Genomic DNA, 72089 nt, shown 5'->3' with positions numbered 1-72089 from the left:
AATAAGGAAAGAAAGACGAACTAGAAGATTAAAGAAAAATAAAACAATAGCAATATATGAAGGACTCAATATTTAAAGATAGCAACTGAAATTTGATGCTGCATTTAATCAAATGCAATATTCAATAAGTCCTAAACTTTTGATCTAATGATAAGACTAATTAGCAATATATTTATGGATATGTTTCCTCAGGCAAGGGAAACAAAAGCAAAAATGAACTATTTGGACTATAGCAAAATAACAAGCTTTTCGCACAGCAAAGGAAGCCATCATAAAAGTGAAAAAGCAACTTACTGCATGGAAGAAGATATTCGCAAATGACATATCCAATAAGGGATTAACATTCAGAATATATATAAAAAGAAAAAACTATACAACTCAGCTTCAAAACAAACAATCTGATTTTAAAATGGTCCCTAAAAAGAGACATTTTTCCAAAGACATACAGTTGGCCAATAGACACATGAAAATATGCTCAACATCACTAATCATTGGGCAAATATAAGTATGGTAACCCATAACAATGAGCTATCCCCAAAAACCTGGCAGAATAGCTAGTATCAAAAAGACAAGAAATAGGAAGTGTCGGTAAGGATGTGGAAAAAAAGAAACCCCTATCACTGTTGGTGGGAATGTAAATTGGTGCAGCACTGTGGCAACCAGTATGAAATTTTGTCCAAAAAAGTTAAAAATAGAAATACGACACATTCCAGGAGCTCCACTACTGGGTATTTATCCAAAGAAAACAAAAATACTAATTCAAAAAGATACATGCATCCCTATGTTTATCACAACATTATTTAGAGTAGTTAAGATATGAAAACAACCTAAGAATCTACTGACAGATGAATGAATAAAGATTAGTTTATATTTGTACAGTTGGTATGACAATGTGATGTAGCATTGAAAAACATGAAAGCCATTTTAGCAGGGTAAGACTAAAAGAAATAGTCCAATTATTAGATAAACCAATGCAAACTTATGATTTTTTTTTTAAGAAAAGATTCTGGTTTCTAGAAAAAAAAAAGTTTTATGGCAAGACAAAAAGGAAACCTGTACCTTTTATGTCATCATTTCCTATCTTAAATGCTCATGTAAGGCAATGTATATAGAAGTCAGTCAGTAGCTTCCAGACTCCATTTTTTGTCTACTCTCCACTAGAAAAAGCCAAGTCGTCTTGTAGAACAACTGATTCAATCCATGTAGGCAGGACCATTCAAAATGAGCCTGAGACATGATGTTGTCAAAGCAACAGAGTAACACAGAGTAGAGTAGAGTAACACAGATTGTTAAAAGGCATAAAAAGGTCAGTCTTAAAAGAGAGCTCCTATTGGCCAAGTAGCATCAGTAATCTCTTCAAGACAATCCCTGATCCACTGTGGCCTTCCTATAACTGTGAGATAATACCCTGAAGAGTCTTAGAAGCTCTACTGTTTAATAACAAGGATCTACCAAGCATATCCTTCAGATACGTAGAAATCACCATGTCCATCCCAAAGTTTCTAATGTTGCTCTGTCTTAAATCATTCAAAGGTCTTAATAAAGGTTCTTATTTCTATCCTGGATTTTATCTTTGTGTTGAAATCTTTTCTTACCTAGAGAACACTTTGGTGTCTAAAAAAAAAACCTTCTAATGCTCGCTTCGGCAGCACATATACTAAAAAAAAAAAAAACCTTCTAGACTCTTTACGTGTCTTCTAAATTCCATTTTAAACCTGAATAAAGTGTTCTTTAACACATTTCTCTCCTCTCTCATTTCATTAATAGTAGCTAGAAGAGGCTTGGTGGCACCTTTAGGACCATGCCTAAAAAAATCCTTAGCAGTACCATAAAGTTCTTTTGATATATTTTTTTCTTTTCTATGCTAATGCAGGCAATAGTCCTGTTAACTTTCTCTCATCATACAACCAGGGTCTCCTCCTCAGCACTCAAGGATATCTTCCTCATTCCTTTAGCCGTCCTCTGACACCCTTCCTGAGTTCCTCTGGCTTCATTCACACCTTGCTCAAGACCCTTCACGCTTTCCTCACAGTCTGCTCAAGCCCCTTCTTTTTTTTTTTTTTTTTTTTCAGAGAGAGAGAGAGAGAAATCACAAGTAGGCAGGCAGAGAGAGAGGAGGAAGTAGGCTCCCCACTGAGCAGAGAGCCTGATGTGGGGCTCCATCCCAGAACCCTGAGATCATGACCCGAGCCGAAGGCAGAGGCTTAACCCACTGTGCCACCCAGGTGCCCCTCAAGCCCCTTCTAATGTCTACTTGAAACTTGTCCCAAATCTAATGGCACAAGTATTGTTGTTTTGTTTTGATAGAACCCCACTTCCATATCCAAAATTCTGTGTGCTGAAAATTGCACATTGCACATATTGTTGAATAGTGAAGGCCTCAAAATTTTAAAAACAGCAAAAATCATTTTATTGTCTGTCATGGTTCCTGTAGGTTAGGAATTTGGAAAAGGCTCAGCTGGATAGTTTGATCTGAGTTCTCTCATGTGATCACAATCAGACCCTCCAGAGCTGGAATGCTGGGAGCTGTTGCAGCCAGAGACTAGCCAAACATCTTTCTCTTTATGTGGTCTTAGGGCTTCTCCATGTTCTCTACCTATAAACTAGTTAGGACTTCTTTACAGCATGACAACTTCAGGGCAGTCGAGATTATTTATATGGTGGCTTAGAGTTCCAAAACAAATGTTCTAATGAACAATGTGGACGCTGCATTGTCTCTCTCTCTCTCTCTCTCTCTTTTTTTCTCTTTTAATGTAGCCTTGGAAGTCATGTATTGTTGTTTGTACTGCATTCCATTGGCTGCCAGAAAACCAAAAATATGCTCAGATTCTAGGAGAGAAGAAATAAACTCTAGTTCTAGTGAAAAAGTTCTAGAAATCCGTATGGGTGAGAAGTATTCTTATAACCACCCTGGAAAATAAAATGTGAGATAGGGTTTAACTGTGGAGAACCTCATTTGCTGGACCAACAAATTGGAAAATTATCTTATATAGACTAGTTCTATATTTCAGTGTTAAGATTAGTTGAGAGGCATATTACAAGTAATTTACTCAAATAATGGTAACTATCAAAACTGAAGCAATATTATGAAAAAGTAAAATAGATCTCATATAAAGTTATCAATGTTATAATATCATACTCATTCACTTAGATACTTAGAAACAAAGTTGTGGAATTAGAGCTAGTTAATGGGCAATTTTGCATTTATAAAGCCAGTTTTGTCTATGCCAAAGTTTCACTGGATTATATTTAGGATTTAAATATTGCCTCTCTTGGGTCTCAAGATGGTAAAATATTGAAAATAGTTGTTATAGCCAACAAGGAGCCATTGAAAACTCAAATGTCAATATCAATCTATGTATTCCAGTCTCAACTGTGACCTCATTGAGGCTAAATATGATTTTTATTCATCTTTTTTACTTCCATTTATTTTACCAGAGAGTCTATTCCAAATCTTTGCCACTTTCCTCAATCTCTAAATTCACCCTTATACACTTCATTTTTCAACAGTTGGTTTCAACTTATTCCTTTTTCCCCTACCTAAGTTAACAGCATCACCATTCGCCAGTCACCCAAGCCAGACACTTCAGAATTTTCCTCAGCTTCTCTAACTCTTCAATCCCTAAAAATCTGTTCTCAAATCTTACAGTCTTTAGTGACAATGCCTCTTTGGTCCTCATTACCCTAGTTCAGCCTTTACTTGGATTATTTCAATAACTTGTTCTCTTAATTCAAGTCTCTGTTCTTCAGTCAATAGTCCTTGCTTCTTTCCAAGCAATTCACATTGCTTCCTTGAATTTCTTCTAATCATGAAATGGGTAAAGAAGACTTCCCTTTACATGATGGTGGTAAAATTTAAAACCCACTTGCTTCATGTCAGACTTCTCAAACTATGAAATTCAGTGGTCCAACCGTTGAGTACAAGTGAATACATATGCTGTTTTAATGTCAAAGATGGCATATCTGTTGTGGAGGAGGGGAACAGAGGTCAAAATCATTACATTACATCTAGATGAAGAATATTCACCTTAAGCATGGTAGAAAGGACAGAGGAACTAAATATAAGATAATTTATTAGGCTGGTGATAGGTCCAAAATTTCCCTTACTACTAATCAACTCAAAGTATTTTGTAAATGTATTTTCAAGAAATTATATGTTCAATTCCATAGTGACTATTTTCCCATTTTTAATATTTCACCATAATCTTTGCTAATAATTCTATTAATTTATCAAAATATTATCTTTGTTGGGTGACACAGTTAATAAATAAAACTTAACATGATAATATTGAGCTTTCAAAATAAAAAAGCTCCAGATCCCCCCAGGTAATTTTTTTTTTTTTTTTTTTTTGCTCAACAGAGAAAGAATCCTATGCTTTTATTGCAATGGATTTTTTACCATGTCCAACTTTCACCCCAGCTGCTGCTGACATAATCCTACATACCTAAGAGAGCTAAGTATAATATGGAGCCTTTGCTGACAGGCCAGATATAATTAATTTTGCCTTTCTGGGGCTACCAGGGTATCATTATGACATTCAGACCTATACCACCAGGAATATTGAACACAGTGTTTGGAGGCTGTTCTTGGGATATTTTGAATCTAAAGTGAAAATCTCCTAGGTCTGAGGAAACTACTAGTTTGGGGGATATGGATATTTTCTCTAAGACCATCTGGTAGGTCAGGGTCAGTGACTAAGCAAACAAGTGATTTTTGAGGTCCCTTCTCCATGTTTTAATAACAAAAGAGGAATGATTTCAGAGACTATAAAGCAAAAAAACAAAGGAGTGAATACCCTGACCCATGTAGGATCAAGCACCTCAACTTTGAATGAAACTAAAAGGATAAACAAGATCTACATAATAAAATATATATCATACATAAAATATATAAAACATAATATATAATGTGTAATATGTAATACTTAATTCATGAAGCATAATTAAAATTATATTTACATATAGTTATATGTAACTATATAATATATAAGATAAAATATATGATATAAACATCCTTAAAATTATTACTTTAATAAACCACACTTTATCATTGAAGCTGATAGAACTCAAAGAGGATCAGCAACATGCCCAGCATCAAGTGGGCATCTAATAACTGGCAGAGCCTGTACTTCCAGACTTTATGACACCAAATTTTTTTTTTCCGACACAAAATTTTTAATGTTCCCTTCATCATACACCCCTGTCACCCATGTGCAGTTTATGCCCATGAATTAAGCAATAAAAACAGACAGATATGGATACGTTTTCAAGAGTAGTCGAAGTAAGATAGACAGTTGCAGCAATTCAACTCAAAGCGAGAAGCAGCATGGGCATTACATGACACCTCGATTAAAGCACATGACTGATCCTTGATCGGGGAAATGTGCAAGGCTGAGATAATTGGTTTTCCCAGTTCTTCATCCAAAACCAAGTAAGATTCACCAGTGGGCACTAAGTGGTAAAGAGATAGATGCTTGTCAGAAAGAGAAGAAGTCACTGAAGTAAATAGCTTCTGGTGCATGGAGGTTACCTCTAATATACAAAACACTGGTGTGCTGAAGTAAAAAGCAATTTAGTTTGACACCTATGCTATAAATTTGATCAAAAAAATAGGTCTGGAAGGCAGCTACTTCTTAAGATGAAGAGATATGGGGTTTTTTTTTAACTCTTTCCTAAAGAAAACATCAGATGTTATTACAGCATAAAAATAATAAAATGCAAATATCACAAAAATTGAAATTGTTCGGCAGACATGGCTGACTTTGATCCTATTCTAGTTAGCATGGTTCTGCATCTATGCACACTGGGACAGAGCAACAAGATAACAAGAAACTCAGAATGATATTTCTTAAAAAAGAATATTCTGATCTTTTGGGTTTAATCCAATGTTTAAGGCACAATAATAATAATTAAACTGTCAACACATTATACAACTAATTTGTGAACTGCAATAATAAAAATAACAGGGTGAGGGCAAGATAAAGACAATATTCCTACAATTTAGAGAGCATTAATAGTTCAGAGTAAAATATAGCAAAATATATAAACTGGGTGGAAAAAAATCAAAAGAAGAATTCCGATGAATGTCAAATCTGCTGAAGTATTCCTAGACTGTAAAAACAGAAATGTCATATAAATTGGGGATACTTGGGGCGCCTGGGTGGCTCAGTGGGTTAAGCCGCTGCCTTCGGCTCAGGTCATGATCCCAGGTCCTGGGTTCGAGCCCCACGTCGGGCTTTCTGCTCAGCAGGGAGCCTGCTTCCTCCTCTCTCTCTGCCTGCCTCTCTGCCTACTTGTGATTTCTCTCTGTCAAATAAATAAATAAAAATCTTAAAAAAAAAAATTAAATTGGGGATACTTATTAAGTATACTAAAATAGATCTCTGCTTGACAATGGCTAGAAACAAACTAAAATTTAAGAATTCTGATATTTCCTTTTCCAAACTTTTCTAGGAAGCATGCATGTAGCATTATTCTATAGTTTTTCGTGTAGAAGCTCTAAATATTTTAACGTACAAGAAGTAATTTTTACCTATAAGAAATAATGTATGGTATATACTTGCTGTCTGACAAACATGGTCCTTAACTTCTAGAAATCATATAACACCTCTGCTGAAGACTGTGTGGGAAACAGCGAGGTAGGCCAGTGACACATATGGAGAATCTGCTCCCTGCTCCAGGCAGACATTTCACCTTGAAATGAGCACCATGAGAAATCATGGTTCTAGACTAGAGTTGTACTCTAGCTGGTTGCTAAGAACTAGTCACACTCGGCTTCATAAAGAGAAGAGAAAGATTATGAGAGAGAGTCAGTCTCAGCATATCCATTTATACATTTTGATATTGTACATGTCACTTGGGTTATGGCTAAGCAGAACCATCTGCCTGCCTTCTTACACTGCATCACTTCTCAGCATACTCGATTCATTTCTGTGCTCTGAAAATGGCATAAAACATTTAGGAAGCAACTCACCAGCTATACGGTATTTTGTTAGGGTTCTCTGACAGCTGCATGCGACAAATACAATTTTCGATCCCATGGTAGAGAGAGTTAACAACTACATCGAGACCCAAGAGGATGTTGGCTAATTAAATAGGCATCCAGCAAGCCATCTTCTGTGAAATCAAAACTTCCTGCTGCCATAGAAAAATATTCCACAAACGTGTGTTTTCTCTGATAGTCCTCTTTCTTGAAATCAGTCCTTCCTTTAAATTACCTCTTCGATGGAATTACCACATCTCCATAACATCAGGTGGCAAGGCAGAACAAGGAAGTGGTCACTTCGGAGAGTGAGCTCTAGTGTTAGAATGCCTTGGTTCAAACCAGGGCTCAAGGATTCCACTTGAGAGATGCAATGGTGCTCCATATCACTAAATCTCAGATTCTTTTTTTACACCCCTCCCATTTTTTTTTGTTTTCATCTCTGAAAGGATAATAATATGTATCTCATAGGTCTAGTCTAACAATGAACTTTTAAAAATCTATGTAGAATGTTTAGCATCTTGTCTGAGATAAGTACTGAATAAAGCTCTACCTCTCAAAATATATTTAGCCCCAAATCCATCATTGTTACCATATATTAACTCAATGCTTACCATATGCTACACACTCTATCAGACTCAGGGCCTTCTACATGGAACAAATAAAGACCAACTTTATAGATATTTAGAGTCTTAGTATACTACCTTTCCAGTGTCTGGCCAGTGACTTTAGAAACAGAGGAAAACAAAGCAAAAAAGATTTAAAAAAATATCAGCTGACCCATTTCTGTGCATGAATATCAACATTAATATATTCACCTTATTTTTTTATTTTTTATTTTTTTTTTAAGATTTTATTTATTTATCAGATAGAGATCACAAGTAGGCAGAGAGGCAGGCAGAGAGAGAGGGGGGAAGCAGGCTCGCCGCTGAGCAGAGAGCCCGATGCAGGGCTCCATCCCAGGACGCTGAGATCATGACCTGAGCCGAAGGCAGAGGCTTTAACCCACTGAGCCACCCAGGCGCCCCCTATTTTTTTAAAAAAGAAAATATTTGAGGTTAAAATATCAGTTGGTTCACACATACCACAAGTTTTCTTTTCTTGTTGATTTCTCTGTGACTTGTAGCTATGATACAAAACATACAAACATATGAACTTATGAACGGTCCTCCAAGGATGTGCAAACCACAGAATTTTCATGTTTGCTGCCTTTCCTGAGTTGATCATTGAGTTGTCTGAAAAAATTATTTGAGAGCTATTTAATATTTAGTATGTTTTGACAAGTCTACTAGTCCAAAGATTTCATGGGCTACTGAGCTGCAAATCTTTTGTCTTTCTCCTTTTTTTTTTTTTGTCTTTCTCCTTTTACCATACATATCAAGTGCATCTCAACATCTGACATCACAAATTATAGTTACTAATCAGTGACTTGGTCCGCTATGCATTCAATGACTATGTAACATTTCACCAAGCAATTTTACCTTGGTGGAAATCAATTTAAATAATCCGTTCTTTCTAAGATTTTCCGTATTACCCAAGTGATTACATTCACTTCTCTGACCAGAGAAAAATGGATTCAGCCATTCAACACCCAGAGTTATCACCTAGTATTTATTATTCAATAATTATACAGAGAAAGAACACACATACACAAGAAAGATCATTAAGATGAATGGAAATATAATGAAAATTCCAAATAAGAAGTAAAGCAATAAATCTTTTGAGGATTTCAAGGACAGGAAGATTTCAGGTAATATTTGAAAGGGAAAAAAAAATGATATGTCAGGAGGTAAATTAAATCTCTTCTTAACCTGTTTGGTCAGCAAGTTTATGAAGAATCACAGACATTCTCTGAATTAGTATGATTCAAGAAAACCCATAGAAATGTGCTCTGGCATTGGAAACTATAACAGATGGCACACCTATCTATATGCACATTAATGCGAACTGATATATGCTTGCAGGAAATCAGCATTATAAAGTGGTATACCCACAAGAGGCCTTCCAATATTAATGCTCACTTAGACTCTTGTTTCTTTTCTAAATAAAACATGGTTTTCTATACTTTCTCTGAAGTAGCAGCATCTTTTCCTTAAAAGTTAAGGACCAAGCAAGCTTTCTGACTCAAAAATATATAAATTAACTTAGGATAAGTATAAATATTATATCTTGGATATTATTTTTTGCTCTTCAAATATTCCCATAAACCTAGCTCTACATGCTGCCATTTCTCAACTGATCATTCACAAAAGGAAAATCTCCTTTCCCAAAAAACAGTTTGACATTTATGTTCATATATTTTTTTTATCACCCTTAAGGAGCCAGATCTGTTTACAGGCATCTCATTTAAGGAAAATTCTGATGTGATGTGGAAAGAATTAAAAATGAAGGAAATTGATCTGATCTAATTTGATGTAACATAAGCCAAGTGGTTTATTATAGACAAATTCCCTCAACTGTGAGCTGTTGCCCACTAAAGGAAGTTTCATATAAATGATTACATGAATGGAGAGATGTAAAATCTGGCAGACATAGCCATCACAATCTTTTTCTATAAATGGTAATTCATACCCATCCAAACAGATGTAGCCAGGAGAAATCACTCAAATGAAAATTACAAAAATATTCTTATGTAGCTGATGAAGTTAACCACCCACATCTGGAGATGTGTGGGAAGATAAGAAGTCAAACTTAAAAACATAAATCACAGAAAACTATCAATCTCCAATCCTCTATAGATCTAAATCACCTCTACCACAAATATTAAGCCAAAATCTCCAAAATGTCTCAGTTAAATAATGAAGAGATGAAGAAGTGTAAATAGTTCCAGTCAAAGTCAAGGCTTCTCCAGTTCTCAACTATCTGGATGTAGCATTAATAAGTTGTCACTTTGAATTCTTTGCCAAGCACATGTATACTTTTGTCTATTTCAATAGCAAATTATGAAAACATGACAATTAGGAGTCCTGAGTGAATGGGAGAAGTTCCTGACACTGGGTTAGACCAAGGCTATTTAAAGCAGGAGGCTGGACCTATGTGGTCCAGTAAAGAAAGTCTAGAAACTGAGAGATAATGTTTAAAACCTTTTATAGAAATTTGATATTGCTGGGACATTTTTATAGATTTTTTTTATAAAGGTGTCTATCCCTAACATATTGTAAATTTAAAATAATGGTGATGATGATGATGAGGAGGAGGAGGAGGAGGAGGAGGAAGAGGATGAAGCCAATGACAACAAAGATGAAGGAGAAAGAGGAGAAGGAAGAAGAAGGAGAGGAAGGAAGAAGGAGAAGAAGGAAGAGAAGGAGGAGAAGAAGGAGGAGGAAGAGAAAAAGAGAAGAGAAGGAGGAGGAGGAGAAGTGGAGATGGAGGAAATGTACTTAGGACCTATATAGGTCCTACTAATGTCCTGGCCAGGATAGAAGAGAAAATAGAGGCACAGTAGAGATGATTTATGTCATCTGTAAAGTCTGATCTAACACTGACTTGTGAATGATGTTTTACTGGGTAGAGACTTGGATTGTAATCTTTACTAAGTGTGTAATTTTGGGCAATACTGCCCTTAAATCCAGCAAGCAGGGCCCCTCCCTGGGCCACACACAGGAGACCCTACTCTTCAGAGTACAGTCGACCATGAACTAGGCAGGGGTTGGGGTACTGACCCCCCGTGCAGTCAAAAATCCATGTATAACTTTCAAATCTCCCAAAACTTAATTACTAGTAGTCTTCTATTGACAGGATGTCATACTGGTAACATAAGCAGTCAAATAACACATATTTTGTATGTTGTATGTAGTAAAAACTATTCTTTCTATACAGTAAGCTAGAGGAAAGGAAATACTAAGAACATCATGAAGAAGAGAAAATAATTTACAGCACTGTACCATACTTATTGCAGAAAAAGCCACATGTAAGAAGGCCTGTGAAATTAAAACCTGTCTTCTTTAAAATGTCCAAGCTCCCATAGAGTGCCTGGAAATAGAACCTTCCAGGAAGGGGGCCCTTTATCTAGACCAGTCTACCTGGGCTCTATTTACCAGAAGATCCTACCATGAGACCACCCACCTCCAGCCTGTTCCTCCCCTTCAGGGAGATTTCTAGTCCTCCACCTATGCCTTCAACCCATCTCTCATATGTGGGGCTGGCCAAATGGCACAAAGAGCTCCAGGACTCCTGTCTATTATTTCTAAGGAGGAGCAGAACCACCCAAAAATGTGTCACTTGGGCAAGTGGGTTATTTTGAACTGAAGACAATCAGGGCCCAGCAGACTCAGGAAGAGATATTAACTGCACCCCCCTTAACTGCCTAAAAGAATTTGAATAGGAGGCCTATAGCAGGAGAGAGCTGTTACCAAAAATAACTTTTTAATATCAGAAATACTTATCTGTGTGGCATGGCAAATTTTGTTTGCCGATCATTTGCTATTCTCATCTTCCTGTGAATTGTCTTCCTCCCCTTTGTAGCCCCAGAACCCTACCCTCTTCTCTTTATCTCAGGGTGGTATATAATCCTCAATTACCTAATTTCTGGGGAGTTTTATATTTTTTAATGGGACTCCCATACATACAAAATTTTTCTCCTGTTAATCTCTTATGTCAATTAAATCATTAGACCGGCTAAAGAACCTAGAAGAAAAGAAGGGAAAAGTTTCTCACTCCTACTTTCCTTCAGGGGCCAGTGAAAAGCCTGGTTGCAGAACAGCCTGGCTAGTGGTTGCTTTCAAGTGATTTGAAATGTCTCAAAATTGTTTATATAGATGGGCCCAGCAAAAAACATTTACCTCTATACCCATTCTCTCTTTCTCTCTCTCTCTCTATCTCTATCTATCTATCTCTCAGGCAGCCCTGACTTTAAACAAATGACTTAACCTTTCCAAAGTCCATTGCCTTGTTGGTTAAATGGGGAAAAAACTGCAATACTTACAACATGTTCTGACAATTAAACTATGTAAAATGTGTATAACACCCAGTAAAATGCCTGATCCGATATAAGTTCCCAGTAAAGAACACTGTTACTATTAAAACGTTGCGTACATATTTGTCAATACACATAGTAGATGCCTAACACATATCCATTCCCTCATGACACCATCAAACACAATCCTAACTTACCCTGTATGATTACCTCAGCTCGGCCCTCATTTCCTCTTTGTTCTAACCCTGATTCTAGTTCTCCCTGCTAATGAATGTTTCTTTTCCCATCTTCAAATGGAGTTCCCTATGTGGCTCAATGTAGTCTGCCAGTCTAGGGTCACAGATTTGCAGCACATGTGCAGATATGCTGCAAGCTAATTGGTTAACAAATCTTGTTTCATCCATTCGCAAGTATTTACATACTTCCAGGTGAAGCATGTATTCTCAAGTTGGTAGCAGATCTTTAATCAGGCTTTATCTTACACTGGTCTCATTCCCAGAAGTATGTTGCTTGTCACACCACAATAGGCATTTGAATTTGTGAGTTTTTTCATTTCATTTCCTTTAGCTTTTATCCTTATTTACTATTGACGAATAGAAAGACATAGTTTCGCCTCCTGGCTAGTGACACAAGGAGGTCCACTTGCTTACACATGTGCCCCTCCCATAGCTTTCTTGGTATATGGTCCTCTGCTGCCCCCTAAGGGCCTCTGCTCACTTTACCCACTGGCCTTGATTGAGACTATTTGAAACTATTAATAATCCTTGTTCTGACTTTAGTGTATGGAGTACAGTATATGGGGCATATCCAGAAGTACATCACAAAGTTCTATCATAACAGATAATTTTGAAGCATAAAATATACTTCCCACCTGAAAGTGTTCTTTTTGTGAGGTCCTTTTAATAGAACTAATCCCGCTTTCTTGAAATAGATCATTATTTGTCTATTTATAGTCCCCACTAAATGGAAAACACAGAGAGAGCCATATTATCTAGTCTGGAGTGAGTAGGAAATAGATATGAGAAAAAGCTTAGAGTTGTTGAGGAAATGATAATAGTTCATCATGGCTAAAGAGTTGAACACTACAGGTTCGGACGGGATGAATAAAGGAAGTGGAAAAAGAGGAAATCGGAAATATAAAGCTAGATCCAGGTCATTAGGAACTATATTTAAAAATGCATACTTTATTCTAAAAACACTGGAGATCCACTGGTGGGTTTTAAGCAGCAAATATTGTGGTCAGGTTAAAATTTTTGAACGATCACCTAAGAACACTATTACAACAATCCAGACAAGAGAGGATGATTGTCTGGATCCTTGAACGGACTAGGTGAACAGAATTGAGGACTGAGTAAAGTAAATGAAGTCTGGAAATATTTAAAAGGCAAAATCAACAACAACTATGAAGAGATGAGTCAAGGATGATCAAGTTTCTGTTTTGGATCATTGCATACGTATGGTGGTAGAATTAACTAAGGTCAGTATCTCAATAAAAAAATATGAACCATAAAAGGAAAACAAAGATAAACATTGTCAAAATTTCAAATTTCTTCTCTTTAAAAACACAGAAGAAATAAATCAAGTTAACTGGGAGAAAATAATCACATAATACATATATCTGACATGTATAAAGAACTTTTACAATTCAATAAGACAAGTCAATAAGGAAATGGCAAAGACCTGAACCATATAAGTATGTGTGTATAATTACTATATAATTATTAATATGCACATGAAAATATGCTTACTGTCATTAGTCATCAGAGTGAAGCAAATTAAAACCACAAAACGCTACACATCCATTTCAATGGCAATTAAAAAAAAAAAAACTGAGAATGCCAAGCCTTGACAAGGGTATAGAACAATTGGAAATCACATATATTTCTAGAGGAAATGTAAAATGGCACAGTCTCTTGGGAAAACAATTTAAAAATTTAGAATAAACCAAAATATGCACTTGCCACATAATCCAACAATTCTACTTCTAGGTATTCACCCAAGAGAAATTAAAACATATGCTCACACAAAGACCTACAAACAAACATTCCAACAGCAATATGAACAAACATTTGTTCATAGTGAGCAAACCAACTCAAATTTTAAAGTAGGTAAATTGTGGCATATTTATATGAGATATTATTCATCAATAAAAAGAAAGGATTATTGAAACACATAACTTAAATGCATATACAAAGCACTTCACCAAGAGAAAGGAGCTACAAACAAAAGTGTACAAACTGTATGATTCCATTTAATATGAAACTCTAATATAGGAAACAATTCAGTGGTTACCTAAACCAAGGTGGCATGGATTGAGTGGGAAGGGACATAAGAGAACTTTTGAAGATGATGGACATGCTCCATATCTTGATTATGATGGTGTTTACACAGGGTTTTATATTGGTCAAAGTCTACTAATGTACACTTAAAAAGAGTGCATTTTGTTGTGTAAGTCAATAAAGTGACTTAAAACAAACAATAAATAGATAAATACTGGGTAAATTAAAAGGTCATAATTGACAATTCATGAAGAAGTTTCTTTGGCTTCCTTATCTCTCTGGAGGCCCCTTTTAATTGAATTCTAATAGCAAAACACAATGACATGTCTCAATAGTATTTTGAAGAACAACAACAAAAAAATCAATTTTCAAACTTTTTTTAACTAATGTGTGATACAAAGTATTAGTGTCCCTCTATCCAAAAACACTATTTAATTCAGCCTAAATCTTTCAGAATATTTTCACTTAATGAACCTTTATGCAGATACCATCCTTCCTAATAAAGAGCATCACTGAATCATCACAAAAGCAAAAACAATAACAAATGAATGTGGCAGAATGAAAAAGAGGTTCTACTAATGATCAGTGTTAATACAACCACTAAACAGCTGCTCAGCTCCTTCCAGAACCAGCCTTACCCTCGACTACATCTTCTTGAGCCTTTCTCTTCTCACTTTGGACCATCTGTCATTTGGCAGATAAGCCATATTCTGAGACATCTATATTCAACCACCATTCTCAAACCCTGTGAGTATGCACTAATTCTAAACAAGACTATGATGATCTATTTTAACATTTTGTTTTCTTTAGTTTCATTTAAAACTCTGTCACACATGGGAAAAACTTAGATTTCAGTAGCAACATGCAGCATAATTGCCTCTGAGAAAGTTCCCTTACCTTCTGTAAGCTTTTAGTATCAATTCAATAATTTTCAAGCCTTGCAAAGAAAGAGAATACCATATAATTTTCTCTAGTCGATAATGAAGATTCACTGGGGATTCAGCTAATTTAGAAGTCTCACAGATTTTAAGCATCTGTAGGATTTTTCTCTTTAGCTACATTTCAATCTCAGTCCTGAATATAATATTTTAATTAGTTATGTCCATATTCAATTATCATTTTCCTATTCTTCAAATATTATATATCATTCATGAGAAATGGAAATAAAATTCTCTTTCTTGATCTTTGAAATAGCCCAGAGTACTCAGGTAATTTATAAACTTATTTTCTCAGTTGTGTAGGGGAAGAAAACAAAATGGAACCAGCTTGCTGAGCTAAATAAAAGTTTAGAACTGAGATGAAGAGATAAATTATCATTTTCAATACATCAAATCAACAAGTTCACAGACAGCCTAGGAAATTCTAACTCAATCTTTCACTGAACTTCCACTGAACAGATCATCTAAGGTGAGGGGAGAAACATGGAGGCAATATCATCGTCATATGATTATTCCTGAGAGTCTATTTTGTTTAGACCATGTTTTGCTGGTCATTACACTCTCTTTTTTTTTTTTTATTATTTAATTTTATTTTTTCAGTGTTCCAAGATTCATTGTTTATGCACCACACCCAGTGCTCCATGCAATACATGCCCTTCATAATACCCACCACCAGGCTCTCTTGACAAGCTCTCCAGTTTGTGCTTAGAGCAGTCAAAATACTTGATTTAAAAAAATAAAATGAAAAGAGCTCTTACATGCAATAAAACCACCTCAGTTTTAATTCAAAAATAAAAATAGACCCTAGTGCAACATACTGTTTACTCTTCTACTTAACCATGTTTTTTACATTCTGGTAGAGAAAGGCCCGTTTACTCTCTGCACAAATGCAAACATTTGAAATAACCACAGGGCAGTATGTAAGAGGTTCCCAAAAGAGGAAAAATTGCCTTCTTTGTTCTACTGTTTCCATCTCTTTCCTTTTTCAATTTAGAGCATTGACTGGTAACTTCTCCAAATGCCTAAGATCTGGTGGATAATAAGTATCTTAAAGGACAAGACAGTGCTGTAAAAATAACCACCTAAGAGACAGGATTAGGGTGCTGGTGCTCCCATCACTAGGGACCAGTGGCAGCTTCTGGCACACACAGCTAGTAAACACAGCAGCGAGCCAAAGATCAAGACAGTTCACATGTCAGAATGCTTTGCTTACCAAGAAAGCAGCTAGTATATTTGAACGAACCTTTACACTAAAAACAAACATGGTGGAACTGAAGGCAATGCATATTTTAACTACACTTCCTCTAAAGAAAACACTATTCCCACTAAACATGTAAACAGATTCATATCACTGCAAACACTTGGGAAAACTATAATGGTAGGCACTGTGCCCCCTCACCATCGGAAAAATATAAAGGCTAACAAAGCCTAACCTGTCACCTCCTGCTACTCATTCTGGAGCTCTTCCCTTTCCAAAAACCAAGTAAGGAAAAGTGAAAGATAAGGACAACACTTTTGTTTGTTGTTGTTACTGATGGAAATAGAGTTTTATGAATATGCAGTTTTACTCTAACCCCCAAAATCTGTATTTAGGATCCTCTTATTAAATAAAACCAGTCTCAGTTTCAGTTTTCGACGCTGGCACAAATAAACACATATACACTCACACGTATATCAAAAGTGTACAAGAAATTTTCAGGGGACCTCAGAATTCCAGAGCACACATTTAATTCAATCCAAATCTATGTGCAAATATGTATTTGGCCTATCAAGGTGTGTTACAAAAAGCACAAGTTATATTTACCTTTCAGCTTTTCATGCTGCCTCATCACCAATGTAGAGTACTCCTGCCTTTCTTATTATTTATCTATAATAAATCATAAATATTTAGAATTAAGCAGGAACACCCTGGCCCTAATATTAACAAGTAAATAAACCAATTAAAAACAAAACATAACAAAACCTCAGCTGACTCTAATTCTACAATCCAGACTTGGCTTCTGGTGCCACTTAAACACATAAGACCAATGCCCTTAAAGAAAAGTCTCACTAAAATTGGGCTATTAATTCTCTTTAGTAAAGCTATCCTCTCACTTCCTGTGACAATGAGTTTCAGAGAACAAAATTTGATAAAGAGCCCCAAATTAGAACCCAAATATAAGTGGCACAAAGCTACAGGATACATTTTTTTTCTATAGGTATGTGTGTGTATCTGTGATTTTACATCTGTTTTTCTAAGCTTTGACTATAGGAACTATAACCTAATATTTTTTCAAGAAATAGTTACAACTGATGACACCCTTTCCTTCACTCTGTAGAAACAGGGGACAAATTCTAAAGCCATCTCTGATACTATAATTATTGGGTTTTGTTTTCTGCTTTAGGTTTCTGTTATTGTATAATGTGATTAAGTATGAAGGGAAGAGATTAAGAAAAGAAGATGAAAATCTTAATCCAGGACACCATTTTTTTTAAATAGTCTCCATTCCCAGCGTGGAGCCCAATGTAGGGCTCAAACTCACGACCATGAGATCAAGACTTAAGCCGAGATCAAGAGTCAGACACATACCCAACAAAGAGCCACCCAGATACCCCACAGGATACTTTTAAGAAATGTGTTTTAGCCTGGGTGGCTCAGTTGGTTAAACATCTGTCTTTGGCTCAGGTCTTGATCCTGGGACACTGGGACTGAGCCCTGTGTCCAGCTCCCTGCTTAGGGAGGGGCCTGCTTCTCCCTCTGCTTCTACTCTCCATTTGTGTTCTCCTTCTCAAATAAATAAATGAAATCTTGGAAGGAAGGAAGGATAGAAGGAAGGAAGGAAGGAAGGAAGGTGTTTTAGTGAAGGAAAAATAGAACTCTTCATTTTCCTGTTGCCACATGTGGTTCAATCCCCACATCCCCAGCTGCTCCTACGTGGGATAAGGATCTCTCCTGATTCCCATCCCACCACTCTCAGCGTATTCCCTAAAAACCTCTGACTGCTTCCATTCTATCTACTCTAGATTTACGGGTCCTCTACCTGCAAAGCTTCTCCAGCTGTTCAAAGCTTTTCATCCACATTTAAAGAGAAGCAACTTCTTGGCTTCCCTTTGCATGCGGCCACAGCCGCAACCATGACACGTCTTTGTGTTTTGCTGCACCTAAACTGACAGGGATTCAAAGTGCCCCAGCAGCAGCATCTTTGCACAGGCAGGACAATGACACAGCTATGCCTTCTCAGGGAAGAGAGAGAAGATGACCCGCCCTAAGCCAGTGCCACCAGCAAGCTCTCCCTCTGGTCCTTTACAGTCCCCACGCAGCTGATTCAGTGCTGAGGGAAAGCACAGCTGCCTCAGTTTGACTCACACCTACGGGGCTTTTCTTCATTCCCACTCTCATTTCCATGATCCCCAACTGTTCACGTCTCTCCTCCCCTTTCATCTGTATTAGAGGAAGTACAAGGCTGTGGGCAGAGCCCTTTTGTCTTCCTGTTTAGATCAGACATGTAAATAAACACATCTGTTTGGCTAGGGCACAAGCATAGCCTTAAATAGTAGCATTGCCTAAAAGACATGGCTAAGTTCTGCTAAAGAATTATTACAATTAAGACTTCTCATGACAAGGCAGCTTTCATACAGCAAATCAAACAACAAGACATCATTTCACACACCCGCTTGCTTCCTTTTTGCATATATGAAAAACGCTGTTACTTAGAGAGCCGTAGAAGGCAAGCAATTGCATATAACAGCCAAGTTAATCCATGTTCTCAAAACAGGGCACCACGGAGAAAATCACAGTCCTTTAAAATAACAACTCTCTCTAAAGCAGATAAAATCCTTAAAAAAAAAAAAAACTGCTTTAGAGAATTGAAGTAGTTTTCATGACTTCCTCTCCTCCCAATCTACTCTGTATTTGTTCACAAAAATGGATGTCAATACCAGATATGCATTTAGTTATTTGTGAACAACACATGTCTTGAGGATGGTCTACTTTATTAGAACTGAACAGATTACTAACCAATCTTTAAGCTATCTTTCCTGAAGGGAAGTATATTTATTTCTCACATTTCTTTTTTTTTTTTTTTAAACCTTATCTACACGTACATAACACCAACATTATCCACATTTATACAACATAATTTGTTAATTTAGGTACTTCTCAAACATTTTGAAAAGCTTTTAGATCTATTTCTATTTCCATGTCCAGGGCCAAGTAGAGTGCTGTCTAGAATAGAAGTCCCTCCTCTGTTATATAAATTGTACCCATTATTCAGCCAGGCATGGCCACCAGGCAAGGGTGAATGGCTGGTCTGAAGTGGCCATGGCGCTCTGTCGTGCCACAGATTAGCTGCAAGCAGCTCTTGGACCAGATCAGCCCAAAGCACTGCCCTGCACTCTTCCCATGTATTAATCACCTTTCTGAAAATCACGGTGCCTTGCATGTGGACAAAAACACAGAATTCCAGCCAGGCTCCCTAGACCGGTTCACTCCACTGGTCCACTTTGCATGAGGCTGGGTCATGTCACTTGTTTACTTTTTCCTACAGTGTTACAACCTTCAGATGGTACACATGCTGAATCCTACCCCCTTATCCATCTGGCAAATCCACACTCCTGAGGCCCAGGCATCTCCTCTAGGGCAAGGCTATGCTGATGCCAAACACTGTTTATCTCTCCTTTCTTCAATGCGACCAACAGATTCTGTACTTACTTCGTTTTTTCTACTAAAGCTCTGATTCTACTCTACCATGGTGATTTGTTTGCATGTCCATCTTCCTCCCCTTCCCTCACCTTTGCTCTTAAGTTTCTTTTGGGGACTAATCTCAAAACCATTCCTCATTCTTCCCAGAATCCTCAAAGTTGACCTGCTCAAAAAATTTTATGCTCAAAAGGCATATAATTCCTCATTATTTGCTCCCATTCTGTTCTGTGGTCTTCCTTCAAATAAAATCACATCTGTCAGCATCTATACAATTTCTATTTCCCAGGACCTTAAGTTCTCTAACTATCGGGACCTGGACAGCCTTGCTCCCAGTTGTATGCCCAATGCCTGGGACAGTGCCTGGAATCTGTAGTTCTCAACTGTTTGAAAACGTTAGGTGAACAAATGAATGCATGGTAGCTTCTTGAGAGCCAGAACTCTATCTTACTTAAGTTTTTATGCCCAAGTCAGTGAGCAACAATTTTCTGAATCAATGATCAATTCAGTAAATTGTGTTATTCACTTATACTCTACAAATATAGTCCAGTTACAACAAACTTGATTCTCAAGGAAAGTATATAACTTAATTTCCCAAAATTTATAAGGATCACAGACACAGCAGAGTGGAATAAAGCACTGGGAATTGAGATTTTTAAGTACATTTTTTAAAAAATTAGTGATGCCATAAAAATTTGCTCTGATATACATCCAGCAGCTAAACAAAAGCCAATATATTCATACATGTTTGTCATCAAGCATGGAAAAATAAAATCACAGGTAATTCAGAGTAATTCAAACCCTGACTTTAGTTTTACTTCCAATATTCCTTTTTACTCATACTTGCATATTTTTAAAAATAATCAATTAGTCATAGTCAACATTTATGTGCAGAGACCATATGAAGCAGTATGGAGAAATGCAAAAGAAACAGGAGGGAGACAGATGGTTCCATGTAATATACATAATAAACTGTCCTGCTTTGCTCTGCCTTACTTGAATATTATGCATCCAATCCATAATGTTTTATTTTCTTCTGCATAGGTGTGGGTTTTCTCCTCTGATTAGACCTGAAGTTCCCTGAAAACAAATACCCTGACTTTTAGTTTACTCCTTTCCATCACCGTTCGTCGTTCGTCCTACCTTCTTACTGTATCAATTCATATCTTCACTCATCAGATATTTTGTGAGTGTCCACTGTGTCAGTTACTCTGCTAGACACGGGATATACAGAAGAGAACAAGATAAAGTCCCTGCTTCCATGCAGCTTTACTGAATGTGGATGTGGGAGGTGGGGCAGAGCCAAGATTAAACAAGGAAACAAACAAATATGAAAACTTGAGCTGGAAAAGTACGATAAAAACACTTATGTATAAGGGATTAGATTAAGGGATTAGGAACTGATAAAGATGAGGGTTATTTACAATGAAATGGTCACAGAACATTTAACCAAACACCTGAATATATTAAGGAAACGTTGAAAGATCTGGGTAGAAGAATGGTTTAGGCAGAGAGAACAAAAAATGCAAAGCCCCTGAGGTGGTAATGAGCCCTGTGAGTTCCAAGAACATTAGAAGGACAGTGTGGCTGAACCCGAATGAGTAAGGGGCAGAGGAGTATAATAAGAAAGAGGGGTTAGAAAGAGCAGATCATGTAAGGCTTCGGTAAGCAGTTTAGACTTTATATTATTGTGATGAGATGCTTATGAAAGCATTGAGTAAGGGAGTGACATAATCTTACTTGTCTTTTAAGAAGATTACTGGGGCTGCTATGTGGCAAATGGACTCACAGTTTACAAAAATGGAAGCTGGGTGACCAGTGAGGAGATATTACAAGAGACTGGACAAGAGGTGGTAGTGCTTTGGATTGAAGCAGTGAGAAGAGGTCAGGTTTTGAATGTACTTGAAAGTAGAGCCAGAAGATAGTACTTGCTAGTGGTTTGCATCTGAGTTATGAGAAAATGAGAAGGATTAAGGATGACTTTTAGGTGACTGATCTGAAGAGTGATAGGGTTATGATATGTGGGAGACTAGGGGAGAAGCCTAAAATAGGGTTCCAAGAGCAGATGCTCCATAAATGCTAATTTAGTAATTGAAAAACAGAAAAGTACAAAACAATAGCATTATAAGCTGTTTATATAAGAGATAATAAGTACATACCCTCAAATTCCAAATCTGCAGCATTTTAGAAAGCAGCAATAGTAATCAGAGCAAAAACTGGAAGAAAATAATATCCCGAGATAAATCATCTTTCAAAAGTGTAATTGAAAATCATTGCAGACAATAGTAGGACCTTAGCTTCAAATTTCACAAATTCTAGGAGATCTTACATTAATTAAAATTGGTTTGAAGTAATTTGTTGAATCATTAGCAATACTTTAATTCATTTATCTCTCATGTATTTAGCAGAAGACATTACGTTTAGCATTAGAAAGAATCTCCTACCTCTAGATACTGATGCTTTCAGAGAAGTTAGACTAGACAAGCTAAATCATCTTTATTAATTGTCATGATGGTAATCAGCTGAGAACTTTCAACATGACCTCTATGAAGCATTCAGAACAAATAAAGATTGGTTGCTACGATATCTTAATAAAGTAAATATCCATTCCATCAAGCCATGATTTTGAAATTCATCTCAGAGTTTAATAGTGAAGTGCCAGCTCCTTAATTGGTAAGGTTTGATTAATATGTCCTTTCTTACATACACATGGCCCATCTGCAGTAGGTTAAATTTGTTTCATTTTTCAAGTTACAACAGTTTGGAGATTCCTGCCTCCGTTTCATCTCTGATATAAAGTTTTGCACCTAGGCAACGTACACTAATCTATTTTTTAGTGATATTCTAGCCACTTAAATTCAAGACGCTAGACATTTAATAAGGCATTATTTCTTGGTGGTTTTTATAAAGATCCAAATACTAGACACTGAAGTAAGAAGCATCATTCCATTTGTATAGAATTTTTCAGGAAGGAAAATCGGGGGAGTTTTCTTTGACTGTTTATCACCTAAGATTTCAAATTTTTGCCATTACACTGCTCAGTAAACCCTAAGGATAGTTTCCAATTGGCCCAAGTTACAATAATCTTGTGAAGATTTACTGCTGAGTTTCATGTTATTGGAAATGAAGGAAATTCTACTCACAGTCCAAATATTAAATGCAGCTTCACATGGGGTCAGGCAGCATCAACGTGCCACAGGCTTTTATCATAAATCAGATACTCTGGAACAAATTTGGAGTGTTGACTTCCAGAGTTTCCATGTAATATACTGCACCATTTTTTTTTTCCTTGAACACACAGAGGGCAGTTGTAAATCACACACTAACCTAAAAACCCTCCCTGAAACAAAATCTAAGTTAATGGCTAATTCAAAAAAATACTACCATTGGCAGTGAGTGAAGAGTCTTTAGAACGCGTATGAGGCATATTTGCTCCTTGGCCTGCCTTCTTTCCCTTCCTCCCTCCCTCCCTCCCTCACCTGCTCTCTTTCTTTCTTTCTTCTCCTTGGCTATTCAATAGGATCTGCCAATTCTATGCCATATCCTGTCCCACACTGTGGCATACACTTGTCTTCATTTTATTTCAAGTAGAGAATTAGTTTCCTTTTCCATAACTACTGGCTGGTAATTTGATACGTAACTTGCATAATCATGCCCACGGGCTACAGACAAACTTTGTTTATATCACTAAGAATAATAATCTTTTTTTTTTTTCATTCTTTTTCTATCAAACCAGCATTCCTTTCCTATGATGATTATCTCACAGTCCTATTTGATGAGGTCTTTATAAGATATCCCTCAAGGTGCTTTCTTCTAAAATGTCTCCTTAGCCCTGATAGAAACTTGGCCTCTTTGCCCAATGCTAGCACAAAACATTGTGTACTGTGTTCACCTCTCTACAACTGAGATGCCCTCATTCTGGACATCTAATTGTACACCCTGGAATGGGACTATATGTGCCTGGAGCAAGAGATATTTTTTCCTAATTCACACAATGGGCCAACAGCAGCTCTATTTTAGCCACACAAACTCCAGAAGTACAGACTTCCTGCTCACTCTGACATGCTGGCAATTCTAACCAGTCCATAGACTTTTCCACGGTAAAGGCTGGCACTTGCATCAGTGTCTTCAAAACACCAAGGTACCCAAAGATCTTCTCCCAATATCTTCCTTACCATACCCAACTCTGATCCCCTGGCAGAACTGGGGCCTACCTTGATGTGAATAATGAATATAATCAATCAAAATCCTAAGGGAGTTGGGGAAATTGGAAGGGGAGGTGAACCATGAGAGACTATGGACTCTGAAAAACAATCTGAGGGTTTTGAAGGGGCGGGGGCTGGGAGGTTGGGGGAACCAGGTGGTGGGTATTAGAGAGGGCACGGATTGCATGGAGCACTGGGTGTGGTGCAAAAACAATGAATACTGTTATGCTGAAAATAAAAAAATAAAATAAAATTTTTAAAAAAATTAATCAAATCCAGTTATATATTCAAAGTTAATATCCTTCGTATTTATTTCAAGAATACATAGGTTACATAAACAAATGTATTAATAAAATTCATATTGTTAATAAATAAGAAGAAAAACTCAAATGATTTTTAGTATATTAAAAAGGAGTATTTGATAAAATTTAACATCTATTCCTAAAGGAAAATCTCTTATAACATGACTAGAAAGATGTGGTATGTTAAAAATCAATCATAATTCTTCCAGCCAGCCTCACACTTAAACATTGTTATGTATGTCAAGGCACTAGGGTGGCTCAGTTGGTTAAGCATCTGTCTTAGGCTCAGGTTGTGATCCCAGGATCTTAGAATGACGTCTTGCATCAGGCTCCCTGTTCATCAGGAATCCTGCTCTATCTATCTGCACTATCTCTCAAATAAATAAAGTCCTTAAAAAAATTATAATATGTCCATTAATGCCCATATTTGCTTTGCCAAAGATAAAAATAATTTTCTCCACAAATAATGCACACATGATTATTCTGAATCAGACAGCCAATGCAATTAAATAAGAAAATGAAATTCAGGTGAAAAGTACTGAAGTAAAAAAAAAAAAAAAAAAAGTACTGACATACAGGAAAATATTTTAAATATTTATCCACCTAGGAAAAAAAATTAATGAACCAACTAATAAGCTTTTAAAAATAGAAAATAGGGTGCCTGGGTGGCTTATTGGGTTAAGCCACTGCCTTCGGCTCAGGTCATGATCTCAGGGTCCTGGGATCGAGTCCCGCATCAGGCTCTCTGCTCAGCAGGGAGCCTGCTTCCCTCTCTCTCTCTGCCTGCCTCTCTGTCTACTTGTGATCTCTCTCTGTCAAATAAATAAATAAAATCTTTAAAATAAAATAAAATAAAAAAATAAAAATAGAAAATAAATTCAGCAAATTGGGCAACTAAACCAAAAATTAACACATTTTCAAAATTAGAAAATGTAAAGCAAAAACATTTCACTTAGAATAGTAACACAAAAACATTTCACTTAGAATAGAATAGAATAGTAAAAGAACAACAGAGGGAATTAAGTTCACAAGAAATCAGACCTTAGTTGAAGAAAATGATAAAATTTTACTTAGAAGCATATAAGCAAAATGAGGATGTGGAAAACAGGCAGATTATAAGATAGAAAGGAACATCTTTATAAAAACAAAATTCTCCCCAAATTAAGCTATAGATTTATTTCTGTTTTAGCCAGAATACCAGTATTTTTCAGTGAATTGATAAAAATTATCCTAAAGTTCTCTGGATATCCAGGAAAATTATGAAAAAGAATGACAGAAGACTTGTCATTCCAGATTCTAAAATGTAGTCTAAATTTATCGTAATTTACAAAGTATGGTACTTTTGAAATAAAGACGAATAACACAAATATATAAAAATAGTAGGTAAAGATAAGGATGGATTTTTAAGTTGATACAGAAAAAATGAAAAATTTAATAAATGGAGTTGGGACACTGAGTGAGCAATGTGGAAAGAAATCAGGTAGATTCTTCTTCATCCTTACCCTAACTAAGTTGGAAATAAAGATTAAATTTAAAAATAAAACCATAGAAATACCATATGCTCCAGTAATTCTACTACTGGGTATTTACCCAAAGAAAATGAAAACACTAATTTGAAAAGGTACATGTACATGTCCCTATGCTGACTACAGCATTATTTACAATAGCCAAAATATGAAAACAACAGAAGTGTCCATTGATAGATACATTGGTAGAGAAGATGTAATAGGTATGTATTATATATACATGTGATGGAATATTACCCAGCCATTAAAAAGAACAAGATGGATGGACATAGAGACTATTATGTTAAGTGACATAAGTTAGAGAAAGACAAATACTGTATGAACAAAACCAAGAAACAAAAAGCAGAAACATACCCATAAATATAGAGAACTAATAAGGGCCAGAGATGGAGAGGTGGGGGAGATGGATCAAATGGGTGAAGGGAAGTAGGAGGTACAGGCTTCTAGTTATGGAATGAATAAGTCATAGGTACAGCATAGGGAATATAGTCAATGGCTTATAATACCAATGAATGGTGACAGATGGTACCGACACTTGTGGTGAGCGTAACATAACTCGACTTGTTGAATCACTATGTTGTAACCTGAAACTAATGTACTATTATGTGTCAACTGTATTTCAAAAAATAAATAATAAAAAAGATAAAACCAAAAGAGTGTTATAAGCATACAGAGATGACATTTATGTACCAGTATAATAATAATATATTGCATTATATTATATTATTTTATAAATGCAAAATATGAACATGACTTAAAAAACAATAATCATAAAAGAAAAATATCTTTGACCTCACATGAATTTAAGCATATGAATTAGACACCTATTAAAAATTACAGTGTTAGGGCACCTGTGTGGCTCAGTGGGTTAAAGCCTCTGTCTTCAGCTCAGGTCATGATCCCAGGGTCCTGGGATCGAGCCCCGCATCGAGCTCTCTGCTCAGCAGGGAGCCTGCTTTCTCCCCTCTCTGCCTGCCTCTCCACCTACTTGTAATCTCTGTCTGTCAAATAAATAAATAAAATCTTAAAAATGACGGTGTTGATGTACATGCAAACAAAGATTATGTGCATTTACAGCATGATCTCATTTTCAGAAAAATAAATATGATATTCAAATAACATGACTGTATTATGCAATTATAAAGTTGGGTGTTTAAAAACATAATGCTTTTTTCCTTGAACTGATTTTATTTTCTAATTCTGGATCTCCAAACAGCCAGACTCATCTCAGGCAATTTAATTTAGTTCTTGCATTACAATTCTACCCCATCCAGTGACTTGATAGATCACTTAGACCATGTATATCAGTTACAGTTTGGTTCAATAGTGCATCCTAGACTCTTTTTCCCACCTCATCTTCTGGCTTTCACTATCCCAGTGTATCAAGCACCTACCTTCCACTGACAGCAGCTGGGTGCCTATCTACAGTGGGAAGAGGTTGTGAAGAGGAGTGGCAGCCTACTCTCTACACTGTATTTCACAGCCACGTCATTATAGTCTGTGGTCTCAGACACATCAGAAGGAGCTCTGGCAAGGGGGCCACATTTGGCTGCAGGCAGCAAGCTGGGAGGGTGAAAGCTTAGAGATGCTGCTGCTCTGCTACTCTCTCCTCCTTTTGCCCTGCTAGCTTGCACATTCACTGCTTCTCGCAGGTAAGTCATGAAATTCATGTTTTAGTCCATTGTTACGAGTAACTCCCTGACATGTCACTCTTGAACCAGGTGATACCTTGGAGACTAGGAGTTCTGGAGGCCTCTCTCACATCTAAATGAGCCATATGGCGATCTTCCTTGAATTACCAATGCAGGATGGTGTGGGGCACATCTGCCCAACTGCCACTTCTAAAATGCAGCCAGAAGACAGACCATCCACCTCCTTTTCTCAGTTATCTGCACTCCCTGGAGTCTTCTTATATTTCCACTTAGCATCTAGCACAAATGATCAGGGGAGCAAAACAATGCCAGGCTGGTTTTCCCCTCTCTCTTTCTTATCTAAAACTTGATTCTTCTCTCTCTACACTCAACATGGTTCAAAGCCCTTTATGCATGAGAAGGGGACATAAAGGGGCATTTCTAAATCTTAACAAATGCAATTTGCCTCCCGCTCCATGATCTAAATTGGAAATGACCTCGAGGAACAGAAGAGAGAAGGAAACATTGTTCGATATCCCAAGTTATTATGGTACATCATTATTATTTCAAATTTCATCCCTCTACATATATATCTGTATATACACACATATTTATAAATATTATTATACAGATATACATGCAGTTATAGAGATGTAGATAGACAGAAATTGGCCGGCAGATGACATATATCTAAATACTAACAGAGGTTGAGAAGCGTTTCACCCTTGTCCAACATTAATTACATCCATAGATAAATACTAAAACCATTTTTAAAATATAATTTTCTAAATTTTCAGTTGTCCAAGCAATGTTTTAATTCACCTGGATAACAATTTGTATTTCAAAAGTGTTGAGAAAACCATTGAACCATGGAGATCCACCTCATTCACGGAGTGGTTTCAGCTTAGATTTGAAAAACTCTTGCTAGGAGAAATGCAGACTACATCAGAATTTGCACAATTATGTGTTTCATTAGTCAAAGTAGAAAGAATCCAAAAAGTAAAATCTTGCTTTACTCCTCCAGATATTAAATCCAATGGACAATTAAATAGTGTTACCAGGTGTTATCTTTCTAATTTCCACCATGTGCTGCAATCAAAAACCTCTTCAGCATCATTGTGATATATGGCAGCATAAAATATGCATACTTGTTCAGTGTAAAGCTCACATCTGTTTTTTAGTAAATGCTTATCAATTCAGAATAGTACCAGGAACATCTTTCCTTTAAAACTGATTGTGTTGATGGCTGCATAGTATTCCATTGTGTATATATACCACCTCTTCTTTATCCATTCGTCTGTTGATGGACATCTAGGTTCTTTCCATAGTTTGGCTATTGTAGACATTGCTGCTATAAACATTAGGGTGCACGTGCCCCTTTGGATCACTATGTTTGTTTCTTTAGGGTAAATACCCAGCAGTGCAATTGCTGGGTCATAGGGTAGTTCTATTTTCAACATTTTGAGGAACCTCCATGCTGTTTTCCAGAGTGGTTGCACCAGCTTGCATTCCCACCAACAGTGTAGGAGGGTTCCCCTTTCTCCGCATCCTCGCCAGCCTCTTAATCTCACAAAACAAACTGAGGGTTGATGGGGGGGGGGGGGGTTGGGAGGGGGGTGGGATTATGGACACTGGGGAGGGTATGTGCTATGGTGAGTGCTGTGAAGTGTGTAAACCTGGTGATTCACAGACCTGTACCCCTGGGGATAAAAATATATTATATGTTTATAAAAAATAAAATTAATTTTAAAAAAAACTGATTGTGTTGGATCAGAGCAGTCCACTGTTTATAAGTCTCATTTTCTCCAAGGATGAGGGGAAAAAAAATTATAATTGACTCACCGTACTAACCACAAATCCAAAGCCACAAATATTAAAGGCAGTTATATGAAGTGAATGGTAACACTGAGACAAGCTAATCATAACTCAGAAATATTGAGACCCAGAGTGCTGATTTAGCACGTATAACTTTCTTGTTATGTTTCAAGAATCATCATATTTTCTAACTGAGTAATTTGATTTCTTGTAGGAAATATACCAGGATTGCATCTTGGAATAACTAACGATGTTAGGAATTGGCTCAATCCTTTAAAATTGCAAAACCTCTAACCTTAAGTTTCCTGAGAGACATCACTTACAAGAGAAAGGAGAAAACAAGAAATGGCCCAGGACTTTGACTTTTAGAAACTTCTAATTCACAAGTGTCACAGAAAATTCTAGTCAAAGAGAGCTAAGATCAGGAATAGAGTGTGGAAGCAAGGAAATTACTCAGGACTAAATGCTCCTACACAGCCAGACCCCAAGGTACTCCAAAAGCATAAGGCCACCTTCCTGCACCCCCAGGCCACTCTACCCTGACCCCACAGCCAAAACATAAGCAGAAAGTTTAACGTGACTTAGTTACACAGTAATTCCTTACTCACTGTGAAGAGTTACCCACTTCAATCTAATTTCTTACAGCCTCAGGAGGTATATTATAAAGCGTGTTTTGGCTAAATTCCACCAGACAAATGACATGGAAAATCTTGTGTGTGTTAATCATAATAATTCCTATACACCTATAATATTTTAACAATGTACCTTAGAACATGTGATAAATTCCATATGATCTTCACAAGACTTTAGGTCAAGCGTCAGAGTCCAAGACAATAAATAGAATCATTTTAGGTGTGTTAAGAAAAATGCGTTTAATACAGGAAATTTTGTTGACAAAATGCCTAGAAATTTGGAAGGAGCAGTCTCTAGGCTGGGCGTCCAGCAATGACCCCAAATACTACACAACTGGAATACCAGCAGGGCTGCTGATTCTGCCAAAATGTGAAGTTACGTAAGAATCAAGAGGCCACCACAGGAACTAAGTAAGAACAGTTCACATAGCTGTGAACTGGAAATGAGAAGGTATCTGCTATTGTCACCTTAGCTACCAGCAGAGCTGACACCAGAACACTGTTGGAGAAAACCCCCACATCTTTGTAACCCGTTTTCTGAAAGAAAAAGCCAAAGCTGCAGGAAGATGGCTTCCATGTCATCCATCTTTTTTTTTTTTTAAGATCTTATTTATTTATTTATTTATTTGTTTTCCAGAGAGAGAGCAGGGATAGGGGCAGAGGGAGAGAGAGAATCTTTTTTTTTTTTTTTAAGATTTTTTTTTAAAGATTTTATTTATTTATTTGACAGAGATGGACCACAAGTAGGCAGAGAGACAGGCAGAGAGAGAGGAAGCCAAGCAGAGAGCCTGATGCGGGGCTCGATCCCAGAACCATGAGATCATGACCTGAGCCGAAGGCAGAGGCTTTAACCCACTGAGCCACCCAGGTGCCCCTTTTTTAAGATTTTATTTATTTATTTGACAGACAGAGATCACAAGTAGGCAGAGAGGCAGGCGGGGGCGGCGGGGGGTAAGCAGGCTCCCTGCCGAGCAGAGAGCCCGACGCAGGGCTGGATCCCAGGACCCTGGGACCACAACCCAAGCCAAAGGCAGAGGCCTTAACCCACTGAGCCACCAGGCACCCCGGGAGAGGAAGAATCTTAAGCAGACTCCCCACTGAGTGCGGGGCACGATCTCACCATCCTGAGATCATGACGTGAACTAAAAACCAAGGGACAATCAACAAACAGAGCCATCCAGGCACCCCTATAATTCTCATCTTATAAATCTTGAATAAATACTTCTAAATGGTAGGATCTAACTTGTTTTCAAACCTTAGCAGCAAGGGGCCTGGGAAATATGGATTTTCAGCTTTCTAACTTCTGCTGGATAAGAAGACCACACAGAAGTAGTTAGAAATGAATACTGAGAACAGACTGATCATAGCTATCACAGGCAAGAGTTAGTACATCCATGTTATTTGTTACGCTCCACAAATAAGTGAAACCATATGATAATTGACTCTCTCTGCTTGACTTATTTCATGGAGGACATGGGGAGATGGAGAGGAGAACGGAGTTGAGGGAAATTGGAAGGGGAGGTGAACCATGAGAGACTATGGACTCTGAAAAACAACCTGAAGGTTTTGAAGGGGCAGGGGGTGGGAGGTTGAGGGAACCAGGTGTTGGGTGTTGGGGAGGGCACGTGTTGCATTGGAGCACTGGGTATGGTACAAAAACAATGAATCCTGTTACGCTGAAAAGAAATTTAAAAAATAATAATAATAATTGACAAAAGGGAATATCCCACCAAGAGAAAACACTGAGGTCAAAATTGGCTTTTACTATTTTTTTAATTCATTAAACACTATATTGAAAATAAAAATTTAAAAAAAAAGAGTACATCCATGTCACAGATGAGGAAACTGAAAGTGAGAAAATTTCAGTGACTTTTATAGGCTTCAATGTTAAATAATTAAATCACCAGGAATAGAACCTAGGAGTTTCTGTGCCATGTCCAGTATACTTTCCAGTTTGCCATTTTGTACTAATTATAGGGGTTATTAAACTAGAAAAGAAACAACTGAATGCAGTGTAAGGGGAACTAACATTTCCTGACATTTATTTGCTCATTTATCAGGCTATTAATTATGTTTCAAAGAGGTCAACTTAGAAGGAATCTCTAGATAGATTAACATGCCTTCTCAGTGAATGTTAAGCTGTTGATAGAGTTTAGGGTATAGATGAAGTGAGCTTGCAAACTGCTAGCTTTTGTCTTCCTTTGAAAATTCAACAATAACTCAAAATATTGAGATAGAAAGAGGCATCTGAAAAGAAGTTCATGTTTTTACTTTTCTCCCCACCTCTCCCAAATTAAAAGACTATTTGCAAAGATTTATAAAATGTTAGAGTAAAACAAAATCATATTTATGTTATTTTAATTAAATTCAGACTTGCTATTTGAATCAAATGTAATATAAATATATCAACTAATATTGGTGAAATAATCTTTTTTTTTAATTTATTTATTTGACAGTGAGAGAGAGAGACCACAAGTAGGCAAAGAGGCAGGCAGAGAGAGAGGGGGAAGCAGGCTCCCTGCTGAGCAGAGAGCCCGATGTGGGGCTCGATCCCAGGACCCTGAGATCATGACCTGAGGCGAAGGCAGAGGCTTAACCCACTGAGCCACCCATATGCCCTGTGAAATAATCTTTTAAAGAGATACCAGCCTTAAAGATAGAACTATAAAGCCACCTAATATAATCTGGCTCCCTTACCAGTTTATCATATCTCTTTTTAGTAACTGGTACCTTTCTAAAAAAAAATAAATTATTATCTATATTTTTATATGTGGGTATTTAATCAAATGTGAAATTTGAGGTTAATTTTTAGCCTTAGTCAGACTCAGCTCAAATTCACCAATAAACACGTGGAAAGTGGTTTTTCTGCTACTTTACAAATCTCTAAGGCAGCATTCAGTGCTCATTTTTGTGACTACCTCTTTAAGGGGAAGCATTTTGGCAGAGGTCTCCTGAGAGCATTTATAATAAATCTTTCCTGACTTCCTTTTAAGCAGGAAAGAAAAAATCTATTTAAGACAATGCTTTAAGGCAAAATGTTACCTGACTTCAGATTCAAACTTTTCATTTATTAGGGAAGAAGTTAAGGTCTCCAGGGGGTGCTGGATCAGTCTATTCTGAGAAGTAGAAATGGAGAAGCTACTTTAGTTAAATGGTGTCTGACTCTGGCAACAGAGACAACTTCCTGCCCTGCCAACATTCTCTCTCCTGGAAGTACCACCACTCTACTTCTCAAGAAAGGCATATTGATTCCTTAATTGAGAAATAAGAAAATGACGATGAAGAATTGCAGAAGCTTTCATGTATTGAATCCCCACTCTATGCCAGCTATGTTTGATGCCTTATACATATTATCTCCCTGAATCTTCAGAACATTACTACAAGCATTAATAATCCCATATTACAGAAAAGAAAACTGAGGCTCATAGGAGCTATGATAGCTACATAGCTAGGAAGAAGAAGAAGCAAGACTCAACCCCTGGACAACTGGCTTCAAAGGTGGCATGCCCTCCCCCATAGCAGGGCAATGACAAACCGAGGGACCCAAGTAAAAGGCACTGTTTTATTAAAAGGAACAGCTCAAATAGAGATAGTCTGAGGCAAGCAATGTAGACTGACACAATGACCAAAAACCTACACCATGTAAAACTGCAACACCACAGAAAAAGCTTCACAATCTTACCTGAATGTCTACAGCAATCAATGTAAAGGTTATTCAAGTTTGGCATACTTGCCTGTAGCAAAATACAGCTAAATTTGTTCTACTTATGGGAATGGAAAGAGAGTAAAGATTCCTGTTTCCTCATTTTCAGATCTATCCCCAGTTTGAATTTTTCACCTTCAGAGTTAAGGGACGCATCATTGAAAGGGATGCACAGCTATGAATAAACAAGTTATTCTTGAAAAGACAATCATCCCCTCCACGCGTCTATGTATTACTGATTTTCTTTCTCAGAAAAAGATTATGTTACTGATACAAGAGTGCTCACTTACAGTCATTTTTTTCATGACCAAGGTGTATTTTCCCTGTAGCTTCTACTGCATCATTTAATATGTGTCTTACACACATTACACTCTTAATGATTATTTGGGTAGTAAAAATTTCTTTACCAGTTATGGAACCAAGCCAATTAATCTATTTCACTTTGGTTCTTGGCTGGAGGTCAGCAGGGACTGGGATGGGAGTGAGGGGGTGAGGGTAAGGGTGGTAGCAAAGTGGTAGATATTTTTGGCTAGTAAGGCTTTTTTCTTTGATTTAGTGGCACATTTTTTCTTTCTACTACCATTTCTTCCTCCAAACGTCCGCAACTTATTGTAACACAGACATTCAAAATCAGATGTGATGTCTGAAGCATTGTAACTGAATTGTGTGCGATGAAATACTCAGGACTGTGATTATTCTTCATATAGTTCTTCAAAAAGCACTCAGCTTTTCTGCTGCCACATCACATTATAAATTAATTTTGCTTCCAAGTAATGCTCACCTTAATTTTCTTTAACTTCACTACTCTTAACAGGTTATCTTGGCTGGAGCTCAGATGTACTAGGCAATGATCTCTCTGGAGGCTCTCATATGCTACAACCATATACAATCACCTTAGCTGTCTGAAAATTCTTCAGGGCATTTAAAGTTTGTAGCCATTGTTCTTTATTTGTCTGGTGACCATGGAGGCCCATAGGAAAGAATTTTGACATACTGGGGTAGAATGTGATATGAAAGGGATTGTTACAGTGACTCAATGAGCCTAAAAAATACATAATCCCTACCAGAAGCAATACTAAAAGGGAAAAGTATTTCTGAATACAGTAGGAGGCTCTCCTTGAACTTACTCCTACTGCACAGACTACTCCTACCAGTGCCTTCACCACCGCCTGCTGCACCCACCACTACCACCACCACCATAATTATAGCCCATTCTCTCCTGACCTGGATCAACCCTCCATTGTATTTGGTGTAAGCCAGAAATGCTGGCTCCTGCAAACTGCATTGTCTGGGCTATGGGAAACGCATAGGAAATCAGAAAAAGGGAAAGGAGAAAGAGGTGAATATTGTTCTGGGCTCATTCCTGCTTTGCTTCAATGCTAGATTCTAACAGTGGCTGTGACTCCCTCTGACCACAGTTTCTGCCAAGTGGCCTCTCCTCCACTGTTTTGGCTGTCACAGGGCTTTGGTGAGCTATTCTTACCCTCAAGTTTAGAGATGGAAGCACCTTCCAATATTGCAACTTGGAGGTGCCTCAAGTTCTCTTGTTTGTTATGTTACTGAATCCCACACATCTCCAACAAGTACTTTCATTAAATTCTCAGAATTCCATCAATGTGCCTTCTGTTTCTTGCTGGGCCCCTGACTGATAACAGTAACTGGTTTCAGGAGTGGCCTCGAGAAACAGACCCTGAGGTTGAAATTCTAGTATTGATTCCACATGCATTATTTTGTAACATAAAGATGACTTCCCTACTCAGGTCGGGGGAGAACATGGGTAACTAGAAGAGGACAAACTTTTGAGAGAACTTTTAAGTGTCTGCATCATTTGCCTATTACAGTGATAAAGATTACAGGCTGCTTCTCACTCTAGTAGAGAGCTTACAAAAATAAAATAAAAGCCTAGTGCCCTGAACTTTTAACTCAAGTCATGATAGAAAACCAAAAGGTTTCTAATAAGTTTTATATACATATCTCTTATGTATATGTAAAACAGACATAATTAATGATCATAACCATAACCTGAGAGTATAGGTTGCAGAGTTGCACTATTGATTAAATACATATATTCAGTGTGCTTTGAGAGTTCATATTAAAATTAAGGTTAGCAGCCCTTTTTAAGTCTCGGGGTCCCATGCCTTTGTAACTACAGTTCTAACTATAATCTATGAGACTTGTTACAATAAGTCACTGGTTGAAAAAGTAGAATCCTAAAACTTCACATGAGGTCCTCAACTTGAAATTTCAAAGACCCGTGAATCTTCCTTGCTGGCTAAAGCAATCCCTCCGGTTTATCTGAGAGAACTATTTTCAAAGACTTCATCTGGAGCACTTGCCTAACAAGGACATTCCCATTCTCCTCAAGGTTAACTCCCACCATCATTCATCACTTCCATGGCTAGAGGGAGAATTGCAAAGTACTCTCAAGGATGAGCTAGATTTTGCACCAAAAAGGAAGATGGGACCCTGACAACTTCTATAGGCAGGAAATGGGAGTGAGAAGAAGCATGTTTAGAAATAGATTCTTTTTTTTTTTTAAGATTTTATTTATTTATTTGACAGAGAGAGAGATCACAAGTAGGCAGAGAGACAGGCAGAGAGAGAGGGGGAAGCAGGCTTCCCGCTGAGCAGAGAGCCCCATGTGGGGCTCGATCCCAGGACCCTGAGATCATGACCTGAGCTGAAGGCAGCGGCTTAATCCACTGAGCCACCCAGGCGCCCCTAGAAATAGATTCTTAAGGGGTTAAATCAAGGAGATAAAAATATGAGGTTGGTGCAAAAAGATCCTATCAATACAGAAAAGTTTATCTAAGATTCTAAATATATATTATGTTGGCTGAAACATCCGAAATGAGCTCTAATAGTTTGCTTGAAGCCTGGGCTCCACAGTGACCTGCACAAATGAGATTGAGATGCTAGGATTTCTCTGTAACTAAAAGGAAAGAAACCAAAAGCTTAAGAAGGTGGGGTTGCTGGAGTGGACCTATTATTTGTGACCTCTTCAGCCACACCCTACCATACCTACAGGAGAGACAAAAGGACACTTCCTCTCCAAAGCTTTAAGACTACTTTGGTAGTGAGCACCAGTATTCCCAAAAGTTTCTGTTGTGGCTGCCTTCCATAGGCCAGAAATGCTACAGAAGATTTGGACTGGACTCCTAATCTCAGTGAGAATGATGCGGACTTGGTGTGGCTGAGGCAGGGGGGCAGTGCTCAGTTATGGGAATGAAGTTGGTGCAAGGATCACAATAAATCACAAAGGCAGAATGGTGATACAAATGTTTTGACCCACATGAATATATGGTTATAACTAATTTTTTTGTGAGGATCTTAGGAATGAAATAGATTGTCAACCTTCTAAAATATGGGTTAGTCTACATTGTCAGACCAATTCTTTCTTTAGTAAGTAATACCCAAATTAAAGTAATATAGTGGGACTTAGTGGCCTTTCACCCCATTCTAAAACCCAGAGCCTTTTGAGATGGAGGCTAGTTTCTTTTAGGGAATTACTGAAATGTGGTCACAAAAATACACTGTAAATCCTCCTCCACACCTTCCTCCAGCAGATCCGTAGCCTTTTAACAGGGTCAAAGTGAGCTGGGAAAAAGAATAACCATACCATATAGGAGTTATTACTTACTGGCCATAATTTAGCACTAATCAGTGTGGGCACAAATTTAAGAAATAAATGGAATCTGGCCCATATCCACCTTCAGTGGTCAGTGGGCTTCCAGTGGTTATTTCCCATGTTCCTGATTGCATAAGTGGAATAATTATACTTAAGAACTGGAACCATCCATACATTGGTTCTCTGACCCATGAAGTAAATGTTATTATGGTGGGAAGAACCAAGTAAGACTGTTGGAATCTCCCCTGTCAAAGAGGAGGAAGAAAGCAATAACCCTGGAAAAACTGCAGAAATTTGTGCTACTATCAAACATTGAAAGAAGCAGGGATGGTAATGCCTTCCCAATCTTCTTTTAATGTTTCAGTTTGTCTGGTACAAAAGCCAAATGGATGATTTCAAATGACCCTGAATTACTGGTGCCACCAGCCACAGCTGCTGATCCAGATGTGGTTCCCTTGCTAAAGCAAATCAACACAAGTGCTGGCTCCCAGAGTATAGTTACTGATCTAGGAAATGCTTTCATTTGTTGTGGGGTTTTCTCCCCCACCTGAATTTGTAAAGACAATGAGGAAGAGTTCATCTTTATCTAAATAGTAGGATTAGAATTATACCTTCAATGTCTTACCTTAGGACTATGTCAACTCTCCTGGTCTCTGTCATAATATAGTCTAAAAGAGTCTTTATCATGTTGAAATCCCAGAAAACATCACTCTATCTGTTACATTTGAAGACTTTATGCAAACTGGACCTCTTAAACAGAATGTCACAAGCACCTAGATATCTAAGTAAAATCATGTGTGCTACTGAGTAGGAGATAAACCTCAAAAAGCTTTGGGATACTACCACTAGTAATCCCTTTGGTGTAGAGCATGTGTAGGTATCCCTTCTCAAGTTAGCAACAGTTAATTGTGCCTTGGATTTCCTACTTTGAAGAGAGAGGCACCAAATTTAGCATAAGTATTTGTATTTTAGAGGAAACATACTACAGCATTTGGGAACACTGCTGTAACCCATCTTCTTACTAATACTCAAGGATAGCAATTTTAATTGTTGCCCAGAGGAAAAAAAAAGAGTTAGCAATAGTTCCAAGTTGTGATGCAAGCTTCTCCACCTCTTGGGCTTGGTAAGCTAGAAACATCTAAATGTTACTTGAACTTTTTTAAAAATAGAAATGTCCTTTGGAGCCTCCAGTGTGCCACAATAGGAAAAACATAGCACAGACCATAATATTCTGGGGCAAATCCAAACTCTCTTCTACAAACTACTATTTTCCATTTGTAAAGTTATTTCTGGTTGCTACCTGACTGTGATACAACCAAGTAACACCTGAGTGCAGCAGCCAGGGGACTATATGACCTGAGCTGCTTATCATAAATTGGGTATTATTTGGTCAACTAAATCCTAAAAGTAGATGTATGCAGCAGCACTGAATAATTAAGTGGGACTGGGATATACCTGAAAAAGCCTGGACAGGTCCAAAAAACTCAAATCACCCCTCTGAACAGAATCAGACTTCAAAGTACCTACCCCTACTGCTGTGTCAAGAGTTCCTTAAACCATACCTCATGGTGGCCTCATGGGCAGTTATCTATAACTATTAGCCAAAGAGGAAAAATTATCTGCTGCTTGATGGCTGTTGACCCCACCCAGAAGTGGCCATCTGCCCCATCTGTAGCAGTCTGAAAGATAGTCCTAAAGGAAAATATTCCCGGGGGCAGATTTTAAGGTAGCATATACGGTTTTCTACTTTGTGTGGAAAGAGAGATGTTCTACAATATGGATCCATAATGACTCTTGGGAAAAACTGAGAAGCTTATTCCATCAGAAACTTTAAAAAAACAGTATTAGAGGACTGGTGACGAGGAGTTCTGGGGAAGAGGTATGTGGATAAATTTCTTGGAATTGTCACAAAATATTAGGATATTCATATCCTATTTAAAGCCCACCAAGAGGACTTCTATTGCAGAGGAGTCTTCTAATAATCAGGTGATTCGTGCTGAAGATACCATTTAGCTTCTTTATCCAGCCAATCCAGTGTTTTCAAAATGGCCATAGTGGCAGGGTTGGAGGTTATACATAGGGTTCAGTAACAAGACTTTCTCTTCTCAAGGCTAATCTGGCCATTATAATTGCTAGATGCCCAACCTATCAACTATAGAGGCCAGTGATTAACTCTGATATGGTAACTTTTCTCCAAGAGGACCAGCCAGCTCCGCAATGGAATGTTGTTTACACTGGATCCTTTTTATTTGGAAATGGAGGAAATATTTCATCCTCAGGAACCTAAATACCTATCCTAGATACGGACTGGCCTTCCAGTCCACAATGTTTTTTTCTAGCAACCTTTGTAAGTTGAATTGTGTCCCTCAAAAACAACGTTGAAGTCTTAAACCCAGTACCTCAGAATATAACCTTATTTAGAAAAAGGAACATCAAAGTTGTAATCAGTAAAGATAAAGTCGTACTGGAATAGGATAGGCTCTTAATCCAAAATGATTGATATCCTTATAAGAAAAGGATATGAGAACACTGGGGAGTGTCATATGACAACAGAGGCAGAGATAAGCTAGTAGTTAAGAAATGCCAAGAATTTCCCGAAATACCAGAAGCTAAGAGAATGTGTATGAAATAGACTAATGCCATCTTGGACAAATCTGCCACAAGGACACTTCTGTGACCTGAAGCCTTCTTGAGCGTAGCCTGTCACTCCCACATTTTTTTTTTAAAGATTTCTTTTATTTGAGAGAGACAAAGATAGAGAAAGCACAAGCAGAGGGAGAGGGAGAGGAAGAAGCAGACTCTGTTCTGAACAAGGAGCCCAATACGGGGCCCTATCCCAGGGCCCTGGGATCATGACCTCAGCTGAAGGCAGATGCTTAACTTACTGAGCCACCCAGGCACCCCTGCACTCCCATATTTTTTAAACACACCTTTAAATACACCCTTGGGGGCTAACACCTTTGATCTATTCTGGAGATATGACTCATTCTCAAACATTTCCTCCCAGGTGGTCTGCCTACAGTGGCCTCCCAGGGGTGGTTCCAAGCATGTATTACCCACCTCTGGGACTATAAAAGCGGTCTTACAGGAGGTGGGGCTGTGGAGATCTACTGGTCTTGCTGGCACCTGAGACAGCTCTGTCCACAGGTCCCCTTAAACCTTTTCTCATCAAGTTGTACTGGTTAGTCATTTCCGTCAGTCTTAAGAGATCCATCAGCCTTGGAGACCATTTTGTATATACCTCCTTTTCATGGAACAGCATGAAACTGATTCTCCCCTAGATCCTGGAGAGACTGTGGCCCTACTGATATTTGGAATTCAGATTTCTGGCCTCCAGGACTGTGCAAGAAGGAAGTTTTGTTGTTTTAAGCTACCCAGTTGGTAGCACTTCGTTATTGTGAATGTAGGAATCTATATATACTCTCATCTATGCCTTTTTCACTGACATACCATAAAACATCACCCTCAACCAAGCAACTTACTTTAAAAAGAAAGGAAAGCAGTAATGGGCTTATGTTTATGGAATTCACTGGCCTTACCACATGTGCCATCATCTAAAAGCAGATGGTGCAATGAAGGCTCAGCTCTGGCATCAGCTGAGGATGGTGGCATTATGGTCCTGTAAACCAGTGACCAATATATGATACTGTCCCCCCATTCTACTCCATGCTCAGGTCTAGGAAGCAAAGGATGGAAGTGGGAGTAGTCCTTCAATACAAAACCTGAAATCTCTGTGTTAAGAATTTTTTTTTTCCCTATTTTATACCATTGGGTTCCATAAAATTGAAATTACAAGCTCCTCAGAGAATGATGCTTCCAACTGGAAATGGAGTCACAATTCTATTATATTGAAAGTCAATTCTTCCTATGACTTAAGGACTCTTATGCCACTGACTCGACATGTAGAGATGGAACATGTAATATAGTTAAGGTAATCTATCCCAATTGCCAAGGGGGATTGTGTTGTTGCTACTGAATAAGAACAAGAAGGGATATGGGGGCAGTCCAATAGATTCACCAGAGTGGCTATTACTCCCATTATAAATTTTCATGGTAATCTTCAGAAATTCAATAAAGGTGGCTATGAAAGGTTCAATTCTATGAGAATAGAGGTTAGAGTTACCCCAACTGGGTAAAGCATCCAACCAGCCAAAGCAGTGGCAGAAGTAGGAGAATACAGAATGGGCTGTGGGGAAGGGAGGTCCCAAAGATCAAGGCCACAGCACCACTGGAAGGACAGCCTGAGCAGAGGGTCAGGAATTTCATTAAAGCATAAGATACTTGAAAACAGCTGTGGCATGGAGGCTATGAGCCACCAAGAGATGAAAACAGCTGGGTATAGCAGTTTAAATAAATGTGAATCAGATATTCCCCTCTTGGGGATTCTGTGGGCATTTTAGAAGAGGAAATCTGGGGTCCTGCCAGTCAGCATATATACGATTCTGAAAAGATTTAGGGACTCCGATGGTTAGTTTTTTTCTGTCAGCTTGGCTAGGCTTCAGTACTCAGGTATCCAAACAAACACAATTTAGGTGTTCCTGGGGAGGTGTTTTTTAGATCAAATGAACAACTACAATTAGCTGACTTTAAGTAAAGAAAATTATCCTTGATTATGTGGGTGGACCTCACTCAATCAGTGGAAAGGACTTAGAGCAAAACTGAGATGTCGCTGAAGAAGAAACTCTGCCTCAAGACTACAGCAGTATCAGTTCCTCCTGACAGTTTCCAGCCTGCTGCCTGCCTTTCAGATTTCCGACTTGCCAATCCACAGTCACATATATATACACATATACTAACTGGTCGGTTCTGTTCTGTGTCTCTAGAGAACTATACTGACACAGGGACAAGCTGTGAAGGTGAACTTTCCTAGGACCCATAGGGAAGTGGGCCTATTTTTAGTTCACCTCAAAATATGTGTCTCTTTATTTCTAAGTTAAAATTTATATGGGGACTTGGGAAGGATGTTAAGGGAGAATACTGCTTGTCGCTCTTTCTAAATTCTCTGTGATGATTTCTCATGTTACTTATACTGCTTGCATCCTTTTTCTGTGAAGTCACAGAGGCATGCTGAACTGCAAATACAGAAATGATGCTTTGGTCTAATAGCAACTTGCTTTACCTGTAGCTGAGATAGGTTATTTGCACTGGGTACCCCTATGAACCATAGGGCAATTTCTCTAGGGGGACTGACCAGCAGGCAGACTAACCATAAACAGAAATTACTTAACTTCCTATCTTCACACTGCAGGCTTGGCCTCCCTGATACAGTGTTGAAAGCAGGAGAACTAACCACCTACTTCTTGGTTTTCAGAGAAAAGACTGCATCTACTAAAGAAAATGCAGAAAGGGGCAACAGGGAGGAGGGCAGTGAGCGGGAGAAATTCCCCTAAACTGTCCAAAATAAATGTATTTAACCCTTAAGGAAGCCCATTGCAGGATAAGTAAATATTAAGTACAACTGGATAACTTTAGGAATGTTACCCAAAGAACTGACAAAGTAAAAGTGAATTTAGAACAAACTCCCATTTTAAAAACTACCACCTAATTAAAAGTTTCTCAAACTGAAACCATGCATGGAACTTCTTTGAAGGGAAAAAAAATTAGACAACTCAATATTATTTACCTAATATTATCTATATGTGTACTTACATAAAAATAGGTATAAAGTTCTTTTTTTAAAGATTTTATTTATTTATTTGACAAACAGAGATCACAAGTAGGCAGAGAGGCAGGCAGAGAGAGAGGAAGGGAAGCAGGCTCCCCACTGAGCAGAGAGCCCGATGCGGGGCTCGATCCCAGGACCCTGGGATCATGACCTGAGCCGAAGGCAGAGACTTTAACCCACTGAGCCACCCAGGTGCCCCAGGTATAAAGTTCTTATGTTTATATTCTTACAGAGCTAAAATATCTAAATAATTTTATAAGTTAAAAGATAGCAAAACTACAAAGCCAATCAAGTTGTAATTTAGAACATTAGTGTGACAATATGACACATAATTATTTGTTTATTCAGTTTATATTTTTAATATAAAATGAGTCAGTAAGGTTTTCAAGGAAAAGATATGTTTTACACAGGTCATTTAGAACATGACAGGCCATCATTTGAATCTTTGTCATGGTTAGTGTTACTTATTTTTAAACACTGATGTATTATTTTGATTAACCAATGAATTAAATAAAGCACTTCAAATTATAAAGTTGGCAGCAATGTTTTGATATCATTCAGTAAAAAAGTCCTCATTGTGGATTTTCTATTGATAATGACCACTAATGAACTTGGCAACTTACTAAATACAGAGACAGAACTCATGAACCCTTAAATTCACAGGAGGAACGTAGAACTGTCATGAGGCGAGGTATTCTGAATTACACATGCATAGACTAGAGATAGGCTCTACTTATGCTGGAATCTTTTGGCTACAAGGAATAGAACCAACTCAACCCACTTCAGCACTAGAGGCTCCACCTCTGTCCTCATGGTGAGGGTGGGATCAGGAATTGGAGAACAGGATCTGGAATAGCTATTCCATGTGGGTGTATCTCTCTCTGCTTCCCTCTCTCTTTTCTTGTCTCTCCCCCTAAATGACAGATGTTTCTGCCTCTATTTCCGTATATGTGTGTCTGTCTCTCTGTGTCTGTCACTGCCTGCTTTTGGTCTCTGTCTCCTATACCACCAACTCTTTTTTCTGCTTCTGTCTTCATGTCTCTATTACCTTCCCTCTGTGTTGTCCAGATTTATCAACCCATTTACAAGTCAGTCAAAGATCGCTACTCCCTGTTCTGGCTTAACATTCTTTGTAAATTTAAATGCTGACTACGGAGAATCCCAATTCCAGATTTCTAAGAGAAAAAACCTGATGGTCACACAGACCACTGATTTCAAGTTGTGGCCGGTTTGAAGTGTGTATCACATGGGTGGCTGCCCATTCAGCAGTGGTTGTTCGAACATGCTCTCTGAAAAGAACATGGGTATTAGAGGAAACATGTCTGCTTAAATGTCTTTTAAGGGTACAATGCATCAGTTTCTCCTAGCAACTATTCATTAGAGTACTTGAAGTAGCCAGTTGATTTTGACTTTAAAAATAGTGCCCAAAAACCAATCTGGGAAATTATACAATAGGCACAAAACAAAAGGCATTTAAAAATATAAAAGAGCCCTTGACATCTCCTAGAAAGAGGTGAATGGTCCAAACCACAGGGACTATTGTATGTTCTACCAACAGACCATACTCACTTAAAGCACTTAAGAGGAGAACTGAACTTCAAGACTTGGGATAGAGACCCTAACAACCAAAGAATGCATTTTGTCCTTGTACTTTTTGTGGGAAAAGTGCATGGATGAGACTACTTACTCCTTAAAAATTTAATATAATATTATAAAATTCTTCTAAGAACTGCCTTTTGTAGTACTTTTATTTATACACATCAGTAGAATCACTAAGACTGCTTTAATCATAAAAATTTTAGAGCAAAATTATATCCTCCTTAAAAATTAATGTTTACTAGACATAGGCAAGGTGGGTGTAAAGCTTATGCATAGAGCTGATAATATTAGAGAGAAGGGAAGATGAGATTAAAATTAATATGTAGGGAAAGCGTAAAATAAAGCTGAGCTTTACCAAGGGCACAGAAAATTTGGGGATTATGGATGGGGCTGTTCCAACTGAGGTAAATCCTTCTAGAAGCTAGACTGAGTCTCTCAAAAAATGAGGACACTTTGGGAGAAAACATCAATAAATATAAGGTAAAGTATGAGGAGAAAAAGAAGAAAAGTTGGAACAGGCTTTTATTCAGTGGCAATAAAGGAGTGCTAAGGAGTAGAGGTTTCAAAAGCAGTGACTGGAGTTTCAGAGGAGTTTTCAAGAGGGGGGAGATTAAGGCAGCAAGTTGTGTAAATTCATTTAGAAGGAATATAGGGCATAAGCTGAATGATGGAGTGGCCAGGGACTCCAAGTCTGCCCTGGTATAATCAGCATGGAAGTGTTCAGCACTGAAATACACCAATCAGCCCAGGACCTAAAGAAGTGCTCCATGTCCATTTCCTGGCATCCAGCATGGCAGGCCACACACAGTGCCCTTACCCTGCAATTGAAATCCACCTCTCCTAAACACTGACTGATTTCTGATTCTGTCAAGATGCCAGATCTCAGCTAAGCAGGACATAAGAGACACTCGCTGCCATGTCCCCTGCCCTAGATAAGATTCTCCTCTTCTGCCAGTCCCAGACAAATCTAAATGAGTCTCAGTTTGCGCAGAGATGAGAGTGCAGCAGTAGCTCCTTGGGGGTCAGACGGCAGAGAGAGAATGAACCAAAAAGAAACAATAATGAGAGAGAAGGGGGAACTACCAGGCACTGCCAGGAGGAGATGGTGAACAAACATGAATTTGAGGCCGACAAGGGGGGAAGATGAGAACCATGATGGCAAAAAGCAATGGAGAGAGTAAGAAGACATAGAAGAAACACTTGAGAAAATAAAAGGAACGTGAGTAGGGGGTCAGAGAACAAAAATTAATAAAAAACAGGGAAAAAAAAAAAAAAGGAGCTAACAACAAAAGCACCAGAAAAGCAAAGCAAGTGAGCTAGGGAAAGGAATAAAAGGAGAATCTATATGGACTATGCATCCTTTTGGCCATCTCTGGCCAAGATTACTGCTACAAATCCAAGTTTATCTGGCTAATCAGCAAAACACAAATAAAAGAGAATAAGAGAAATAGAAACCTCTGCATAGAAGCCTAAGACTATCCCCCTTTGATAATCAATAAAAAGGCATCAATAGATCTATTTTAAAACTATTCAATCATATAATTTGCATACATTTGGAAACTACCTAGCTTTTGAAATACAAGGCTTTCAGTGAATAGTCATCCTTCCACATGTGACCAATAACTAGCCTACTAGCCTTACTGCTTCATTCCACTGAAACATGAATAATTCATTAATTTTTTAAGGGCAGAAAGTCACAAGAGTTTTAAAGGAATTAATAATCTGACATGATATTAATTCGAGAGTCTTCCTCACTCTCCTCATTAACTATAAACACAATGACCAATAGCACAGTGCTATGGAAGAGCTATGAGAAAGTAACTTTTAGCCTATGATCTTGTTGTCTCTGACAAAAGAAAGTTTAAATAAAGGCGAATAATAAAATTTCTCAAGAACTGGGTTGTATTATTGGCTATGTCATTTATCTCTTACCTGGAGGTAAGTGCTATCCCAGATGGATTACATTCACAGGTTAGGCTTTCAAGGTTTTATCTCCCAGGTAATATTTGAGGAGTCCTTCTTGGTACCTTTTAAGATCTGTAAGAGACGGTATACTAAGAACATTTTCTATCCCTTCTATGTCACTAATGGCATGGCATCAATACTGAATAATCATTAAAAAGCTTAGAGCCATGTTTGCTTAGAGACCCCAGCTGAAAGACAATCTACAAAACTGTTCAGTTTTTACAAGGTCCTTCTGACTCACTTTCATTTATTTATTTTGCTTAACTATCTAAAAAAGGAGTTATAAACTTTTTGAAGAGTCCATGGGCTGTTAAGGCTTTGGGTTTCAGATTTTCATTGATATATATGTTTCATCTTTTAGAAAATCCAGTTTGGGTTAAGAATTTGATTGACTGGAAGAAAAACAGTCCTCTGTCTCCTCAGAAACTATGATAATCAGGGAGGTGAGCAGGCAGAGGGCCTGAAAAGACTGAGCAACCAAAAAACTGAGTGAGCCACCCAGGGACCCCTAGGGATTAGTGTTCTTTAAAAGAGACCCCACAGAGATCTCTAACTAATCCCTCATCCACCATGTGAGGAGACAGTGAGAAGGTGCCATCTATAAAACAGAGGGTGGGACCCCACAGACCTGGAATCTGTCAATCCCTTGACCTTGGACTTATTAGCATTCAGAACAGTGAGAAATACACTTCTGTTGCTAATAAGCTATCCAGTCCATAGTATCCTTTTTACTGGAGCCCAAATGGTCTAAGATAATAAAAAATATAAGTGTAAAGATTTTATTTTTAGTTATGTTGGTAAGAAGTGCTCCACACTGGATTCTACATGGATGGCAGAAAAACTGGAACATAAAGATAAGCAAATATAATCAGATAAGAACTAACCATAATTTCACTATCTAGACAAAATCAACACTAAGTTTTTGGCCAATTCTTTTTATTTGTGTATATATTTTTACAAACATATGTCTTTATATAATTTGAGAGACTGCTCTTTTCTCTCAATAAGATAACACAAATATATTCCATTTAAATAAATATAATAATATATATAATAATATATAAATAAATGTTATACTTTCATTGTTAATAAATATGTATGTTATATATTATATTCTACTTGTAACCTATATAAAATTAGATATTAGGGGTGCCTGGGTGGCTCAGTCAGTTAAGCATCTACCTTCAGCTCAGGTCATGATCCCAGGGTCCTGGAATCTATTGGGTTCCCTGTTCTGCCAGGAAGTCTGCCTCTCCCTTTCCCTTTGCCCCTCCCCCTGTTTATGCTCTGTCTTGCTCTTTCTCTCTCTCTCTCTCAAATAAAGAAATAAAGTCTTATTTAAAAAACAGATTTTAATTTGACAGTATTATTTTTTCAAAGAGGAGTACAACACTGTTAATCTAGAATTTTTAAAGAAAAAATTTACTCTAAAGTACCAGTCAACTAACATTGAAAATATTAAGCAGAAATTTAGAGATCTCACTATGTCCTGACCTTAGTACAAAAGGCAGATGTTCAAATATGTATAAGAAAGATATCTTGGGGCGCCTGGGTGGCTCAGTGGGTTAAAGTCTCTGCCTTCAGCTCAGGTCATGATCTCAGGGTCCTGGGATCGAGCCCCACATCGGGCTCTCTGCTCAGCGGGGAGCCTGCTTCCTCCTCTCTCTCTGCCTGCCTCTCTGCCTACTTGTGATCTGTCTGTCAAATAAATAAATAAAATCTTAAAAAAAAAAAAGATATCTTGATCTAAAGGAACATTGGTGGTATTTCCCTAAAATATTATGCTCCGTCCATTTTTAAATGGAAGCCTCCTATCATCATTTAAGTAGTTCTTGATGAACTATAACCAATGACTACTTGCCACGTATCAATATAACGAGTCTGCTCTTCAGTTCTGGGGTTGCTGCTCTTACTGTCTCTATTCTCTAACTGCCTCACTACCTTTTAGCTGTTTTTTCTAATTCTAATTGATCATGGGCTGAGACACTGGAGATTTAAGCTCATTAACATGTGTATGTTAAGTAAGGCCCAATCAATCTATGAAAGAAGTATTAGAGTCAGTAAATATCAGCCATTGGCTTTATATATCATTTTCACTGATACTAGTTTATATAATATTTATGAAAACATGGAGATATGTATTGGGTATTTTATGCTATTACAGAAAAGGAATCTGAGGTGTAGAGAAATGAAATAACTTGCCCAATGTTATCTAGCTGTAAAATGGTAGCAATAAAAGCTAAACCCAATTCTTCTCATTCTGAATCAATTCTAAGAACTTTGTTAAATGCGATTTCAGGTTTTTTTTCTTGCCTCTGACTGAAGGATTATAATCCAGAGCAAAGTTTCCTAAAATACATTTCATCAAACACAAAGATACTAGGTTTAGGTATTACGCAACAAAAGAGAAAACAATGGATCAAATAATTTGCTCTACTGCAGGACTCTTCAGAGATTTTAATATGCTAGTGTGCCTCATAAATCTCCAAAAGCAGCCTTTTCATAACTACTTGGACCTCACAGTGACCCTCTGTAATAGCAGATCTCTTCAGACTCCAAGGAGCAAACTACAGAAATAATGTCCCAGTGGGGCGGGAGTAGGTGGAGGGCATTCACCTGTCCAGGTATGTGAAGCCTAATAGTCTTAGTCTTTGCACTCACTTCTCATTTACAGTTTGTTAATATAAGAGAGATTAAAATATAAATTCTGAAAAAGATTGATGTTTGTGTGAACTGTTGATAATACAGAAAAATTACTTCAAATAAAAGGGAGAGACATCTTTCAGGAGTCGCCACAGAATACACCTAGAAACTACTATGAATAACATTTAATCAGGTAAAAGTTTAAATTCACAGAGAACATGTATACAAAACGAAAACCATTATGCTGGATTTGGAATTAAAAGCACCAGGAGAGCAGACCATGCTTCTGTGGTCCATAACCTCCCCCATGGTATGACACACTGTCCTTAGATCTTCATGATCTGTAACAAAAAAAAGAATTCCCAATGTAACTTAACCTTCACAATTTGCATAGACTACACATATTTGAGCAATCCTTCAAAAACTGGACAAATCACTTTTAAAGTAGCAAACTCTCTTTGTAGTTTATTAAAATATTTTTAGGAAGTAGCACCATTTCAGAATAATAACAGGGAAAGTCATCACGTAGTCCATGAAATAAGAGGTTTCCTAAAGGGAAACACTTCCCCACCTTGCCTTCTCAATAAGGTTTTTACATCATGGAAATATTCCTTGCAAAATGTTTCCATCAACATCTGTGAGTGGAAATTTTGCTAAGAATTTTATGTTTATTATCATATTTAATATTTAAAGCAGCCCAATGAAGTGGGTGCATTATAAATAATCTCTAGCTTTACAAATAATAAAATTGAAATTAAGAGAGATTAAGTTTTCTGAGTGGGCAGAGCTAGGGTTGGAAGCCAGCCTGCCTAATTACAAAGTATTTTCCTTCACCCACCTCTCTCTGTGATGCTCATATTCAGTCAACTATTTCGTGTATTAAATATATATAACCCCCTGATGTTCCTATTTAAATCAGACTGTAGCCACAGAAGGTTTATAAGGAATAATATATTCTCTGTAAGATTCCCCTGTTTTACCCTAGCAAGCCTCTTGTGACAACAGAACATCCCTTCACTCACTTTGACCTATAACTAACCTCCACTCTTCAACTGGAAGTCAAAAGACCATGGCATCTCATGATTTCTTCTTCTCTTTTGACATTTCTGCTGTCTCATCAAGGCCTTTACAAATGGAACTTAAGTATGATTAACTACAGTACAAGTTAAACCCCAAATAAAAGCCAACGGGGCATATATGAATGACGAAGCAAGCCAGCCCTAAAGCTCAAGATAGCTTTACCAGGAAACTAGTATATGACCAACCTGCAATTTCGGATTTCATATAAATTAATTTTAATTCAAAATTCATATGACTAATTTGGTCTCCAGTACAGAAGTTGGAAGAGATATAATTGAAGGAGTCTATAAGGACATCCTATCAATAAATCCACAATTATTTACTGAATTTTCTCCACCACTACCATTATGCCACATGCTTAGAATCCCAACCCTTGAGCTATCAATAGGGGTTAAATCATGACCAGAAAACAAATATGTGTAAATGTGAACATATATTACTTGGAGAAAGGATGGCAGAAATTCCTTGGTGATTATCATTACAGTAGCATAATATAACATGGGACCCCGGGGGATAGAATGAAAGACAGGTAAATTATGACTAATTCTGGAGAAGTCACATCAACGGAGTGAAGCCCCATAGGACCAAAGATAAAATACCAGAGCTGAGGGTCTTAGTTCCAGAAGATAACATCATTGTATGGTACTGAGTAGTAGAAAAGTGAAATAAAAGATACTGTTAAGAGGGGTTTTTTGTTCTTATTTTTTTGTCTTCCATTTGTCTATGGACGTTAGTAACTTTTTACAATGAAAATACATTCTGGCATTTGAAGATGACACCTCACAGGTAGAAAAGAGTCCCTCCCTGTACAATATAGGAAAAGGTCACAGAGGCCTATTACATAAAACTGGCATCATTATACACAATTAGAGCTCTTGTTCAAAGAGAATTACAAAGGAACAAGCATAGATTTCTCTGGTATCCCTTTCATCTGCAGAGTGCTCATCTTCCAACAAAGCATGCCCTCCATCCTGTGGTATGCTAAGTGCTTAACAACTAGTTCTCCAAGGGAAAAAAAAAATTAATATAAAATGTACTGCTTTAAGAACACTAACACCCAATTTATAAATAATGATAAATATGTAATAACCATCACTGTAAATTCCCTACCAAGGACTTCGGTATAACTTGGTTCTTATAAAATCTATTGTCAGCTTCTCCTTTCATTCTATCCCCAACAACAGTGCCACAAAGTTAGACTATGTATAGTGCTCGATTATGATCCCACTCCAAAAAGAAGTCTCTCGTGTCATTGACAAATAAGTGGAGTTCTGACATAAATGTTAGTTGATATTTTCTTTTATATTACAGAGTGAGTCTAAAGTAAAACAGCAAGTACGTTTGTCAGACTTCATTCAATTTTCACTGACATGAACAATTTCTTTGTTGAATCAGATAGTGGTTTCATATACTAGACAAATATTTTCTCCATTTTATGAGCCATTCACAATCTAACAGCTACAGACACAAGAAAATTTTCAATTTAATCTGCATTATTAATATTTTTCTCCATTTTTTAAGCCCAGATAATGAACAAAACAATAATTGTAGCATTTGTGATTTTCATGGTCTAAATACTTCCATCATGGTTGGTTCTTAACTACCAAGGCAGAGCTGGGAAAAGCAGGTAAGAGACATAGTATTTCTACCGCACAGCCACCATAGATGTAAATAACATCAAAAGCTTAGATAACAGTAAATTGTAGTAAATAACTAGGAAGCAACAAGTCAAATATTACCTTTGTTTTTAACATAATGTTCAATTACAAGTTTATATAATTTAATTTTTAATAATGGCTATTTAACAAAGAGCAAAATTGCTGCAAATTAACAATAGACTCTTTCAAGCTTATATGAACTGGCTTCAGGATGTCACTGCCTCTTGAATCCTAACTACCAGGATTCTCTTCTTTCTATGGGTATTTTCTCGGTTGCAAAACTGTTTTGCAAATTCCCTACTACTATGTCTTTGGTTTTTAAAAGTTCTCATTTTTATTTCCTGAACTGGAATGAAATTAAGAAATGAGTACCGGAGGTAGGAAAGGTCGGTCAATTAATCATTAAAGAGCAAGCTGTGAGACAAGGCAAAGAGCTCTGGTGTGGAGTCAGGAGCCCTGGCCTGAGATCCTGTCCTGATTTCAATTCAGAGCTTCAGAATTCTTATCTGTGAAGTGCAGTTCAAGCCACCCACTTCACATTCATATTTTTCTTTTGTGAAAAATACATAGGAAAACATCTATGGAAATGTTTATAATTAAAATTTATTATGCAAAATAAATCATTTTATAATATGCAACTTTTTCAAATGAGTTTAATCTCTTAGAACTTCTTTTTTTATAGAAATGCCTACAAATAACACATCATATTAAGTTTTGAACTTATGAATTTTTAATTAATTGATAAATACTGCAAATTATTCTTGCTGTTCTGATTTTGTGACAATCAGTTCAATGTTTGCTATATTAAGACCATGCATGTGTTCCCAGACCTAATTCTTTCCCTAGGTCTGATTTTATCAACTGCTGGTGATACAATCAAGTCCTGATTTATATGATGCATCTCATGTGGGAAGGGTCTATGGCTCTTGGTATTTTCGATCTACCCTGAGAAATGATAGCACAGCTAGTGTAATATCTTTTGAAGATAACCACTGCTAATTTGATGATAACGTTTCCATTTACTGAATTGTGAAATGATTGTGTTTTATTTTCTAAGTGATTCTAATGTCATTAGAAGCATGCCAGAGCAGACTGGTGAAGAGAAAATTGTGCAAAATTTTTTAAAATAACTAGTGAGCGTATGTTTTAAAACACTGTATTCACTTCAGTTATTCTCTTATAGCTTTGGTTCCAGGACACTCTCCTGAAGATGGGATTGGAGAGGACGAGGCAGCTGGATGTGGTAGCAAATCTTCTGGGCTAAGAACCACGTGTCCCAGGTTCCATGTTCCCGTTTTTTTTAAAGGGAGTGGACTTAGTTCCTTTCCTGTACTAGGTTTTGAAGAGATTTAATTTTCATCATTCTAGTCTCAGAACATTGTTGACATTTGGTATTTTAAAATGTTTGAGAGAAAGCAAGTTTCAATACCCAAAATTTAACCAAAAGTGTATCTACCAAATTTGTAGCAAAGAGGATTAAATGAAAGGAAATACGTTCCCCCCTCCCATGCAAAGTTTCATCAAAGGCTGAGAAAAGTTCTACAGAACTTTAAAGAAGAAGGATTTTTCCTAAATGTGTGTAGTGGTTGGTGTAGAAGAAATGTACTTGGACATTTGAATAATCCCAGGTCATCAATAAGTTGCCCAGCGTGTTTTAGTCCTAAAAGATACACAGTGAAGTATGTTCATTGTTTAGAATTTGGGGAAACTGCATATTACCTCTCCCAAGTATGTTCCATAAAACCCTTTACCCACATCAGTTAATATCCTTTGGAACATTCAGCAGAATGAATTTAGGGAAACCAGTGATTCAGATACATCTTGATTTACAGAGTTGAATAGTGCTAGTAGTGGGTACCCTATACAGTCTGTGTGGGGCTCTAAGGGAAGCTGCAAATATGTCAGAAATAACACTGTCTTTTCCATTTTAGAATTAATCAATTCGCAAAGGCAGTTTTTGGTGGTAGATGACTGAGACATGGGAGATGAGGATACCTTCAATAACCTATCCAGAAATTCAAGTATTTAATAAACCTAGAGTCAGAAAACTCTACCCCTTAATAGCTATATAACAACTATGGGTAGGTCAAAGTTCCACTTTGACAAGTGAGGGAACTGGTTTGTTTCAAGCTAACATTACCTGATTTTAGTTTGTCTGATGTTCATCTAAGGTTGTGGCTGTAATTTGGAGAGCAAAGACATAATGAACTGGAGTTTTATTGGTTGTTCAGTTACTCAATATTTAGAATTTCTTTTTTGATAGAGGAAAGTGGTCATATTTTGAATGTTTACTGCTACTTCATTACAAATGACAATTTATAATTAAAGACATTTTTCTAGTTTAGAAAAAAGTTTGTATGTATTACAAAATAGGTAGGTTTGGTTATGAACGCTTCCATTACAGAAGATACCAAATATATTTGAGAGAGCTTGAATGCAGGAATAGCATTCAAGAAATCAGGATTTCACATCTAACTCACATTACAAAAAAAACTTATGACACAATTTTCAGTTTCTCTGAGCCTCATTTTCTTATCTTTTCAACTGCAATAACTGAGCAAAATAATCTTATGTTCTTTCTAAATTGGCCTATTATTTCCTTATAATTTTCCTAAAGAGTCCTTTAAGTATTGGCTCATTTAAGTGGTTATTTATAAATATTATTATCATTTGTGGGATTTTAGATTCCTAAACTCACAGTAGGCCTTTACATAGGACATACTTTGAAATAGGTCTTTTCCTTAGAGAGAAATAGTCCAGAGCCCCTTTGTTATTATACCTAAATGATGATGATTACTTTGCTTTTTAGTGACTGAGGTGTATAGAGAAGGGAAATGAAAGTAGGCAGAAAATTATATGAAAAGCCACCTTCTCCAGATAAATAAAATGAAACATCTCCGAAGATATAAGGCAAATGAAACACAAAATTTGACTTATTTCAATATATTTTAGTATTTTACCCTTAAAAACATATCAGCTCCAGGAAGATCTGTAGAATGTCTGAAAACACCTTCTTTTTTTTTTTCTTTTAATACCTAACTCCAAGTCTTCCTTTTTCTAAGAATTGATTCCTCACCCCTAAGAGGTTCTCCAACCTGCCTCTTCGTTCTTTTAGATCTGCCACTTGACACAGAGCTCCAAAATCCACACTTCCACACCCATCTCAAAACATGGGCTTCTAATTCAAACAAAAGGAAAACTAAAACAAACCAACAAAAATATAACTTTCCGTACAAATAAGAATAATTCACATGCAAGTGAATGTGGAAATTGCCTGGATCCTACAGGGTTAGGCACTGAAGCGAAAATGCCACCTGAGCAATTCCTCAGATGGTATGAGTTCTTCCTAGAACTTATTTATTACACAGTAAAGAAGAGTGGGATGTTCTTTCTGAAATATTTTTCTTGGGACTTCAAAATATAAGCCTCCACCATTGACAGGGTAGCATTTTTAGATTAAGCCATGGGAAATGTAGCATGATTTACAAATACAACAGTCCAAGAATAACAGCCTTTCTGCCATCCATGATTGGCATTGCTATTATAGACTCTATTATAATCTTATCTAGATGTCCAACCAAGCTATTCATTCAGCAACTAAGCTCACGTCAAAGACAAGGCAAAGTCTACTTATTTGCAGAATAATGTTCTTGAAAAACACAGTCTCATTGCTCAGACAGAACAAAAGCATACATGACATGGTGTAAGGTGCTTATGATAGAAGGTGGCAGGAAATGAAGTCGAAACAGAAATACCAACTGAGAAGGTGTTTAATCTCTGAGGTGTGAGGTATTACATTCTAGCACTCTCTCTGACTGATATCAGGCATAAAAGGAAAAACTAGCTAAAGCATATGAGGAAAAGGACACATAAGTCCCTTTGATGTCTGTGTCAGCAAAGCACTTCGCTTTCACATCCAGTCTTTAATAGAACAGCTGAAGTTCCTGGTTTGTAATAAAGGAAGCTAAGAGATTGCTGAGTAGAGTCTGTCACACACAGAAAAATGCAACTGTGCTTCCATGTATGTCTGAAACCACTCATCCCAATATTCATGCACACATACACATACACACACCTCTTAGAGCTATCTCATAAGTAACTCTATTCCTGCTTTTCATAAGGCCTGCAGTTTTTAAATAATTTCTGCCATGGAAAACTAATGAACTCCTACGAAATGCATATATTCAAAATCTTGAAGACTGTTGGATAGTTCCTCTATTCTCACAAGGCAGAAACTGAAGGCCATGAGCACAGTAGTGATAAAGCCAATAGAAGTGTCTCTGCATGTGGAAAGATCAATAAAACACAGAACTGGCTCCTCAGGAGGAGTGAGGGGAAGACACAGTAACAGCAAACTGAATAGGAGATTTTTGTCAATGATTCAGAGCCCCCAAATCCATGACAGCAATGACTACATGTGAGGCAGATAAATCTCAGCACCAAGAGAATCCAAACCCCACACCCCATTGGTCTTCCCAGCAGACGGTGTTGATCCACACAGCCCAGGTTTATAGGAAGGAATTCTTTCTCCATCTCTGTCCTCACCAGCGATGCACATGTGTGCTGCCATGCTCCTCTGGACTTACTGCTTGACACCATTTCCTACCAAGGGTTGATGGGGGAAACTTAGAAAGCATTCAAAGAAATTTGTGCTTTTCAAGCACATCTATTCCACTCACCCAAAACAGCTGCATAGAATTCCAGAAACTAAGAATTGGGACTGAAATCTGAGATTGCCTAAATACAATTCCACCCAAAGAGTCCCCTTAATTTCTCTTCAGACTGTGGTGGTGTCTCTGCTTCAGTGACTGTTCTTTGCATGCATTCTCAATAGACATGTAGATATGGTTGATGGTTCAGGTTTGGGCCACTGTAAATATTAATGAAATTTATCTTATCTTGAGTTGTGATCTGGTCTCCTGTGGTTTCACCCAGGGATTAAAAGAGAGGGATAAGAGGTATCTTCTAAGAAATTATTAGTTACTTTGGTTTTTAGTTCTAGAAATTTTTTAGCATTGACATTGAATATATCAACAGCCAATTTTCAGGACAGATACTGTTTTAGAAAAGTATCAGTATACTCCTCATGTGGTACCTCCCAGTTCATCATGATTTCTTGATTACTGATGGAAACTCTGCAACTATGTTTATAAACTATGATAGGGCAATTTACTAAAATTAAAATGATTTTGTTTATATGAGATTAGTGTCTTTTATTGTTTCATCAGGTATTTCAGACTTCATTCTACTTTTCCAGTTAGAACTAATTTTATTGATCTTCAATATGGAAGAAAAATAGCTGAGTAGAAAAGTACCTGTCATTTAAAGTAACACAGTATCTAGGGGCACTGTGGGCTGGTCTTGTCCTTGTCCAGCTCACTCTGTGCCCTTGGTAGCACTATCACAATTCTCTTCTGTTCTGGTCTTTTACCTATTCTCATATTCTTCCAGACCTCTGCCACTGTTTTACATGTATTCCATATTTGGGGAACTTTAGAACTTGAATTCATCACAGAATTTTCTGTCAAGTGTCACTGATCTCTTTGTTGGTTTCCCCCTTTTTTTTTTTCCTAAGAATCATCAGCAGTATTACCATCAGATTTTCACATTTTTTCATTTCGAGAGTACCTGGTTTTATGATGTGATATCTCATTTCTTCCTCCAACTTTTAGAGGCCAGCTTCTGTCAAATCTAGAGATATGCTTGACTGGGACTAATATTTCTTTACTTCTTTTAATGCATCCTAAGATATTTTCACCCAAGATTCCAATCACTTACAAAGCTCAACTCCAAAACTGCTTTATTCCATCCAAGCAATAAAGTCTTGGCAGGACTCTATGCTATGACTGTCTCTCTCAGATTTAGAATTCAGATGTAAGAGGGTTTCATGAATACACATATTAACACATGTATTAAGAAACAAAATTACCATTTTTGACAGATAGTAAATCTGACTTGGATGATTGGCTTGACATGAGGACTGCTTTGTCAAATAAGTTTATTTTCCATAAATTAGCTAATTCTATAGTTCTGAGATTTTAACAATAGTGTCTTGAAAGTGTGTGAAAAGAAAGCATTTTATCAAAACTACTTATTAAATGTGTATCAAAACTAATAATAACAGCTATTGAATACATCTCAGTAAAAAAAGCCTTTTTGGTATACTTCCTATAAATTGAGAAATAAAATGACTCTAATGACAGGGTGACAAATCTTTTTGCAAGTCAGAACCAAAATTGAAGAGAACCTAATTGAATTGCCAGCTGATAGATTAATAAGGATATTTTCGATGATAGATCACTATATGAATTTTTGGCACATAACTTGGAAGGAGTTCAAGGAATTGAATGATATTGCTCTCCCAAAACTCTTTCCATTTTTATCTTCTCACTTATGATAATAAGTTTTTCCAAGCTTACATATATATAGAATACAAAATATCATCAACTATTGATGTTGAACTTGTCTTAATCAAATAATAACTGATATTCATCTGGGAGCAACAGGCTATTCTTCTTAAGGGATTCTTTTCAATAATATTTTCTTTTTTTATATTTAATAAGTATCAAAATCTATAATATGTTGTTTTGATCAATTGGGTAGTAATAATTTTCACAAACTTCAATCTGGTAGAAATTCTTTAGCATTTACAGTGTTATGGCCAGGAAAATAAAAGTAATTAAAAACTTATACAATCATTCTTGTTGCAGAGATATATGATAGGTAACCAATGAAAGACTTTAAGAAACATAAAAGTGGACTGAACTAGGGTAAAATTCACTGGAAAAATATAATGGAAATATGAGTTCAAAGAAGAAAACAAAACCTCAACTGAGTGGTATTGCTATCCTAAAACACTTGCCAACTATTAAGTAAGAACTTGTTTCTATATATTTAAATACACATTTCTTGAACCACAGAATTTAAAAATTGGAAGGGAAATTAAAGTTTGACTATTAAACTGTTCTTCATTTTTACTCACTTGCATTATTAGAAATAATTCTGAATAATTTTGTATTCCCTCAAATATTAAATTGACTTCTACATTTTTCCATCTTAAGTTGACATGATTACCAAAGATGTAATTTCTGGCACAATATAAATAATAATATTAAAAAAATTTTTTAGATATTTTTTTAATTTTTTTAATCATTTCTTTAATTTATTTTCAGCATAACAGTATTCATTGTTTTGTACCACACCCAGTGCTCCATGCAATCCGTGCCTCTCTAATACCCCCACCTGGTTCCCCCAACCTCCCACCCCCCCATCTCTTCAAACCCTTCAGATTGTTTTCAGAGTCCATAGTCCTCTCATTATTCACCTCCCCTTCCAATTTTTTTTTAAATTATTATTGACAGAGAGAGACAGGGAACCCAAGCAGGTGTGAGTGGGGGAGGGAGAAGCAGGCTTCCTGCTGAGCAGGGAGCCCTGTGCGGGGATGATTCGAGTACCCTGGATCATGACCTGAGCTGAGGCAGATGTTTAATGACTGAGCCACTCAGGAATCACTAAAATTTAAAAATTTTTAAAAAGAGTTACACTCACTCTTTAAAATATAGCCAAACAGAATGCAAACACTATGACAATTTGATTCTAGCATCACCCATGTCCTCCATCCCACGAGGAAGCTTCTGCAGTATCTCTCTCTTCTCTTCTGTTACTCTCTTCATGTTTCCACCAAGCTTCTGCTATCACCTCTATCCTCTCAAATTCTGGTGGTAATTATGAATTTGCATTTACTTTGTACATTACAGGTTATTACGACATATCTAGCACACAGTAGATGCTCAGTAAATGTTAGCTATGATGGTTATATTATAAATTTCATACACATTGTTTTATATACATATCAAATTTTAAGTATTCTTCCTTTTTTTCAAGAGTCCTGGGCAACTTGTTAGTTTTACATTTTTATGTAGATATTTTTCTTCTCCTTCTCAGATTGCTGCTTGAAGTATGTATTCAGAACTGGGATATTATCTCAATGACCATGGATATTATATACTCCAAAACCTTTTTTTATGGTGTGAATATATTACAGAGTGAGTTTCACCTGACTGAATTAGGCAACTAGTTATTGACCAAGCTAACCCTGGAAACTGGATAGAATTTAACACAGACTTGTTTAGCTCTCTCTTCTGGAAAATGAAAACATTATCACTGATACTCCACTCTCTGGTTAACTTTCCTACACTTCGTTCAACCTGCCATCATATACCATTGCTTTTTCATTACCAAATTTTCATGTCTTTATAACTAAAACTTAGTTTCAATTCTAAAGATTGAAAACCATTAATATTATCATTAGGTAAATATTATTCACTACAGAACCAAGTATAGTAATTGGACAAATACAAAAAGACAAGTAATTTTATTCTGAAAGCAATCTTCTTGAAGGAGGATATCGAAGACTTGTGTTCAAATGAGTTCTTTAAACTCTCAATTACTCAATTTGTCCCATTTATTTGGGTAGATTTCTTCTTAGCCTGTTTGTTTTCTCTTGGAAGTTTAATATTTTCCTTCAAGTCCCACATTTATTTTCTTGTTCATAAAAGAAATGTCTGCCAGCTTGGCTAAATAACTAAGTCATACAGTTTCTTAATCAATAGAATATGTTGAATGGAATAACTTTAAAAAAAAATCTTCTTGGAGACCTGCTGCTATCTCTTCTAAATTTGATGCAGTTTTCTCATTCTGACATTTCTTTTAATAGTATTCCAAATTTAATCTCATGCTTTTTTGATTTCTATCCTCTTGTTTAGTTTCCATTTATGTTTTGGTGGAGTACATTCTTAATTTTTTTTTTCTTTTTCAGTTAGTGGTAAGTAAAATCCTTCCAAGTTTGAATATGTCCTCCTTTTGCTCTCACACTTGGTTGATAGACTAAGTGGGCTAAAATTTCTATGTTCAAAATAATCTTGATCAGATTTTCAAAAATTAAATCTTGGCTTCTAATATATATTGTTGCCCAAGTCTTGGAAGAAGTCTGACAATAGACTTCAATAATCAGATTCTCATCCTTTTGCTTGCAAATTGTTTCATTTGCCCTGGAAACTTTGAAACCCTTCTCTTTATTTTAATTCTGACCCTTCTTAAGATAGATCTAGGATGGATATAGCTTCCTTCATTTTATTTGGTCCTCAATCAACTCCTAAATTTTCTTCATCTCAGTGAAATCCTCCTACAGTCTTTTTGGATTTCCTCCCTTCCGTCCACTTCTGTCCTTCCCTTATGTAAATCCTATTAAGAGAAATACTGGATCTCCTACATTGCCCCTCCATACCTCTCCCTTTTCTCTTTCTGCCTTTATTCTTCTACATTATCAACTATTTCCAAACTTTATCTCTCAGCACTCCTATTCTCGTTTTTATTTTACTGAGCATACCTTGAATGCACAATAATTACTTCCTGCCATCTGCTTGATTCTTTTACATAGCAGCCAGTTCTAATTCCATGAATTAGCTCTTCTTTGAAATAATCCAACTATATAAATTAGAACTTTTTAAAACTCTCTTTCTTCATTGAAAAAAATGAGTTTTCCCCGCTATTATTCTTGTCCCTTTCTTCATGCTTTTGATTTACTCAAATATAGTGCATCCTTGATTTCCCACTTATATGTATGAATCAAATATTAATGTTTATAATATAGGCATCAAACACTGGCTGCCCTAGAATATTCATAGTTCTGCTATTCCAAGAGGCTTCTCCATGAACCTAAAGACTCGCTGCTTATATATATTCTTAAACATGAAAGACCTGAATAATTATGCTACGGATATTAATCATGCTAGCCCTAAAATTCAAAGAGTAATAATGGTGACACTTGATTTGATGCCCTTGCACAATGGCTGCAAGTGGGAACGTAAACAAGCCAACCTCTGGAGGTACAGCTAAAAATGGAGATAGCCACAGATGTGATGGAGTCAATAGGATAAGTTATATTACCTTTCTCATCCAGCAAGAATATTTATTTGCCATAATTTCTACCGTTTTTCTTCTCTTTATTGAAAATCTTCTTAATTCAGATAGTGCGGTAGTAAAAAGACAAAATTAGATCGGAAATCTCAGTATCTGTGCAGGCGTTTCTGCCACTAACTAGCTATAAGCCTATAAGAGAGTCCATACCCTCCTTGAATCATAACACAGTCATACTGAGGTCCTATCCATCCTAAAATTCTTAACATTAGGAAAATAAGTGTTCATAATGGTATTTCTGTTCCATGGGTATGTACAAAACAATCAAACATTAAGCAGATCGGAATCATGTATCAATGATATCATATACACACTATATACTTATTTTATTACACAGACACTGTATTTAGCTGCTAACACCTATCTTCATCCTCTCCTGGATGCTGTGAGTTGGTCTCTACATAAATTTCTTATCCCACCTCCACCGACTGATGAGTTTTAAGGCACATAGAATCAGAGGAATACTTGAATTATAGTACTTTAACATAATTAACAATATGAAATTAAAAGTTTCTTTTAATGAAACCTCCATTTCCACCATACAGTTTTATTTTTTCTTCCTAACTAAATTTTATATTATCCAGCTCAGGTAAACTCACTTTAACACCTTACTGGTTCAGTGTCTATGATCTTATAGATCTCTGGTCATGTTCTTGTTTTGGCTACTGCTAAATGATGTTGTCACATATGTCATCTTGCAACCTTAGATTCGATCACTTCTCTTTTTCCATAAAGCTGCAAAGTGCCCTCTCACATTCTTTTCAATCAAGAAAGGAGACTTAATCTTTATAATTGGCAAATATGTGCTTTACATATACAAATGGGGGAAAAATTATCATTCTTCCAATTTTCCATGCAATCTAGTTCTTTATCTTACGATAACTAATAAGAATAATTTTATGCCATATGGTTTACCTATCTTATGTAATTACTTCATTTGACTCTCTGAATTAATCTGGGACATAAAAAGAGAAATGCAATCCATGTTTTACAGATTGAGAAGATGAGGCAAGAATGAGTGGAAGGATGAGCTACAGTTCTATTTCAGCATGCCAGAAGCCAATCCCATTCACATTTGGTTGCACCCTCTCATTACTAAAGTTTTGCATTATATTTTTTATACTTTTTTCTGTCAGCTCAACTCCAAAACCTATTTTCTGTAAATCTTTCGATTCCTAACTTCTTTTCATCATTAAGCAAATATTAATTAGGTCCAAACAAGTCAGTTTCTATATACCTATATACTATATACTAATACTATATACTATATACTATAGTACATCCCTGCTCTCATGAAGCATGGACCAGTAAAGAAAAAACCTTAATCGAATAGTTTCAAAAACAAATGGACTGTTTTTAACTGGCAAATGCTGGCAAAGTAGAAGCAAGCAGTGTCATCAGATCTTGTACTTGGGAGATCTGACCTAGTTGGAGTGGTCAGAGAAGGCCATCCTGAAAAGGTGATATTTGAGCTTTAGTTGAAACAATGAAGCAAAGTTTACCAGAGAAAAGGAAGGAAAAAGAAAAAACAGATGTAAAGACCTTTAACACCAGGAAGCATGACAAGTGTGGGAGTAATGAAAGGAAGCCCAGTGTGACTAGTATCCAGAGAATCAGGGAGAACATAATTTTAGATGAAACATGAGAAGAAATGGAGGCCAGGCTCTGCGGGGTTTAAAAGCTAAGGTTAGTGCATCTTGTTCTTTATCCAAAAGCAAAGGAATTGTATAATTTAATTTATAGGCAATTTACAGAATAGGCAAATCCATTGAGACAGAAGGCACATTAGTGGTTTTTGGGGCTGGGGAAAGAGTGAGAATGGAGTGTGACTACTAATGGATTTAAAGTTTCTTTTTGAGAAGATAAAAATATTCTAAAATTAGATCGTGATGATAATTGCACAACTCTATGAATTTACTAAAAACTGTTGAATTACAACTTTAAAAGGGTGAATTTTATGGTACCCGAATTATTTCTTGATAAAGTTATTATTAAAAAATAACAATAGAAAAGCATGAAAGATTTTGTGAAGAAAATTCTCTTGAAGGGATTAGTTTTGAAAGGATCATTCTGGCTTCAGTGTGAAAAAAATAGATTTGAGAGTGTAGAAAAGAGGCTATTGTAATAATCTAAGTAAGAGAAATTTAGAAAGGAAAACCAATAGAACTTAATGATAGATTGAGAGCCAGAGACAAATCAAAAAGGATCTGTCCTTTTCTAGCTTGAACAAGGGAATGGATGTTGGTACCACTGACTGACATTGGGTATGGAAGATGATCAGATTTGGGGGGTAGAGGGTGGACAGAGGGATATATTGAGTTCAGTCTTATAGGGTTAAGTCTGAGGTTCCCTGGAAAGCTAAGGATATATAAGGATCTATATAAAGATATTTAAAGATAAGGAAATAAAGATTATGATACATAGGTAGTCTGAAACTCAAAGTAGAGTTCTCAGTAAAAAGAAAACTTATGAGTCTTCTCTATACAAATTAAAATAATAGGTCTAGATACAGAGAACAGTCTGGGGAGAGAATATAATGTGAGAAGAGGCTGGGACCAACCCTCAAGGAACTGGCCCCAAGTTGTTGGCCATGTAGACAGTAAAAGTCTGCAGTAGAAAAATAAAATTAACAGAAGCCAGAGAATTTGGAAAACCAGGAGAGTGTTCTGTCAAAGAGGAAAAGGAGAGGATTTCAAAAACCTCTATGGCAGATCTCATATTATAGTACTACATTGTTCCTTACCCCATTCTTCCACTAGATTATATGAGTTTTTTGAAGGCAGGTATATTTTCTTCTTGCACTTTACTTAGTGCTTGTCCCATATAAAACATCAATCAATATGTGTGGTTTGCAACTGAATGTTTAAATTTGTTAGCTGGTGAGAAAAAAATTGTTACATTCGTAACCCAATTTTTTAAAACATGCCTTAGAAACAAAGAAAAAGAGCTCATAATTCTATGTTAGAAAAACTTTAATGCAATAGATGAAAGGAAAAGTTGTCATTTTTCCTAACTAAACAGAGAAATCTAACTCCATAGTACACTGCAAGTGCACAGCATAAATAGAACTAAATGAAAATGAGTGGCAATAGCAGTAGGCTAGCAGCAATTGTGGTAAAGGCAGAAATGCACAATAAAATTGATGTTTGCTTAAAAATGAAGAAAGGAGCCAGGTATTTTCAGAGTTAGAGCTTTTAGGAAAAAGCCAAACCAATGAACAGAACCAAAAATCAAGGAGCCTGAGGAAGAGATGGATGTGCTACAATTTGGCTCCCACTCACCCAGGATTCAGAAAGATGTGACCAATTCCTACTGAGCAGGATTGTGAAACCTACCTGTATAAAAAGTATACAGCACTATATTCATAATTACACCTGTAGACCATTACCAAGCTTAACTACTTAGTTACTAACTTCATAAGCTATTTACACTGTTCTTTCATTTGATTCTTTTGTTTCTATGTCCCAGGAGCTTGTTGAAAGCCTCTGACCATAGCCCTGATGTCCAAACAGGGACTTCCGTAGACCAGACGCACTCAACTGCAAGGCATTTCTTCACAGCTGGACTGAGAAAGTCTGGGTATGGCAGAGTAACCCAAGTCTTACCCAATTGCCAGCTAATACTATTCTAAGAACCCATACTGAGTGTCGGGGACTTTTGAGACAGTGTTCACTGCTGTACATTTGCAGAATACAAAGAATATTTTCTTTAGGTAGATACTACCCCACAAAAGTTTGCATTGATTTATACTTCTACTAATGTATATGAGAATGTTTGACACCTATTTATAGCTGGACTGAAAATTTCACCCTAACCAAACCTGCTTGAGCAGTCCTGTCAGCCAGGGCTTTGCAAGTTAAAGAAAATCTATGATCTGCATTCATAAAGTTCATCATGTCCTTTTTCCTCATTCTAACCTTTTCTCAAAAGTTTTACAAGTCACACATCTACTTCTACAAAAAGAGGTTAGAAGTTAATTCTAATCTTGTTATCTTCTCTAGCTCTCTTACCATTTCATATATTTCTTTGCTTTATCTCTTTCATCCTGGAGGTCTGTAACATATATTTTCTCTTAGCAGCTTTATTAAGCCTTTTAGAAAAGCACTAACTTGCTCTTAAATTTCTTCTTACATAAAAATTAGTCCTAATGCTCCCATTCATACACTTTCATCCTGCTTTCCAGTTGTAAGCACATCGCATAATAACATGTTTTAGACTTTTCTGTCATCCTGCAGCACTAAGACTTTTTTTAAGTACGAAATCTTTGTATCTCATAATTTTCTTCCTTCACCCATGCTGAGGACACTTTGTTTCTAATGCTACTAGCCAGAGGCACAGATACTGAATAATTTCCATTTCCTTCTCTTGTCCAACTTTGTCCAAATTTACTTAGATAGCCATATCTTCTCTTATTTTTCTGAATACAGAAAAATAAAAGTAAAGGTACTGTCTTTCAGTTTATTTTTCATTTATGTGGAAAGCCTAGGAGCTTAACCTCCAAAAGCAAGCATGCCTACATTTTGGTTCAAATCAGTTCTCTTGGCTATCAGGACTATTACAGTGACTTGAAGACTAGTTTTTTCATGGCTATCGATTAGTCTTTTCTTCACTGGCCAGGGACTCAACAGCTAGCCAGACATGGGAACGATTAATTTCGGCCACGGTGGGTCAGAGCAGCTATTGGGCTGCTTCCCTCCACTGCCTCCAACGGAAGAGTCAACTGGAGAGGGGTTACAAATCACTATACCCACAACACGTTCCACAAAACAGGTCAATCAGCAAGTAATGGGGGGGAAGTTATTTATTCCACAGAAATCCAAATAAGTACCTCTAAGATTCTGAGAACCACTGCAATAAGGAATATTTCACTTTGTTTAACCTTGAATTCCTACTCTCCTTATTTGAGAACATTTGTTGTGTTACACGCCTATATAAAAACTATGAACATTTGGTGAATCAAGGTTTATAAAACAATCCTCTGGGAAACTTTAGATTAAGAACCAAGGCCGATTCTTATTCATCTAAGGTTAATAGCATTTAGAACACAGGACAAATCTTTTTATGACAGGACTTTCTCATGTGGTTTTTCTCCTTGGACTTCTATAAGAAGTTTTGTTTATTATTTGGTGTATATTTTAAAGTGCTCCCTACAGAGGGAATTGTCTCCACCCTACTCAAAATTTGGGAATCTAATGTCAACAGATTGGTGTTCAATTCCCAGCTCTGCTATTTACCAGCCTTTGGATAACTAATTGAATCCCTTTTGGCCTCAATTTTCTCCTCTGTAGAATTAAGAACAGGTCTCTGCTAATACTAGCACAGCCCAGAGCAAAAGGACAAATGAGGGCCAACATACCAACATACTGTATGTCTAAGTACCTGAAAGTTATCAAATAATCTATGCTTCTTACCTACCCTATTTCCCATGCAGACTTTCTCTTCCCCACTCTCAAGCCTTCTCCTGTGGAATGTGCTCACCCCAGAGGCCAGAGAGCCACCTTGCTTACTTTCCCTGAGCCAGCCCCTGCCCCCTGCAAGCCTGGGAAGGAGTTCTGGTCTGCTGGAGCTGGGGAGGGCAGAAGGTTCCCAGGCCTGCTGGATGGTGATTGCAGTGCCAGAGGGATATCTGTCTGACTCATGATTTACAGGACCATCTCTAAGAACCTAACAAAACTAGATCATCCGGGGGCGCCTGGTGGCTCAGTGGGTTAAGCCGCTGCCCTTCGGCTCAGGTCATGATCCCAGGTCCTGGGTTCGAGCCCCACATTGGGCTTTCTGCTCGGCAGGGAGCCTGCTTCCTCCTCTCTCTCTGCCTGCCTCTCTGTTTACTTGTGATTTCTCTCTGTCAAATAAATAAATAAAATCTTTAAAAAAAAAAAAAAAAAAAAAAACTAGATCATCCAAGCAGAGGGTAGGGAGGAAGAGAATGACACTAACTAGAGATCTTGGTCAGTCCAGGCACCCAATTTGGTGATCTGGGACAGCGAGATGTAAGCAAGAACCCTAGTTCTTCTTCTAGTTTCCCAGGACAAAAGACATGACATGCACACACACACACACACACTCTCTCTCTCTCTCTCTCTCTCTCTCTCTCAGCTCAGATCCTCCAGCCTGGGGCAGTTATTTTGGCTAATGATTTTACTTTCCATAATACTAATATAGTCAAATTCATTCTAAACAGAAGAGAAAAAGAGAGAGAGGAGAAAGTCTTAAGCTTGAAAAGTAAAATAAAAAAGTCTTTGGGTTTCAATATCTAGGCTCCGAACACTGACTAGGACCCCTTTTACTCATGTCTAAGGACAGGAATGATTGAGATAATCATACCTATCGCATAGAGTTGTGTAGGAATTAAATATGAGAATGCATGTATTTATAGCATTATCAAAATCAGGAGTAAATTTTCCCTAGTATGATCTCTAATTCTTCCTAGAACAGAAGGCAATAAGGCTGTATTCTTAGAAGATGAACGAAGCTGGAAACCACTCAAAGTGTTACTCCACTGCTCAATTATTTCAACACATTTAGACATTATTGCATTGTGTTGGACTCTGTTTAAAAGATTTATTTCTCATATATTCAAGAAGAGCTAGATAACTCTTTAAGCATTGAGGCCTGCATTCAGTTGACTGTCTGCTTTCATGGAGAGGGGTATAGATCCCTTATAACTTCTCTCAGAAATGATAAGCAAAGATGGCATTCAATCTAACTTGATGAGCTCATATAAAATATTTTTATGTTTTTATTTTTTTAATTGAGGTCTAACTGACCAACAATGTTACATTTGTTTCAGGTATATAACACAGTGATTTGACAAGTTAATACATTATGCTATGCTCACCATAAGTGAAGCTACCATCTGTCACTGTACAGTGCTATTATAATACCATTGACTATATTCCCTATGCTATACCTCTTATTCTCATAACCTATTCATTCCATAACTGAAAGCCTGTCTCTCCCACTCCCCAGCACCCATTTTGCCCATCTCCCCATCCTTTTCCCTGTGGCAACGAAGTTTGTTCTCTCTATTTATAGGTCTGATTCTACTTTTTGTTTGGTTATTCATTTTTTTGGTTTTTAAATTCCACATATGAGTGAAATAATGTGGTATTTGTCATATAGAATATTTCTAAACAGGAGGTCTTCCCTGATACTTCATACTAATTAGACATAGGTTGACCCAAGTTCTGGATAAAGAGCTTGCATGAAACTTTATAAATCTAAATATTCCAGTTGCAACAATGATACAAATTTATTTTTGTGGGAAGCAAACACTCAGATTTGATGGGACTGTCTTTAGGTATCATTTGTTAATCTCCCATAAAGGAAGAAAAACTAACTGTATTGTGAGCGTTACAGGGCCTCAGGCCTCTGAAATGAAAGCCAGTCAACAATATCCTGAACAAATGAATAACACTTAAAATCATATATAGGCTATATATTTCATGCCCATATACATCTACCCTACCTGTTCATATACTCACACATAGTCTTCAACTCAAGCAGGCCATCAGCCCACTGAAGAGCCCATACTCATTGCTACCACTAAGCTAAACTTTTATCCATGCAGGGCAATGTCCTCCCACCCCAACAACCTTCCAGGAAACAGCCTGAAAGTCTCCTCTGGATTCCTATCTTGACCACTCCTTTGGTCCAACATTTTTTAATGTCATATATACACATATTTTGCCTTGCTATTGAGATTATAAATCACTTGAGAGTGGAGAACAGATATCAAGTGACTTCATATCTGAACGCCTGGCATAATGCTAATGGCTTCATTTGAGCACAGAAGAGCTAGTTATGAGGCAGACCTCCAAGGTCCACATAATTAATTAGTGCCCAACCTAATTACTGTTTTAATTCCAGAAGTAAGGTTAGACAAGGTAACAGGCTATTTGAGCTCTGCTTTGTTCAACATGGTGTCAGACACCTGACAAATACAGAGATATGAACTAAGTAATGCAAACCCTCAACTAATTAAGGGGTTTAGTGTGTATGTTTTCCTATAATGAATAATTAACAGAAGCAATTGGAGAGACTTACCCATGCTACCGTGGTGGAAGCTGTGGTTCGATTTGATTTCCCTTCTGTGTTTCTTTTGAAAGCATTCACACACCAGCCACCATCCTTTATGCTACGTTTATAGGTATGTCATGTCTGGAGCCTCTGAGGTGGAAATTATGACAGTTGTTCTAGCACCAGTGATAGAAAGATAATTAAAAAATAATTAACAAGAATAATTAGCATGGGGCCAAGGGAGGAGAGCTGTTATTTTATTAGCTAGTTTGACGCGATTAAATGTATACAGAACACATAGCTAGAAAAGCACCTTTATATGGCAATATGGAAGAAACTGCAATTTTTCATTTTTATTTTATTTTCCTGCTTTTCCTTTTCGCCGACAGCAAGAAGTTGCCTCTGTGATCCTCACTGCTTTTTGAAAAATGCCATCCTGCTTCTCTCACAGCATATCTCCATTTGACTGAAGATATAACTGCACAGCTCAAATGAAAACACAGAAGTGGAACATCAGGATCTGTCAGCATAATGTGTCTGGGGGTTGTGTATTAGGTGATTACTTTGGCACCCGCTCAGGAGAAAAGAAAGAAAAAGGCAAAGGCGGAAAGCATCAATAGGGTTTTTACTTGTTTTTGCTTATCATGTTTTACTTTCCTGAGAGCAAGGCTAACCTATGCTGGTCAAAGAACAGAGGCGTTAACACTCACTTTTTAAGCCAGTAAGGTGTTCCCAGCACTGATTATCTTATAATTGGACAAGACAGCATACAATTTTATCCAGTAATTTCCCTGTTACAGGGAAGCTGTACACACTCAAGAATGATCTCCTGCTGAGGGAAAAGCCCTTAGTTAAACAACTCAGCCATCCAGCAAGAGCGCAGGCTTTGTAGTCCCATAGATCAGGCTGGAACACTGGCCTCCCCTCACATACTAGTACTGAGTGGACCCGGACACAATACTTCCTCTCTCTGAACTGATACTGTCTATAAAGTGGTGATAATAATACTCACCCCACCTGATATTTGCACTACCATTTATTTGAATGCTACTCTTTGTATCACCATACCTGTTATTATTATTTGGTAATTTAACCTCTCTGAACCTGCTCCCTCACCTAAAAATGTAGGTAATACTTCTGTGTTTAGTATGAAAATTAAGTAAGGTCCTCAAGGAAAGTTATGTCCCCATGCTCTATCATCTATCGACACCCACTGAGTACAAAAGTAAGGAATGCTAGAAGGCCACCAAGTTTTAACTTAGATTTATTGTGGGGGGGACTGAAGATCCGATATAGCTACAGATACAGGCATCAGGACAATGGCTTTTGTATTCCAAGAATCTGAATATAGTAGCCGCTGGTTATTTTTGTCTACCTGCCTTTTGATTGTTATTATAAATCTAAGCAGGAAACCAAGCTGTCTCCTAAGCATTAGATATTTGTTAAGGCATAAAAATATAATTAACACATCATCACACCACTCTGTTTCTCCCAGAACTTGATAGCACTGTGGAATGAGAAAACAGGGTAAATGAAGTAGGAGAAGCCTTTAACTGTGATTGTAATGGTAGATAGGAAATAATTTGTGGTGATTTGGATTCCTCAGATGAGTTTTTCAGATGCAATTTGCCTAGAGGACATTTGAGATGGAAAGTGGAGACCGGGCGGCCAATCACATCAGAGGGTGTGAAAATGGCTGACCTGTCTGAAGTTATCACAGAGAGTTTATAGTAATTTGTGTTAATCATATCAGGGAATTCACTCCCCAGTTCCCTTGGTTCCCTTGGCATTACTAGATTTTAACAGAAACCAGTCTAGGCTTTCAGAGTCTCGAAGACTTTACTACGCTCATGAGCTCTATCAGCATGATTCATTCATCTAACGAATATTTTTGAACACGTATCCTTTGCTAGTCATTGCCCTCCTGTACTTGTAGTCCAGTGGAAGACAGGAAGAGGCTATTTCAAAATCAAGCTCAAATAAATAAACATTAAGAAAATACATAGGGGCGCCTGGTGCCTCAGTCAGTTAATCATCTGCCTTCAGCTCAGGTCATGCTCTCTGGATCCTGGGGTTGAGTCCCATGTTGGGCTCCCGGCTCAGTGGGGAGTCAGCTTCTCCCTCTCCCTCTGCCTCTTAACCACCCCGCCCCCGGTGTTCTCTCTCTGTCTCAAATAAATAAATAAAATATTTTTAAACATCTAATATATATATATATATATATCACTATATAGGGTGAAACTTCATC

The 72089-nt window shown here is 37.2% G+C and overlaps 1 non-coding gene across 1 annotated transcript; it reads left to right on the top strand.

Annotated features, from left to right (window-relative positions):
• Window positions 1-52592: 52592 nt before the first annotated feature.
• Window positions 52593-52720, top strand: LOC125103434 (small nucleolar RNA SNORA72). Its single transcript, XR_007128420.1, has one exon. It is a non-coding gene; the product is annotated as a small nucleolar RNA SNORA72 (small nucleolar RNA).
• The last annotated feature ends 19369 nt before the right edge of the window (window positions 52721-72089 follow it).

The sequence above is a fragment of the Lutra lutra genome, chromosome 6 (genome assembly GCF_902655055.1).
Source record: "Lutra lutra chromosome 6, mLutLut1.2, whole genome shotgun sequence".
NCBI lineage: Eukaryota > Metazoa > Chordata > Mammalia > Carnivora > Mustelidae > Lutra > Lutra lutra.
This window is presented reverse-complemented; position numbering and strand designations above follow the sequence as displayed.